The sequence below is a fragment of the Amphiura filiformis genome, chromosome 14 (assembly GCF_039555335.1).
Source record: "Amphiura filiformis chromosome 14, Afil_fr2py, whole genome shotgun sequence".
NCBI classification, from domain to species: Eukaryota; Metazoa; Echinodermata; class Ophiuroidea; order Amphilepidida; family Amphiuridae; genus Amphiura; species Amphiura filiformis.
Window position 1 is genome coordinate 19,648,841 of NC_092641.1, and position 72,089 is coordinate 19,720,929.

The 72,089-nt window shown below is 39.3% G+C and overlaps 2 protein-coding genes across 2 annotated transcripts in view; both read right to left on the reverse strand.

Moving 5' to 3' along the window:
* Nucleotides 1–6,947: 6,947 nt before the first annotated feature.
* Nucleotides 6,948–27,001, reverse strand: LOC140169811 (uncharacterized). Its single transcript, XM_072193115.1, has 2 exons — nt 26,880–27,001; nt 6,948–7,937 (listed from the first exon to the last, which is right to left on the reverse strand). The coding sequence occupies exon 2, from the start codon at nt 7,920–7,922 to the stop codon at nt 6,993–6,995; it is 930 nt and encodes a 309-aa protein (XP_072049216.1). The 5' UTR covers nt 7,923–7,937; nt 26,880–27,001; the 3' UTR covers nt 6,948–6,992.
* A 33,576-nt stretch (nt 27,002–60,577) lies between these two features.
* The window catches only part of LOC140169813 (uncharacterized), a 15,399-nt gene continuing 3,887 nt past the window's right edge, over nt 60,578–72,089 (reverse strand). Inside the window, exons 1-2 of the mRNA XM_072193116.1 lie at nt 63,765–72,089; nt 60,578–60,724 (exon numbers count right to left, since the gene is read on the reverse strand). The exon at nt 63,765–72,089 is cut by the window's right edge and continues 3,887 nt beyond it. Coding sequence (XP_072049217.1) covers nt 60,699–60,724; nt 63,765–72,089 — 8,351 coding nt within the window. The 3' untranslated portion in view covers nt 60,578–60,698. The remainder of the gene's footprint in view (nt 60,725–63,764) is intronic.

Sequence of the window (72,089 nt, forward strand, 5' to 3'; positions counted from 1 at the left end):
TCCCGGGGTAGGAGCGGCCACGGTACGCCACTGTATAAAGGGGTGTGGTCCGGTTATTTCATGTTCTGTTTTCTATCTTACGTTAAAGCCATCATGTACGGATTTCCGTCAAACTTTAATTTTGTTATTCTTTACCCAAATGCTGATATAATATTAGAAATAATTGATAGGAAGGGTTTCTGTCCATTTTATAGAAAAAATAACAAGGTAAAGTGAAAGAAATACCTGACAGGCTATATAGTCGTAGATCACGGGGGTGGGCTGTGGGTGGTGTTGTGGGATAAATCCCCCAATATTTTGCCAGGGGGTATGATCCATATAATCATCCCCCCTCCCCCATGTTGACGCCTGAATGGGTTTCTGACCAAATTAACCTCATATTTGCCCATTTTAGTTCTACTTTTGCACCATATTTCATCAGTTTAGCTTCAAAATAGCAACATTTTTCGCGCGCGCGCATTTGCACCATAAACTTATTCTGTCGCCAAAAGGTACTGGATTCACTATACTTCAAAAAAAAAGTTCCAACCCCATCCCCCCCCCCATGTCAAAAAGAAATCTACGCCACTGGCTGATGGGACGGAAATGATAGCGTTGTGGTTCAAGCCTTAAGGGATGGGTTCATTAAAGTAGCGTTCTCCGAAAAGTTTTTCGATAAATTCATTAATTTCTCAAAAGTAAAAATCTCAGTTTAATAAATAACGGCTAAAATGAAAGCCATTATTGGGGCCTAATTATCGTATCATTATAATAGGTCTGGCACCAATGCAAGCATTTGTTTCGGTGTCCCAAATTCATAGTAAAATATGCTGACGCTATTTTTTACAAATCGCCTGGAATTGCATATTTAGGTTTCAGCGATTGCTGAAAAAAGTGGGGTATGTTTCTGAAAAGCGTTTCCGCTTGGAATGTAGATGCCTATTGTTGAGCTAAATGTCCGTGATTTTAATTTATAAGCTCTTTCATTGACAATTTGCAACGTCTTTTTCATACCATACGGATCGCCTGCTTGAATCCCGATATTTAAAAAATATCGGGATTTTAAACCAAACAACCAGCAAAAAAAGTTCTCTAAACTGTCCTCTAACCGCAGATAACATTAGATCGACTGTGCTATTGGTAGAATTTAAACGAGAACCAAAAGTGTTCGCCGAAGTCATGCAAATATGGACTATCGGAGAATATAGCGTTTTTGTAAGAAGTTGCATTTTTTGACAATGTTTTATATGTTCTTGCTATGAAGAATTTACTTCAAACGTCGTATGTAGTTTACATACCTATTCCGGTTCCGCTATGTATATATTAGAATCCTTGATCGTCGTTATTTGCAATGTCTTTTGCACTTTTCTCCTCCATAAAATGGCGAAAATATTCCTATTACAGAACAACACCTCCAAGTCACTTTAAAATACCACAGCACTATTTAGCTTGCGTTGACAGTTCTGACAGAATACAAGTCACTCTGCATTGAGCGCATTGGAATCCCAATTCTTTCTCACATTGATTGATTTCAAACAATTGATTCGAACCAACGCCCTTGATCCTAATGTAGGCTACTGTGTTCAGAAGTTTTGAATTGAGTTATCAAATTTGTAACAGCTGGAATCAGTCTTGCGTATAATAAGCGTCACATTGTAATTCACATTAGATAAATGAATGTGAAATGAATAAGAGAGTAATTTATCGGTGAGTTATGTACTGGGACTGTTTTCTATATAACTGTATTATTTCTTGTTGTTTTCTATTATATTTGTTGGTTTAGTTTATCGCTAGGCACAGCTCCAAGATATAATATATTAGTATAGTGCGTTTTATTTTTTAATTCATCCTATTATTTTGGCTTCAGATGGACATAAACCATTTTTTACAGTTATTGCTGATATTATTTCTTTATTTTTGGTAAACCGAAATAATAAACTATAAAACCATTAACTGATAGAATATATTTCCTATAAGGCGCGTGAAAGTCGATTCCGAGTTTATCGTCCCCCGCCCGTGTCACTTTTTGGAAACCAAAAATACCCGCATCAAATTTTCAAAAATGCCAAAATAATTCATTATTTTCAAAGTATCAGTGTTTTCACCAGTTTTAGCAATTGGAAACATATATTTTTGTTTGTAAAACATATATTCATAACTTGGAAGCATGAAACCAGGCTCTTTTCTAATTTTTCTAGTCCTTATCCATATAAAAAAAAACATGTTTATAAATCACATGTATGAGTTTGGCTTCAAATCAACACGCATTTTAGGTCAATAATGAAATCTGATGAAATAATGAAAAATTAAAAAAGAAAAAGTCACCTCACCAACCTGAAAAAAAAGTAACGATAAACTCGGAATTGACTTTCATGGGCCTAATCTATACTGTCATGTTGGTGCCAATTAGAGCATTTGAGATTGTTCATCAGGTGTTAAAAGTTGTTCCTGAGAGCATCCGAAAGTCCCGCTGCCTTTAAATTTCAAGCCGTAACAGTATCAGAAATGTTGAATGATATCAGGCAGCTGTTAATTGCCTAACCCACCCCTCCCCAAGCCTCGAAATAAGCAGGCACCCAGGAGCCAATGGTCATAACATTTTGGCTCCTGGTCCACACCAAAACCAGGCTCCTCTTTTTTTTTTCAAATAGAGCCTGTTAGTTAAATCGGTTTTTGTATGTAACATGTACAATTAAAAATTAAATGACTCATAGCTCTTTAAAAATGCCTCCTGGTTCACTAGATAATCACAGGACCAGGAACCGCTTTTTCCAAATGTGTGGTTCCTGGTCCAGATCTGCTTATTTCGATGCTTGCCCCTAATAATATAAACCCCGGGCCATAAACACAACACATGCCCCCCCACATCCACACACCTCGCTCTGCTTTCACTTTGCAATGGAGCTTATAACTCCCCATTAATAACTCAGGAAATCATTTTGTATTCTTACATGTCAAAACTAAGCATACGCCTGTCATTATTTTGCTATCGGGGGAGCACTTCATTATATTATATGAGATCTACTAATGACGCCTACTAATTTCAAAAGACTTTTTGTCAACATTATCAGTGATAAATATAATAAAAGTTGTCAATGAAACAATAAAAGCGTCTAAATCATGATGACGATAGATCCAATGGGAAACAAGTGTGTGTGTGTGGGGGGGGGATGACAAACCATGTGCTGGGTGATAGCGAAAGGGGGGGTCTTAATTTAAGGGCTATTCATTGATCCCAGAGAAAGTATAAAATGGTAAAACAAATTTAAATTCTATATAAAATGCCTAAAAGTGAAGGATAAATCATTAAAATTGTCATTAGATATTTTAAAACGTTTTGGCAAGAACCGAGGAAAGCAGTATAGTTATTGATAAAATTATAGCCCCGTTCCATATTTTTTTAATCTTTTAAATCTCCTCTTGGGATTGTTCTTCATTATTGCCAATGTCATGATTGCTTTTTATAGTCTGGTACAACTGTTATATTATGTTTGACATATTTAATCAGTGGCGTAGATTTCTTTTTGACATGGGGGGGTGGAGTTGGAAAAATTGAAGTATAGTCAATCGAGCGACAATATATGGCAATTATGGTACAATTGCGCGCTAAGTGCTCGAAAAATTTTGGTATTTTGAAGCTAAACTGATGAAATATGGTGTAAAAGTAGAATAAATGCGCGCGAAGCGCGTGAAAATTTGCACTTTTGGGGCTAAAATGGGCAAATATGAGGTTAATTTGATCAGAAACCCATTATCAGGCATCGACATGGGGGATGACTGTATGGACCATCCCCTGGCAAAATATTGGGAGGGGGATAAATCCCCCATCCCCCGGATCTACGCCTATGCATGATATTTTTGGATTTGAGTATATTTTGATGTTTTTCATAGTGCAATAGTATTTTGGTTAAATTAATATTTTGCGTGCAATAATATGACCGAGTGCTTTTCTGATCTAATACTTTTTTCCCTATATAGATGCCATTTTGATGTCTTTTAAAAGTTTTCTTAAAGTGTTTAATATTTATATGTATGTTCAAATTGTAATTTTACATGTAATTTGGCCGTTTGGCCACGATATGTGTAAAATAAAATACCGATATTAAATAATAATAATAGCTGATTTCTCTACTAAGTAGAGAAATTACAGATTCATGTAAAATAACTTACTTTGTCTTTAATACAGGGCTTAAGGTTTGCACATCGAAACTAACAAAGATACTGGACAAGGTGCTAAAATCTAAATTTTGCTGATTCATGGATTTCTACATTCTCCGGATGAAATCACTGAACAGGCTTTTTACAGCCCTACATACATGTAGGCCTACTACGCATCAGTCATATTCACCATAGACCCTAGAAAATAACGCCACTGAGCTATATGGAAGTCCCCCGGACAAGACAAATTTCAATACCATTTAAAGTTAGAAGTACTTGCCCACTGAAGCATGATTAATAGCTGCTAGTATTGCATAATATTATTACTATAGTCTGGTCAGTACTAAAATCGCAGAGTGATTTAAAAATATTACTATAGTCTGGTCAGTACTAAAAGCGCAGAGTGACTTTATTTATTGCATTTTTAATTAAAAGAACCACTTTTTAGGTAAGTTACACAGCTGAAGTTGTGATAGTATTGAGATACAACAATATCATGGTATAAACAAGAATATGTTCCTTTGGTAAAAATTTCTATAGTCTCTGCCCTTAATGTACGATTTCCGTTAAATTTTGATTCTGTTATCATGTTATTCTTTATTCAAAATGTTGAAATAATATTAGTAATAACTGACGGGAAGGGTTGATGTCCATTTTAAGTTAACAACATGGTTAAAGTAAAGTGAAAGAAACCCCACTGGTTATTTTAGTCATTTAACATGCAGTTCTATGGGAGGACATAATATTATCATAATTTTTAAATTATGATAATATGTGACGCGATCAAGCAAAATCGGTCGGAAATCGGAAATATTGATTTAGAGATATAGCCAAACAAAGAAAACATTTCCTTATATTTCCTATTGTTTTGTTAAATTTTACTGAACAAAAGGGTTGACAAAATAGTTTTCAAAAGTTGCCAAATATTATTTTCCACTGCAGTAACAGCAAAAGCGATCAAGTATAAAATCAGCTTATACCTGTACTATACATGCTATATTATAGTTATGATAACATATACTGAACACTTGTTATTATTAAACTCTCCCCATGTGGGTACATCGACTGCAGACGACAAGTTTATAAAAAATTAAAATCCAAAAATTTCATAAATGTAGGCCTAAATATTAATGACCATATTTAGAATCAGCATGGGAAATGCATTAAAATGAGTACCAGCACGCCTACAAGCTGTATCAAAATGTTTGGTACCATCAGTTTTTATTGATAATCAATGAGCCTGACACATCAAAATTCAACATAAGATCCAAATAATTGTAAAACAAGTCATAAACGATACATTCTGAACATTTCAAGATTATCCAGTGTTGTATTTGGAAGAGGCAGACTTTTCAATAAACATAAAATTCATGGGTACCAATCATTTTGATACACCCTGCAGCATGTGCAGTATTGGTTCAGTGGATTTTAAGATAGCGCTTGATATTTTGAAAAAATATCTCAAAACTTGGACTTTTTATGTTGAAGCCTATGGCTGGTACACAAAGCATTTATTTCATTGACATACATATAGGCCTATAAAAACGAAAATAGTGTAACTGTGGACAGTTGTTTCAAAGGTAATAGAAAAAGAAAACACTCTTCTTAAACAAACCTTTACACTTTTCTGAAATGGTCAGAAATATATTAATATTCTTGTTAATTTTTGACTAGAGTTGGTATAATAATATGCACGTCGCGCGTTCATGCGCCACTACTGCGTCCCGTGGTTCGACAAAGAGGCCGGTCGAGTGCAGATCCGTCGGAACATGCTTTTCAATACGGAATAAATGCTAACCTCATCGTGACATCATCCAAGCAGCAAAGTTCATTTCCCATTGAAAAGCGTTACTCCGACGGATCTGCAGTCGACCATTCTGGCGTTACTCTGACGGATCTGCAGTCGACCATTCTGTAAAGACGTGATCAGCAGTGGATGGCGTAGCCAGGGGGGGTCAAAGTGAAAGTATTGCCCCCTTGTGCTTCCCTTGTGGGACGTTGGTCGCCCAGAAACTAGTATTAAGATTTTTAGCCTTGTGTGTATTTTTGGCCCATTTTCGACCATTTCCGTCAAAGTTTGCCCCCCTCCCCCTTAAAAGTTGCCCCTCTCCTTTGCTACACCACTGGCGATCAGTAAAAGTTGGATTGCGAGTAAAAAAAAAGCAAATAGTCTATGTTAGTGAGTGTTTACTAGAATTAGTTAATATAGTTTCAACCGTGCCATATTTACAGCCTACTGATGGCGTCACGTGTTTACGTATCTATGGATATTTCGCACGTTTTCACGACGTGCACGTTGTCCTTCATTTAACTCCTTGACTCCTTGAACGAGTTCAAATTCACTCTTTTTGAGTGGTTTTAAAGTTTCGTTGACCGGGCCAGAGAAACACCCGTGATTACCGGTCGGCGATGCCGCCAGGCGGCTACTTGGCACGCGAGGCGGGTCCTGTGGTCGAAAGGTGGCAATGGTATCGTCTCTCCTTTTCGTTCCTTCTTTCCGTTGTGCCCTTTAAAAGTTAGGGTTAAACTTACTAATGAAAACATAACTATATTTATTTCGAGTTAAACACGTTAAGTTAAAATTAAGCTGCTACACGCTCACGACCACGTACAAAACGCGACGTGTGGCAAATCTACTAATACGTGTACTTCGTCACGTGAACTAAAGCTATCATCATGTCGATACAAGAATATCCCGAGGGTATCCCGTGTATGAGGCGTGTACAGACATTATATTTATAATTTATTACGCATACGTATACGTACATGTATACGTAAACTTAATATCCTCAATGCATGTGTGTATTATACTTTTTGTCCAAATCAAAGTTTGAGTTCAATCATGGTTAATGCGGTTACTTGGTTACAGTCAGCCTCTGGCGATACATTTCTTCGTAGAACGGCATTTCCTTTTCGAGAATCGCCTTCACTTTTTCCAAAGCAGCTGGTGGAAACTGCTTGAGAAATTCGTCGTCTTTGTTAGCGTCAAAAGTAGATACGGGTTTCTTCTTAAAGCCTGTGCATGCGAATGTCGTTTCGGCAAATCCCATTACGCCAAAAGTAAGGATGGTTTGTTTCGGGGTCATCCACATCTTTGTCATGACGTCGTCCCCGGCTGGCCAAGTCAGTAGATCTTCTGTGAATGGAATACCTACTTCATGACAGTATGCTTCCAGCATTTCTTTTGGATTCTCCAACAAATCGTCCGCATCAATGATGATAGGACGAGACTCCAAACCTTCAGCTTTGAGATACTTCAATAACTCAATCAAATACTCATAGATACGAAATTGATCCCGAGGAAGCTCTGGAAGCTTAACGGATCTCGCTTGCAGTTTCAGGGACATCTTTAGTTTGGACATCATCGTTGCTTTAGGGTTTCGTATCAGGAAAGTGTGGCGGAACCCCTGTGGGAGTTTATCAAACAGTGAAAATCTACGGATATATGCTCCATGAGCTTTGGCAAACAGCATTCTCTTCCCATCAGGTAAATCAGATTCCAATTGTTCCTTCAGCCAATCGTAATCTTTATCACTTGCGTCGTACCCACTTTCAATCTTGGCTACTGCAGATGCCCCTCCTAGAGTCTTAACCAACTCTTGGACAGTTTTGGAAACAGCTGGTCCTTCAACCACATTGGAGAATTTACCGAGCTGCGAGTATGGTTCATGCCACGCGATAGTATCCGGCACATAAGTCATACATTGGAGAAACGCATTTGATAATGAGCGCCCGGTTGTCCACAGCAACACCTTCAGAGGACCTGTTGGAGGTTCGACGGCCATTTTGACATACACGATCTGAAAGAAAATAATGTAAATTCAAAAATTATTATAAACATTTACATAAAACAATGAAAAAGTCAATTTTTAGTTGGAAGGCTAGACTGTGGTACCCGGGCTGGGGTACATAATACTTAAATAATAAAAAATACTTTTTTTTTTTTTTTTTTTTTTTTTTAAAGGCTGCAAGGTAGTACTACTAGTATTATTAGTATTATTTGTACAATGTATCTCATACATATACTTACATTTAGTATTACTTTAAAAGCTTTTAAACACTGAAGAGCGAATTCGATTTACAACATAGCCCTTGTCCGTACTACTGCCCAAATGGTAAGCAAATACCGCTGTTTAATAACACGCCCGCATAGACGGTGTCGTTTTTGGCTCAGTGTGGGAGCAAATCTTTGGCCTCAGCTTATTTGCTGAAAATTACTGATTTTATTCATGGTGTGTTGTTAATGCTTTAGCTCCGCCCACTGTAAATACTTTTATTCAGATAATTGTAGACCTATGACCAAAGAAGCTCATTAGGGACGCACCATTAGATACCAAGGGGGGGGCTGGGTAGTTTTTGAAGAAAAAAATTGTCGCGCCACCTGAGCAAAAAAAAAAAAAATTTGCTCCACTTCAGACTAAAAAAAAAATTTGATCCACCTCGGACCAGAAAAAAAAAGATTTCATGTCAAGGGTGAAAAAAATTTGTCACAGAATAGTGAAGAAAAATGAACCTCATATAGCTTTTATATTGCCAAATTTATTCGCGCTTCGCGCGAATTTGATCCCTTTTTTCATCAAGAATATATTTTACCTTCAAACTGGTACGTATTTTGTGCGCATTTGTTTATGAAAAGTTATTATGTGAGCCAGGTCTGTGAGTGAAAACACTTGATTCACTCTACTTCACAGTTTTTCACCAAATTCCATCCCATTGTCAAAATTATTATAGAAATCTGTGCCACATGACTGCTTGAGAGCATAGGCGTAGATCCCGGGGATAAATCCCCAATATTTGCTAGGGTGGTCCATCATACAATCATCCCCAAAGTTGACGCCTGTATGTGGGTTTCTGACAAAATTAACCTAAAACCACCAATTTTTTTTAAGGCGCGCTTCGCGCATTTATTCCATATTTCACCAGTTAAGCTTTAATATGCCAAAATATTTCGCGCCAGAAGAGGTTCATTATACTTCAAGAAAATTTTACACATAAAAATAATGATGTTTTTTTGTGGCACTCGAAATTTAGTTGCTACAAAACGTAAAAATGATTAAAAATATGGACACATTTTTACAACTCGACAAACAAATTGTTGAAAATTATAGGACTTTACGATTGCAAAAAAAAATTTGCCTCTCCGAGGTGTTGAAAAAAAAAATTTTTGCTTCATCCAGGGGCTAAAAAACAAACAATTTGCTTCACCAAGGTGCTAAAAAAAAAAAAATTTGTCACGAGCCCAACTACCCAGCCCCCCCCCCCTTGATATCAAATGGTGCGTCCCTTATTTAGTATCAAACATCATGATTGAGTGCATGTATTCGATGTAAGATTATACATTATTTCCCCCAGTGGACACTCGTCTTTTGAAGTGACGGGTATATGTACTGTCAATAATATGGCCACAATTCCTAAGTCGAGTACAGGGTGTCCCAGAAAAATAAAATTGAACGTAAATCGAAAAATAGACATCACAATCCAAAAATTAAAAATGTAGCGCATAGCTTATTTTGTTGTGCACCATATTATAGGAAAATTTTATTTGATTCGGTTGACTGGTTGCGATGAAATGAACGATTACATAATGCGTGCATCAATTCAGTTCATTCCAAGTTTGATCAACAGGCGGTTTTTTCATACTCGCTCACCGCCCGGGGGGGGTACTCAAGTTTGGTTTTGGTAGGGACGTGCCGCTGAGAATTTGAAAGTGGACCCATAAATATACCAATTTTTCAAGAAATTTGGACCCATTGATATACCAAAAGTAAAAATTTTCGGCCGAATTTAACCCAAATTGTCCTGGTTTTTACAAATTTTCCCAAAATTTTGGGAAAATTTTGAAAATTTTTGCTACATTAACGAAAAATTGGGCTATTTTCCGAAAAAATCGAGAAAATTTTGAAAAAAGGACCCATTCATATACCAAAACAGGCTTTGAAAAAGGGGTCATTGATATACCAAGAGGCTGAAAATGCTACCCATATTTGCGGCACGTCCCCGTATGGTCATTTGTACTGAGAACCCCCGGGGCTCACCGCTTCCTAAAGTTAAATTTAGTCCACATTATATAGTTTATAATCGAACGGTGTTATGTCATTCATGCTCTCACTGAAGATGAATAACTGTTTGTTGTCCGAGAAAACTTTGATTTCTTCAATTGGAAGCTTTCCAACTTCAATTCATAATGTTATATCTTAACTTTCCAAAGAACATTTGAGCCAAGAATAACAATGACCAAGAGTGCTTACAGCTTTACGTGTGATTTTTGATACCAAGCAACATTAATGTTGAATTTTTAAAAGATTTAAACTTATATTTCAGAAATTTTTATTTTTTTACTTTTTGACAAATTGGGCATGCAGTTAGTGTGTATACAATGTTTCAGACCTCTCTCTCTCTCTCTCTTTTTATAAAGGCACAGACTCCCAAAGATGAAATTTATTTAAAGGGCAACTTTTGGGTCCAAATTTAGACACCCCCCCTACTCCAACTTTAAATGGCTGCCACAGAAAATCCGTAAGAGCTACAGACCTCAAATTTGCAAGTTTTAAATATTTTTACAGGTACAACATATGACTAAAATATAAAGCAAATCTGAGGGGGTCAGGTGGGGCGCCTCCTTGATTTCATATGGAGTGACCCTATATCATGATCCGAGATGATCTTGTGCTCACCCAAGTGGTATGTTAATTGTTATCAGTACAAGGATATTATCAGTTTTCCTGACTCTTATATGTTGACATTTTTATATCCCTGGAAACCTCTGGCTACATAATGTTTATGTACAAAATATTTCTTGCAGATTAATTCGTTTAGCAAAGATATCGTGAAATTTGAATTTCGTTCTGGTGCGCGTGCACCAGAACGAAATTACAACGCATTGTCTATGGAGCAGTGTAATACACATAATCATGCATAACCCGTGAACGCAAAATCGGAATCAACTGAAATTTTGGGAATAGGTTTTTTTCCGTGGATATCTAATGAAAAATGACATAAATAGAGGATGCTAGGATCACGAAATACTCCTTTAAATAATATTTTTGAGCAACAGAATTTATGTATGGGTGATATAAAACAAATTAAATTCGTGTAATGGTCGAAATATAATCACTCGGTGTATTGTTCCATTCCACTCGCCGTACCGGTTCGTGGAACGGAACAATTATCCATCTTTCACCTCGTGATTATATTTCGACCATCACAATTTGCATACTATCTAAGCAATATGAAACGTCCGACTACGCCAGTAGCCACACTTTGGGCTCAATCAGGGACTGTTCACAAACACTTGTAAGGGGGGCTGATGCAAAAAATTCATCGCGAAAATTTTTCAGGGCCCCCCTTTTTGACATGAAAATTATGGGTCAACCCCATAGAAAAGCATATAAACTTAATTTTTCCAGGAAAATTTGTGGTCATTTTTTCAGCCCCCCCTTAGGAGGGTCAAAATTTACAGCCCCCTTTTTGCATCAGGCCCCCCTACAAGTGTTTGTGAACGGTCCCTAAGTGCTATTTAAGCAATTCAGTATCGAAGTTACGTAATGTTACTATGTCAACGGGATCACGCGCTAGAGTAATGAACCACGATCGAAATGATCACCACATAAAGTATATGGCACTCGAAGGCATACCAAAGTAGCGTGATCCGGTAACCAAGAGAATTACGTAACCACTTCGATGCTGAATATGAAACATCTGTCTACGCCAGTAGCCACACTTTGGGCTCAATAAGTGCTATCTAAGCAATATGAAATGTCCGACTACGCCAGTAGCCTCACTTTGGGCTCAAACCGTGCGCTCTAGGCAATAGGCCCTATGAAACGCACGACTGCGCATAGCGAGACATTCACTTTCTATTGAAACTTATCCGGCCATGCGGAATTCATAAGATTTGCAAAATACTGCAGATTTGCATTCATTTAGCTTGGAAATTCTCTATATATATACAATGTGGAAGGGCTATAAGCAAGTGGTGTTGTCAGTTTTAAATATTAAAGATATCCATGTTGAAAGTTAAAAGTAGGCTATATTAAATATTATGTCTACTGAGATAGTGAATTCCCGATAGTACAATAATATAAAAGTTCCTTGATATAACTTTATATTGTAGTAATAAGAAACCATGATTAAGTAAATAAGAATCCTAAATATTTATAGTTATATAAATTACTTTAAAGAATAAGATACTTAAATTTATAAATTCCTTTTATTTAATCATGATTTCTTTTAGCTAGTATAATTTATTATGTTTGGATTCAGAAATTGAACACGGGATGACTCATATTCTAAATTACTTGATTTGTCAATACTGCTTACTTGTAAAAATAATAACAATTTCAAAACTGAACCATATTGGGGTAAATTTGTTTTTTAATACATGCACTATTTAATTCGGCACATTATGACACCTCATTGAATCCAATGTGACTTCAAGAAGCAAAGTTTTGATTAGACGAAGGTCCCGTTTTAAAAGTGACAAACTGGCCTATTCAAAACTCCACAGACTAGACATCTGGTTTGAGAGTGATAAATGTTTAATTTGTGCGTGCCTCTAATTTAAAAACAAACGGAACAAAAGAAAACTGAAACAAATAGCTGACAAATAAAATGGAAGTTATGAAAAGTACGGAGAAGTAAAAACTGTTAATACAGGTTGAACACTTAATTAGGCGCTTGAAACGATCGAATTCGGTGTTGAAATAAGCAAAATTTTTAGTTACACCTTTTCACGCAATAATTAATTTTCTCGGTCAAATGAAAAGCAATAATTTTCATTTCTTCGGTAAATGTCAGAAGAAAACTATAATGCTTGGTACTGTATATTATTTTCAAACCCTGGTGTTAAACTTAGGTGTGAAATTTAGGCTTCTAGTGTAAGATTTTCGATTTTCATAGGCTTCATTTTGCCCCGCGAGCTTTTTCTGGGGTTAACGTTTTTGCTTTTCAAAGTGTGACGGGACCGAGCGGCTAGGTACTTAGCAAGTGGTTTTATAGGTGGGCTTGCCGGAGCTAGAATCCGGCTATGCACTGGAGGAGTCTGTGATGGACCTCAAAGAAAACTGCAGTGATATCTCGTTTTACTTCAACAATGTATTATTGATTTATTCATGGCACTTGTCTCATCTATGTAACATACTACGGTTTCTCAAAATATACTTTATCTCCACAAAGTAGTAACATCTCACATATTAATCAACACTAGCTTTCAATCTGGCCAGCAGGCTGTTTCACACGTCACAGTAACCGGGCAGCAGGTAACAGTAAACACAAGTTGCCGTACCACCAATAACACGCTACACCACGGCAAAAGTCTGATTTGTAAACCCGGGCCAAATTACATGCTAAAATACGCCACACCAGAATCTAGAACGATCATCACCGGAGTGGGGAAATTTCCACTCCAGCGAGACCGCATGGTAAGCAGCCAATCAGCGAGGCGTATTACCAGTTAATTGATTGATTGATAATGACGTAATGCAAAACGAAAATTCGCCTTTAAAAAGGCGCACTTCGTGATTTGGATAATAAAATTAAAAGGATACTAAATAATAATATTTAATATTTCGAATCCCGTCACACAGCCCCCTCCCAACATTATTGACGCTCCGTCAAAATGTGATCTTTGAAACACTAACGGGGTTCGAAATTGTCTTACACTACACATATATATACACATTTTACTCTACAACATTTTTAAATATATAGCGTCCTATGCTCCTCCCGGCTCAGTCATGGCAATGGTAGTCAGCTTAATCATCTGGCATGCCTGAAGCCAACAAGTTCCTGGCAATGGTAGTCAGCTTGATCATCTGGCATGCCTGAAGCCAAAATATCCTTTGTCCAACATGGAGTCGGTCTTCTGATGACAGCAGATCCCTAGTCTTCTTCAGCTCCTAGCTGCGACCATTCTTCTAGACTCTGTCGATACTCTGCTTCCTTCTTCTCTTTTCTTTCTTGGTCCATGATTTGCCGCTCGAGCTCTTCTAGTCTCTGTATCTCTTCCTCTGCCTCCTCGATCTTCCTGTCCAATTGCCGCTTCTCATGTTCCTTCCTTTCTACCCGCTCTTGCTGTTTCTTTAACTTCCTTTCTGCTCTTTCTAATTTCCGCTCCAGCATACCCAACTCGTTTTCCTGCGCACTGACCCTCCGTTCTCTTTCCATTAACTCCATCTCCCACTGCCAACGTTCCCGTCTCCTCATTTCCATCCAGTGCTGATAGTACCCTTCCGCCTGACTCATTCTTCTCTCCCTCTCTCTTAATTCTCTCTCCCAGACTTGGTACTCACGGCAGAAATCTTCTTGCCATCGTTCCTTTTCCTGCTCCCATTCTTCATCCACTCTCAATCAGAAGCCATGTCGATTTCTGTAATATAAGAAAATATAAGGGATCATTACTTTCAGCAATCTTTCCTGGTTTACTCTTAGGCTAACGATACCTAATGGGTCTCTGTCTGACTCGGCTTGGATTCCGACGTCCCACCCACATTTGGGGTCCATATGTGTCTTTCACATTAGGTGTTCCTTTAGGTTCTCCTGTGTCTCCAACCTGCTCCACCATACGTCCACTCCCTGGGACTCTATTGCCTTTTCTCCACCTTGGAATGTGTCGCACTGCCACTTCTGGATTGAACTGAACTCTCTTCTTCTCTCCCGATCTTACTGGACATTTCCTCAAGATACTTGGTCTCTCTGTGTCCGGTTTCGTACTTGAGTTCTTCTCTTCAGTTCCTTGACTCTCTGTAGGTTTGTCCCCATTTGCTACAGGGTCATCCGGTTTAGGTGCTTCCACTAATCCTTCCACCTCTGGCAACACATCAGTCTCCAACTCAGACTGTTTCTCTGCCGGGACTGGAGCTTCGAAGACCCATGGTTCTAGCTCTGGTCCTTCATAGGGTTTGAGGCGGTCCGCATGCACAACCTTTGGTTTACTTCTGGCCGTTTTCTGTATGCGGAAGGTGACATCCGATAGTGCTGTCACCACTAGATAGGGACCTTCCCATGGCAGTGTTAGTTTCTTTGACAAGCCAGGTCTCCTCTTGACATCAAACAGCCACACAAACTGACCCTCCTTATAGATAGGATCTCGTGTTCGGCGGTCATAGTTCCGCTTCTGACGTCTACTACTCGCTTCAAGAGCATGCCTAGCCCTTTCGTGTACACCTCTCATTCTCTCCCTCAATTCTTCTGCATAGTCAGTTGCACATTCTCCTTCTCCAGGCACTGCACCAAACACTAGGTCAACTGGGGCAGATACTTCACGTCCTAACATCATCATATTAGGGCTTTCACCGGTAGATGCTTGGACACTTGATCTATATGCAAAGCCCACATAGGGTAGACACTTGTCCCACTCCTTCTGGTCTTGTAGTGGCAACAACATCAGCGACACTGCATTGGTTATGGTACGATTGTACCTCTCCACTAAACCATCAGACTTCGGGTTATAAGGGGTAGTTCTTGTCTTGGTGATGCCCAGTATCTTGCACATTTCACTGAAAACTTCTGACTCGAAGTTCCTCCTTGGTCTGAGTGCAGTTCTAGGGAACTCCAAACCGGCACACAAATTCATGCACTAATTTGTTTGCTACTGTCTCAGCACGCTGATCAGGTATGGCGTATGCCTCCATCCATTTAGTCCAGTAATCTCCTACCACAAGGACATATGAATTTCCCTGGTGAGTCTCTGTAAGGGGCCCTAAGACATCGATTGCTACTCGCTCTAGGGGGGCTCCAACACGGGTTTGCTGCAAAGGGGCTCGACGTTTGCACGGAGGGTTCTTCTTACGGGCACAGTCTACGCACTGCCGCACATAAACTCTGACATCAGCGCTCATACCAACCCAGTAGTACCGTTCTCGCAGCCTTGGCAAGGTTTTCTCTCGACCCAAATGGCCTGCAGTCTTCGATGCATGCAGTGCATCAAGTGCCTTCCTCCTTAATGACTTCGGAAGCACTAGTAGCCATTTGAATTCTTTTGCCATCGTCACTTTCCCATCGCTTCAGAAGGACGCCCTCTTTCACCGTCAACATGTCCCACTGGCCCCAGTATGTCTTTAGTGCAGCTGACTGATGTGCAACGTCTTCCCATTTGGGTCGTTCACCCCCAGATTCCTTCAACACTATAATGGGTGACATGGTCTCATCAGCCATTTGAGCTTCTCGGATAGAAGTCAGCGAAACTTCAGGCATGGTAGTGATACGCCTTAGCCATACTTCAGTGTCACTGTTCTCTGCTGCTTCTGTCACTGGTGTGTCCAGCATAACACCAACTCCTTCAACCACCGGAGTGTGCTCTTCACCGCTGCTATACACTGTCTCAGTGTCGCCTCGTGCAACCTCAGCCTTCCCCAGCTCATGTTCTGGGTCTGTCTGGATCCCAATTTCACACGTGGCCATAGGAATCTCATTTGTTTCTATTAACCCAGCTTCCTCAACTTCTGCTTCCTGTCCTTGGCTTTCTTCTGCCTCTTTGGCCATCTGCCCTTCCCATCGACCACACTGTTTACATGGGCGCCTGGACAACCCATCTGCATTCTGGTGACGCCTACCAGGGCGATACTCAAGGCAGAGATCAAAGCTTTGCACTACTTCTAACCACCGGGCGAGTTGGCCTTCCGGATTCTTGAAGTTCGACAGCCACCTTAAGGAGCTGTGATCTGTCCTCACCTTCACTTGGCCCCCTCCCAAGTAATGTCTGTACTTCTTCAAAAACTCCACAATTGCTAGCAGCTCTCGCCTCGTCACACAGTAGTTTCTCTCAGCCCTCTTCAGTGACTTGCTACCATATGCAATCACCTTCTCTTCCCCTTCTTGCTCTTGTGACAGTACACAACCGATTGCAAAATTACTTGCATCTGTGTCCAGGATGTACTGTCCTGCTGATTTAGGGTAAGCAAGAATTGGTGCCGTTATCAATGCTTCCTTCAATGTGCCAAAGGCTTTCTCGCAATCTTCATTCCACTGGAACTTTGCACTTTTCTCCGTCAACTTGTGCAATGGTGCAGCCGTATCAGCAAAATCACGTATGAATCGCCGATAATATGACGCTAGTCCCAGGAAGCTACGGACCTGTGTCTGTGTAACTGGCGTCGGCCAGTCCTTCACGGCTTCTATCTTGTCCGGGTCTGTGTGTATCCCCTTCTCGGACACAATATGTCCCAAATACCGGACCTCTTTCTGCAGTAGGGAGCACTTACTTGGCTTGACCTTCAGCCCGGCACTTCCAAATCTGTCAAACACTGAGGACAACCTTGTCAGGGACTCTTCAATTGTACGGCCAAATACAATGACGTCATCTAGGTAGACCAGCAACGCTTCCCAACGCAGGCCTGCCAGCACATTGTCCATCAACCTCTCAAACGTGGCAGGTGCGTTACACAACCCAAAGGGGAGTACATTCCAGGAATACAGGCCACTTGTTGTCCTGAATGCAGACTTGTCACGGGCATCGTCGTCCAGCTCTACTTGCCAGTAGCCTGACGCAAGGTCCAAAGTAGAAAAGAACTTCGCCTCTCCTAGCGCATCGAGCGAGTCGTCAATCCGCGGCAGCGGGTAAGCGCTTTTGACGGAAGCTTCGTTCAATTTCCTGTAATCCAAACACAGCCTCTTTGACCCATCCTTCTTCTTCACAAGAACCACCGGACTTGCCCACGGACTATCAGAAGGTTGTATCAGACCCTTGTCTAATAACTCAGCCACCTGTCTCTCAACTTCTGTCCTCTGCTCAGGTGAAGAGCGTCTCAATGGCTGTCTAATAGGCTGGGCACCCTGTGTGTCAATGCTATGCTGGACCAACTTGGTACGCCCTATGTCATACTCGCCCCTCGAGAATATGTCCTGATACTTGACGAGTAGCTCGAAAATCTGTCTCTTCCCCTCAGGCTCTAAGTCAGTGGCACACCGCTCGTACAATTCTTTCAGGTGCTCTGGAAGTTCCACTTCCGCTCCCACTTCTTCACATCTGCGAACCGACTGTTCGCATTCGACCTCAACATCTTCTTCCTCGATCTGGAGCAAACGGGCAACTACCTTTCCTGCCTTAAGCACCTTTTCTTCTGAGCCCAAATTCATAATTCTCACTGGTATGGTTTCCGAGCTAGCGTCTACTACGGCTCGGGCTACCATCAAGTCATCATCTTCTATCCCCTGATCTATGGGTTCCACCAAACACATCATGCTACCTCTCCTGTTACCAGCCAAGCATGCAGGGACCACCATTTCATGTTCTGCAGGTATACGAATCTCTGATGACGTAACCAGTTTTGAATACAATGGTTTGTCATCCTTTGTGCGACAATCCACTCTCTCGCCACGAATTATCAGCTGCAGACTATCAAAATCTATTTTAGCTCCGCACTTCCTCAGAAAATTCGTTCCCAGCAAGTTATCGCTGACTTGTGCAACGTACACTGGCACACTCTCAACATGACTACCAACTTGCACTTCCATGTAGGCTGATCCCATTATCTGTACTCTGGACCCATCAGCCTGTCGCAAGTATACCTTCTCTTCTTTCAATGGTGGTCGTCTCGCCTGCGGAATTTGACGGTACTGCTCTGGTGTTAATGTTACTTTGGAGGCCCCTGAATCAACACAAAGCATTACTCTCTCTCCCTGTATGACAGTTGAAACCCATAGATCCTTTATTTCCCCGGCTCATTCTCCCCCTATCCCCAAGGCGAATTCTCCTATGTCCGTGAGAAGTTCGGTCTCCCAGATGCCTGACTCTGGTTGTTCCCCTGTCTCGCAAATTGGTTCGGTCTCCAGCTTTGGTCCCTCCTCATAGGTGGCCTCCCCCAGGACCATTGGTTTGGCCTCGTTTCGTTTCCCTGCCATCTTGCAGGACAATTCCGGTACATGTGTCCTTCCTGATGACACTCAAAACATGCCAACGGGCGTTCACATTGCCACCAAATATGATCACGGCCTCCACAATTGCGACACTCACTCCACTGGTCTACCCTTCCACCAGCTTGCTGGGGACAGGACCTCTGCATATGCCCTGGCTCTCCACATTTGAAGCATCTCCGTGGGGAGTCTTGACGAGCTGGAGGACGCGGACTCACTCTACCATTCGGCGGTGGTTGCTGTGACTTTGCCGCTGGGGGTGGCCGAGGACCCTTATTAACTGGACCTTGGCTCACGCCACTCATCGTCTTCTCCATTCCTTCCACCTTCTCTAGCAAGACCCTCACCATTTCATCTTGACTCTGGTATCCAAGACTATCACTCCTCTCTATCCTACCAGAGACAACTTCAGGTCTAGCTTGTTTAACTGACCTCAAGTCACGCTCCATCTCGCTCACACGTGCAATCAACTCACTCACTTCAGAATCTCTGGGTGAGTAGTCTCTCTCTTCACTCGCTATTCTACTATAGCCAACCTGCTTCCCACGACCCCTGGTTTGTTCTGTCTTGCAGAATGACTCTACATTCTCAGCAAGCCCTATAGCATCCACCAGGGTTTTAGGGGTCGACCGGAAGAGTTCCTTGCGCAACTCTGTATCAGCTATCGCCCTCTTGAAATGTTCTCTAGCTATGTAATCTTTCTCCGCTTTCTCAGACTTCGGGTGCGCCAACTCCACTAGCCTTTTGATCTGCTTCCCCAGTTCACGGAGGCTCTCTCCTTGCTTTTGCTCACGCCGAGAAAGAGACAGGAAGTAATTCTCGGGACACTCACGTGGGCCGAACTCTCGTTTAAGTACCTTCACTACTTTGGCATAACGAGCCTCACGTGGATTAATATCATTCACATTCAGCGTGGCCAGTGCCTCATCTTGGCAACAAGAAAACATCTGGAATGCTGCTTCCCTATCTGACCAGCCATTGTAGTCTCTACACGCATCGAACTGGGCGGCAAAGTCCTTAAATGAGCCTTTCCCATTGAACTTCGGGGGCTTCATACTTCCTCGTTTCTTAACTGTGTCGTCTGCACTCGTGGACTCATCTGTGGATGTCAGTGCAGATTTATTCTTCTTCCTTCCCCGTGACTTCTTCCCCTTTGAAGACTTCTTTTTACCCGACTTCACTCCTAAGTGTGATTTAGTCTCATCTTCACTAGACCCCTTGGATTCTCTCAGAAGCTTTACCGCTGACGTGCTCTTCTTAGCCTTTTTGCTGACTTTATTACGCTTGCCTTCACTTTCTGACAATGTGTCAGAGTCACTCCCACTGCTATCGCTACTCTCAGTTTCACTCTCTACTTCTATCGCCTTCTTCTTCTTTGACACCGATGCTCTCTTGGGAGACGATTTAGGCCTAAAGTCAGACTCTGATTCACTTTCACTGCTAGTCTCAGTCTCGCTAGCCAATTGTGACTTCTTCGAACACATCCGTACCTTATTCTTCTCCTTTTTGGACTTTTTATCCCCAACTTGACCTGACTTAGTCTCCTGGCCACGCAGAGTGCCCCTTGCTTTTGCCTTTCCCGATAGGGATCCAAATTTGGCCTCAAATTGGCTTTTCCCCTTCAGCCTCTTATCACGCCTTAAGGGGGGCGGCTGGCTTTGCTCTGCAGTGTCAGTACCCTTGTGCCCTTGGCGCAGTCCTTTTCTTCTATTCTGCCGACCTTGCTTCTTAGACTGCCGTCTCACTTCTTCTCCTGAATTGGAATCATCGGTCTGACAACCTACTTCCACTCCTTCTCTGGATGGCCATGCCATATTCACAGGCCCGTACTTTTGCTCACGCTCCGTGTCTTGCAGTGCTCGCAACTCTACCCCTCGCAATTCGGCTTCACGCATAGCACTTTCAACTTCGCTCGCCTTCTGCGACATTTCCAATTGGAATGCCTGACTTTTGGTGTTCTTTCCCCATTCTTGTAAGTCTTTTCGCTGCCGCTCTTCACGTTGTGCTTGTGCAGTCTCTTCGCGTCTTCTTGCCATATCTCGTTCCACCCTCTCATGCTCTCTAAGACTCTCCTGTGCTCGGTTTTCTCTCCCTTGCACTTCTTGTTCCATCAACCGCACCTCTCGATCTCTCATCTGACATTCCTGTACTCTCTGTTGCATTCCCTGTTCCAACTTCTGTGCTTCCTGTTCCTTCTTTCGGGCTTCAGCCTTTAATTCTTGCACCACCCGTTCCGCTCGTGCATTTTTCTCTAATTGTTCTCTTTCCCTTTCCCTGCGTGCCATCTCCAGGTTTTGCTCATTCCACTCAGCCTCCCTCATAGCCCTTTTTGCCTCCTCAATAGTCCTTTCTTTCACCTTCAATTCCCATTCTATATCCGCAAGTTCTTCCTCGTGCTCACGCTTCGCCCTATCAAACTCTGCCATTTTCGACTGGTAGCGTTGATGCTCCTCCATGAACTCTTGGTCCGCATCTCTACTACTCACATCAAGCCTGTTCCTCGCTGCTCTCATCAGGGCATCTTGCTCTCGAGAGTCAACATCCTCACTTGCCTCCAACCTTGAAGCCATCTTCTCAGATCCCCTAGATCTAAGGTTGTACCGTCTCCCTCTGCGCTCCTGTTTAGCACCATCACCCTCAACATCACTACCAGGTGCCTCTTCCTCCGACACATTCCGAGCCTTTCTTCTACCTCTCTTTTGCAACTGTTCTACTTCTTTCTTCTGAGTCTGTTTCCTTCCTCAGAAGTACTATCCTTCGTTTCCGAGTTATATTCTTAGAACGTGCAGCCTTTCGCCCTCTATCATCAGGTTCATCCCACATATCTGAGTCACTAACAGCGCCTAAACTACTTCCGGACTCACTCTCAATATCACTTTCATTACTGCCTGCCTCCTCCAATTGCTCTGGTTCAACCTTGCCCTCTGTTGACTTTAACTCTGATGCATTACTATCACCGGGCCGAGGCCCTTCCCACTTCTCCTTCCATCCAGGGCTACCTCCATCTTTTCCTACTTCACTTCCCGACATTGCTCAATACTCTCACTGTTCCTCTATTTTTATTTCAACTTGCTCTTCCACCTCTCTTTGAATCCACGGTCCTCCAAGACTTCGGGTTTACTACTTGCTCAACTTGTTACTCTCCGTTTACATCACCTCAGTTTCTGGGTCCATCTAACTCACAACTCCTCCTAATCTCAAACAAATCCCACCGCTGCCACCACTTGTGACGGGACCGAGCGGCTAGGTACTTAGCAAGTGGTTTTATAGGTGGGCTTGCCGGAGCTAGAATCCGGCTATGCACTGGAGGAGTCTGTGATGGACCTCAAAGAAAACTGCAGTGATATCTCGTTTTACTTCAACAATGTATTATTGATTTATTCATGGCACTTGTCTCATCTATGTAACATACTACGGTTTCTCAAAATATACTTTATCTCCACAAAGTAGTAACATCTCACATATTAATCAACACTAGCTTTCAATCTGGCCAGCAGGCTGTTTCACACGTCACAGTAACCGGGCAGCAGGTAACAGTAAACACAAGTTGCCGTACCACCAATAACACGCTACACCACGGCAAAAGTCTGATTTGTAAACCCGGGCCAAATTACATGCTAAAATACGCCACACCAGAATCTAGAACGATCATCACCGGAGTGGGGAAATTTCCACTCCGGCGAGACCGCATGGTAAGCAGCCAATCAGCGAGGCGTATTACCAGTTAATTGATTGATTGATAATGACGTAATGCAAAACGAAAATTCGCCTTTAAAAAGGCGCACTTCGTGATTTGGATAATAAAATTAAAAGGATACTAAATAATAATATTTAATATTTCGAATCCCGTCACAAAAGTAACATAATTCGCTGACGAAAGATATTTCCCAACTTTCTAAAGCACATCATAATGGGCTATATGTCATAGTTTTGTCAGAATTTCGGGTTTGATTGCACCATTTTTCAATTCCGACTACCAATTTTGTCAAAATCGACTCGCGAATGTACCCATGGATGGATGATTTTGCAAGCCACAATAGAAATATCGATTATTTCTGCTGGTTATATTAGAAATGAAGCACTGGTTGGACATTTTGCGAGTTGCAAGTGGAAAAAGGTGAAATCAAAACGGATATTCTGACAAAACTATAATATATAGACCCACACGATGTGGGAAATAGCTTTCTTTAGCGAATTATATTAGTTTGAAACGCTAAAACATGAATTCCGCAAAAAGCTCGCGGGCGAAATTAAGATCTATAAAAATCAAAAATCTTACAGTATAAAAGACAAAATTTCATGCCTAATTTTAACACCAGGATTTTAAAAAAAAATGTACATCCAATCACTATTTTTTTAACTGACGGAAAAAAAATATTGCTTTATATTTGACCGAGAAAATTAATTTCAAAGCAAAAAGGTGTATTTCTGAATTATGCTGATTTCAACATGTATCGATCGACTTTTTGCGCGACTATGCATAACAAAAGAATCTGTGACCAGCGTTCAGCCTGAATACTGCTTTAAATAAAGCTTCATTGAAGAAACTGTATTGTCTCTTTGTTACGTTTGTTAGATTCTTTTGCCCTTATGCCAGTTTATCTCCTTTAAAACTGGACCTTTGTCTATTCAATTGCTTGTAACGTTACAATAATGTGCCATAAGGCTGAGTTCACATAGAAGTATACGGTATACGGTATTCGCTATACGAAAGACGCTCATTCGGTCAGGCTGAGTTCAGATTGTTTACTCCTATATGAGCTCAGCCTGATCGAATGAGCGTATTTCGTATAGCGAATAGCGAGTATGTCAGTTTACCCATTTTCTTCGTCTTATCAAATGCTTGTAACTTTACTTCTTGAGGTCACATTGCATTCAATGAGGTGTCATAATGTGCAGAATTAGATAGTGAAAAAAAAAAAAAAATGAATTTACCCACATATGGTTTAGGTTTTTAAAATTAGGACGGTATACGCTGCACTAAAATCGAACACACACGATTCCCACTATACTATACTATACGCAGGTATACGGCCTTTTCGAATAGCTCTTATGTGACCCGGTACTATGAAATTACCTTGCTAGATTTAAGCTATACGCGTGCACCTGCAAAGTGTGCATCGTATACCCGAATAGTATACTTCTATGCGATCGTAGCCTTATGTGACCCGGTACTATGAAATTGCCTTGCTCGATTTGAGCTATACGCGTGCACCTGCAAAACGTGCACCGTATACCCGAATAGTATACTTCTATGTGAACGCAGCCTAATGTGCAGGATTTGAGTGCATCCATTACAAAAACAAATTTACCCCAATATGGTTCAGCTTTGAAATTGTGATTATTTTTCCAAGTGTAAGGATACTTTTTTTGGCGCAGTATATTATGTTTTGAACAGTTAGTTAATCGATTACTCTTGTCGTGTTTAATGATATCATTTGAAATTAATTAGACTTAGCCTAATTTAGTTTCATGACTGATTACAATTTATATATAGATATATTATATTTGGAAACCCAAAACGTGTGAGCCATACTCGCAGCCAGTTTCGAAAAGAGTAGGGTGTTACCCACTGACTGTTTCCAACCCGTCCCGGTGTTCAAATGGACCTCGATGGAAATAAGCTTCTAAAGAGGCTTTCTTGGGTTATACATCGTCAAAACCCGAACAAATCAAAAAAAACTTTAATATCTTGATATTATTATTCAGATAAGCATTTGAACATGCTTTTAACTGAAAGATACAAACAACGGGAAAAAAGCGCAGTGATTTATAGTGCGCTACGCACAGGCACAACGCCTAGACGTTGATCCACAAGCCTCAGCACACTTTACAGGTTGCTTTACGAAGCGTTGCTGTTGTCACACAGGTTATCAACTCTATAATTGAAGACCGAACTAAAAAGACTATTTTGCGTCTGACGTCAGGGCAAAGGCGCGACGTGATTGGTTGCTGACCTACGCAGTACAGAATATTTGGTGTGATTGACATAACGTCATACGCAAAGTAGTCTTTTTAATTCGGTCTTCAATTATATCAACTATAACCCATCTGTTAACACTAATCTGTGGTAACACAGTAATTTGACAGATTTGAACAAAACAGAATTATTTTGCTCAATATTTTTAAAAGTTTTCTACCCGATGACCTCTTTTTTCACAATTTTATACTAGTGTGCCCCCCCCCCCCTTTTTTTCCTGAAGTTTATACCCGATTACCGCCTATATTTCCTGAATTCTATACCCAATCCCCCCCATTAAACAAGCTATATGTATATAATCTTTCTTTTTTTTTCTTATTATTTTTAATGTTGTTTGGTGGGGAAAGTTGTTTTTTGTGATAGTGGTACAGTTTTTTTTCTCATGCATTGGGGAAGGGTTTTTTCTGACGCATGACGTATATCGTTGAGAAGTTCCAAGCTAAATTAATGCAAATCTCTCATATAACATGCATGTATGCATGACACTTTAAGAAAAGAATAAATATGCCACGTTTACCCATCTCAAATAAAACTACTTAGTCTTTTATTTGCAAATCTTATTAGGCATTAGCGTTTCGACAGTATTTTTTGTGGGACATGAGAGCACATCACACATATCGAATTGCATTCTGAATACGAAGAATGTCTTTCTGATATCAAATAATTATAATTTTTTTGAAATTCACGATATAATACAAATTTTATGACAAATTATTAAAATGTGATATTTTTCACATTTTTGATAATAGTCCTCGAAGTAAATTTTATCAATCTAATGATATATTCTTAAAGTGTATGTAGCTGGGAGGAAAAGCCGACAATCAATTGAAAATTTTGACCTTTCATATGGACAATATGGATTTTTTTTCCCCAAAAGACCTAAAATTTTGGGGTGTTTTGGAAAAAAAATCTATATCTTCAATACGAAAGGTCACATTTTCAATTGATCGTCGGTTTTTCATCCCACCTACATACACTTTAAGTATAAATCATCATACTTATAAAGTTTACTTCGAGTACTGTTAAATATCAAAAATATCAATTTTTAATAATTTGCCATAAAATGTGTATTACATTGCGAATTTCAAAAATCAAAATTATTTGATATCAGAAGGACATTCTTCGTATTCAGAATGCAATTCGATATGTCTGATGTGCTCTAATGTCCCACAATAAATACTGTCCAAACGTTCATACCCCCATCCCTTAAGTGTATTACAAAAGATACTGAAGGTCTCATCACTAGGCATAGTTGAGTGTAATATCATGTTGCTTAGATAACACTTTTTTGAGCCCAAAGGATGATTTTCTTACATAATCTGGATAAAAGTGGAGCTCTGACTAGAAAGGACCTTCGGGTCCTAATTCTACATGTAATACTGGAAAGTAGGCCGAATATATACGTAGATATTTGGAAGTGTCTAAAATCTAAAATAAAACAATACTCTTGTCTAAGTTATAGTCCAGCGGTTCCGAAACTCTTCTAAAAGGGGCGGCGGGCTCGCCGGATCAACAAAAAATACACCTCGTATGCCTACCATCGTATAATATTGGTCATCAAGTAACCCAGTTTAGCATTAAAATTGCACATGTTTGCGCGCTTCGCGCAAACGTGTCCCGGTATAATCTCATTCTGGAAGCCTGTGTCATGTGACTTGGACTTTTACCCTTTGGAAATTTTGCCGGCGCCGCTGATACTCAGTAATATTAATAACAGCATTTGTATGCTGTATGTCGCGCCCAAATGATATTCATATACCGGTATCCCGGTTAACATTCATGACCAATAGATAAATGACTGACTATCACTGAAGACTGAGTTCCGCCGTCTATAGGTCGCTCCATATTTTGTCATCTAAAAGATAAAATTACAAAATAATATTATAATAAAATATTTAAACATTTTACATACCTGCGTGACAGTGAAACAACAGCAAGAGTTAGTTGTGTACTCTTCTTCAGTAGCTAGTACCGATTTAAATGATCCCAGCGCTGTACATGACTTAACATGCTTAATGACAGGGTTGCCAAAACTTTTTAGCCCAAGCAGAGAGTAGATATTCTTGAGAGGGCACTCTATTCACGTGGTTTCTTTTCCAACGCTAAAAGATCACGAATTTTGGTGGTTTGCAAATGAAAAGTGTCCGCACTATCGATTGATTACGTAACTGTTATGAATAATTTATTAGGTTTTTCAATGCAATCGCCTCGACCCATTAATACATATTATCTGTATTATCAAAGTATTAGCACAGAGAACCTATTAGCCGTGAAATGTCGCCCAAATAGCCAAATAAAAATTCCTTTAAAAAAGGAATGGGGCGCCCAATGTGAGCTTGGACGTGACGGTGAATTCCATGGTGTGTAGATTGGTATTATAATGATTTTTCTAGGGAAGAGTAGAAGATGATCAAATGCAAGAGAAATGTGTTTGATTGGGGAAGGTGTATGACAGGACCGTTTTGGATGAAATAAATGGGATTGAAGCTTTCGTGTCAATTTGCGATTATGTGGGGTGGGGCCGGATTTCTGTTTTTGGGACCTATTGTAGTGAGGAGATTGCTTTGGATATTGAATATTGTTGAATTTCGTTATGCAGGGGTATATGATGAATAGTGCTTGGACGTGATATGGTGAATTCCATGGTATGTAGATTTGGTATTATAATGATTTTTCTAGGGAAGAGTAGGAAATGATCAAATGCAAGAGAAATGTGTTTGATTGGGGAAGATGTATGACAGGACCGTTTTGGATGAAAAAATGGGAATGAAGCTTTCGTGTCAATTTGCGATTATGTGGGGTGGGGAAAAATTCTGTTTTTGGGACCTATTATAGTGAGGATATTGCTTTGGATATTGAATATTGTTGAATTTCGTTATGCAGGGGTATATGATGAATAGTATAGAAGACACAAATAAGTAAGCTCCCCTGGCAAAATATGGGGGGGTTATAAGTTTTATAAATGTATAACGTTCAGATATACATCATCTACTTGCTAATACAAATAGAGATGAAGGATAAAGAGGCAGAGTCTTTCAAAATGACACAGTTCACGAATCAGGTGTTTAGTCATTTGTTGTAACTTTCCATTTTCATATCTAACCTACTCTGCACTAAATCTTACAATAATTCGTGATTTGAGGCATAATGATACCTACATCCTGACTCTGACATATAGGCCTATAACTCCCCAGCAAACAAACTTTCCAAGTCAATTATACCATGCAAATAATAACATTTGGCCTACTAGAGCTCTAATTAAGATAACATCTAATTAAGCAAACATTACTGGGTAGCATCAAGGTTTAAGAACTGTTTCCATGATAGATAAGCATGTTGTGGATCCTAGTGTATGGTCAAAGTATATGCCGTGTTGTTTCCATACAGTTTGCCGCCCAATTGTGCCACCATATTACAACTCTGGCAATAACCGCTATATAGATTTGTTTATGGTAATTGGCAAACAAAGGTCATTGATCTTATGGTCAAATGTCATCGTCTATCGGGTTTTAAGACAAACGGTGGTCAGGTTGAAGGCATACAAAGGTCGCGGATTATTTGGTGTTTTTACAAATCCATTAATTTTGTCTTTTAAACAAAGAATATACGCACACCATTTTATCCTGTGCATAACAGAAAACAATAATAAAATAAAATCCAAACATATTGTGGTTTTATTTCTGAGCAAGGGCATAATTTTAGCAAAACAATTGCGGAGTAAATTAGAACTTTCTCACAAACACATGCCTATATTGTGGGACGCCTCCGTAGAGGGCGCCCCAAAAATGGTTAGGATAACCACTAGTGACGTGGAGAACAACAAAGGACCTCTAGTGTGGAAGGTTACCAGCTAGGCTATACGCTGGCGAAGTTCCGTAATTAATCGGATTAATTACATAGCAATAGGTGAAAACAATTTTTAACATTTCGCGCTGCACTTCAAGCAGGTTACACTCATCACCTGTGTGTGTCTGCAATCATAGATTTAATACAATGGCAGAGAGTAGATATTCTTGAGAGGGCACTCTATTCACGTGGTTTCTTTTACAACACTAAAAGATCAGGAATTTTGGTGGTTTGCAAATGAAAAGTGTCCGCACTATCGATTGATTACGTAAATGTTATGAATAATTTATTAGGTTTTTCAATGCAATCGCCTCGACCCATTAATACATATTATCTGTATTATCAAAGTACTTGGAATAGCAATCCGGTGAGTTCACTGAACTACGCCCTAATAGTGATGGAGTTTTAATGGCGTTTAATGGCGCTAATCCTCTCCATACACAGATGAACAAATACAATAGATGAAGGTCAACACGTATGACCTCCTATGTGACATGTTATATGTGATGTACAAAACCTGAATATCATAAAGATCAGTATTCGTTTGTGCATATGAACTGCACATTTACGTTGCTAAATATTACTCATTGCATATAATGACCAATATTGGTATTATGACAATACGGTACACACCGACACTGCCTGGCTAATAATTATTTAGTGGAGCAGGGACACTAAAATGAATACACGGGATCGATACACGTGAATTGCTATGCACGATTTTGATATCAGACGAAAATCTTCGAATACTGGGTTAGAAATTGATGAATTTCTCCCGCAAATGAATTTTTCTCAAAAAACCAGATGTGGTCTCATCAACTCGAAAATACGTGTTGAACAGATATGATAGTCGCTAGAATGCGCTTTGAAAATTAGCCGTGCGCTTTGAACTCAAAATCTGCCCATTTTATATTGCGTTGGTCCTGTAAATAGTGTAATACCATTTGACTACAGCGTGTAGTACAGCTGCACTCACTGTATGCAGTATAAAAGTCGATGACCATTGACTTCAATGGGGTATACAAGCTTATTCACGCACAACCAAGATCAATTACCCAGCTATTGTGAGTAGCCTTAGTTATGTCCCTCGGCTAATTATTAATTCTAAAGAGCTTTAAAGGTTTGAACCAAATGGCTAATCGTGGCTGTGGATTTAACCTACCATGGCGATTCCTGCCATGAAGATATAGGGTCGATGACACTGTGCGGTATATACATTGTATATAAAAAGACTAATAGATCCTACTATCATGGCGTCAGGTCAATGTTCATCATACCCCGTATGTTTCTTAAAATTCATTCATATTTGAGACAAATTGCTGTGACAATTTTATTGGTGCACAGGTAGATCCGTGTTTTTTTTTTTATTTTCATTTCCTTTTAATGAAAGAATTAAGGTTTTCCACTGCACGGGGCCACAAGGGTGATACTAATTTTAATGCTATACTTTCAAAACGAATACGTGTTCCCGGTTGGCTCTATAGCGATTTCACAGCAAAGGTATTTCTAGTGCAATGCAGCGTCGGACTCTAGCTGAGAGCGTAGCCTAAGACCCCTTGGATTCTCTCAGAAGCTTTACCGCTGACGTGCTCTTCTTAGCCTTTTTGCTGACTTTATTACGCTTGCCTTCACTTTCTGACAATGTGTCAGAGTCACTCCCACTGCTATCGCTACTCTCAGTTTCACTCTCTACTTCTATCGCCTTCTTCTTCTTTGACACCGATGCTCTCTTGGGAGACGATTTAGGCCTAAAGTCAGACTCCGATTCACTTTCACTGCTAGTTTCAGTCTCGCTAGCCAATTGTGACTTCTTCGAACACATCCGTACCTTATTCTTCTCCTTTTTGGACTTTTTATCCCCAACTTGACCTGACTTAGTCTCCTGGCCACGCAGAGTGCCCCTTGCTTTTGCCTTTCCCGATAGGGATCCAAATTTGGCCTCAAATTGGCTTTTCCCCTTCAGCCTCTTATCACGCCTTAAGGGGGCGGCTGGCTTTGCTCTGCAGTGTCAGTACCCTTGTGCCCTTGGCGCAGTCCTTTTCTTCTATTCTGCCGACCTTGCTTCTTAGACTGCCGTCTCACTTCTTCTCCTGAATTGGAATCATCGGTCTGACAACCTACTTCCACTCCTTCTCTGGATGGCCATGCCATATTCACAGGCCCGTACTTTTGCTCACGCTCCGTGTCTTGCAGTGCTCGCAACTCTACCCCTCGCAATTCGGCTTCACGCATAGCACTTTCAACTTCGCTCGCCTTCTGCGACATTTCCAATTGGAATGCCTGACTTTTGGTGTTCTTTCCCCATTCTTGCGGGTCTTTTCGCTGCCGCTCTTCACGTTGTGCTTGTGCAGTCTCTTCGCGTCTTCTTGCCATATCTCGTTCCACCCTCTCATGCTCTCTAAGACTCTCCTGTGCTCGGTTTTCTCTCCTTGCACTTCTTGTTCCATCAACCGCACCTCTCGATCTCTCATCTGACATTCCTGTACTCTCTGTTGCATTCCCTGTTCCAACTTCTGTGCTTCCTGTTCCTTCTTTCGGGCTTCAGCCTTTAATTCTTGCACCACCCGTTCCGCTCGTGCATTTTTCTCTAATTGTTCTCTTTCCCTTTCCCTGCGTGCCATCTCCAGGTTTTGCTCATTCCACTCAGCCTCCCTCATAGCCCTTTTTGCCTCCTCAATAGTCCTTTCTTTCACCTTCAATTCCCATTCTATATCCGCAAGTTCTTCCTCGTGCTCACGCTTCGCCCTATCAAACTCTGCCATTTTCGACTGGTAGCGTTGATGCTCCTCCATGAACTCTTGGTCCGCATCTCTACTACTCACATCAAGCCTGTTCCTCGCTGCTCTCATCAGGGCATCTTGCTCTCGAGAGTCAACATCCTCACTTGCCTCCAACCTTGAAGCCATCTTCTCAGATCCCCTAGATCTAAGGTTGTACCGTCTCCCTCTGCGCTCCTGTTTAGCACCATCACCCTCAACATCACTACCAGGTGCCTCTTCCTCCGACACATTCCGAGCCTTTCTTCTACCTCTCTTTTGCAACCGTTCTACTTCTTTCTTCTGAGTCTGTTTCCCTTCCTCAGAAGTACTATCCCTTCGTTTCCGAGTTATATTCTTAGAACGTGCAGCCTTTCGCCCTCTATCATCAGGTTCATCCCACATATCTGAGTCACTAACAGCGCCTAAACTACTTCCGGACTCACTCTCAATATCACTTTCATTACTGCCTGCCTCCTCCAATTGCTCTGGTTCAACCTTGCCCTCTGTTGACTTTAACTCTGATGCATTACTATCACCGGGCCGAGGCCCTTCCCACTTCTCCTTCCATCCAGGGCTACCTCCATCTTTTCCTACTTCACTTCCCGACATTGCTCAATACTCTCACTGTTCCTCTATTTTTATTTCAACTTGCTCTTCCACCTCTCTTTGAATCCACGGTCCTCCAAGACTTCGGGTTTACTACTTGCTCAACTTGTTACTCTCCGTTTACATCACCTCAGTTTCTGGGTCCATCTAACTCACAACTCCTCCTAATCTCAAACAAATCCCACCGCTGCCACCACTTGTGACGGGACCGAGCGGCTAGGTACTTAGCAAGTGGTTTTATAGGTGGGCTTGCCGGAGCTAGAATCCGGCTATGCACTGGAGGAGTCTGTGATGGACCTCAAAGAAAACTGCAGTGATATCTCGTTTTACTTCAACAATGTATTATTGATTTATTCATGGCACTTGTCTCATCTATGTAACATACTACGGTTTCTCAAAATATACTTTATCTCCACAAAGTAGTAACATCTCACATATTAATCAACACTAGCTTTCAATCTGGCCAGCAGGCTGTTTCACACGTCACAGTAACCGGGCAGCAGGTAACAGTAAACACAAGTTGCCGTACCACCAATAACACGCTACACCACGGCAAAAGTCTGATTTGTAAACCCGGGCCAAATTACATGCTAAAATACGCCACACCAGAATCTAGAACGATCATCACCGGAGTGGGGAAATTTCCACTCCAGCGAGACCGCATGGTAAGCAGCCAATCAGCGAGGCGTATTACCAGTTAATTGATTGATTGATAATGACGTAATGCAAAACGAAAATTCGCCTTTAAAAAGGCGCACTTCGTGATTTGGATAATAAAATTAAAAGGATACTAAATAATAATATTTAATATTTCGAATCCCGTCACAAAAGTAACATAATTCGCTGACGAAAGATATTTCCCAACTTTCTAAAGCACATCATAATGGGCTATATGTCATAGTTTTGTCAGAATTTCGGGTTTGATTGCACCATTTTTCAATTCCGACTACCAATTTTGTCAAAATCGACTCGCGAATGTACCCATGGATGGATGATTTTGCAAGCCACAATAGAAATATCGATTATTTCTGCTGGTTATATTAGAAATGAAGCACTGGTTGGACATTTTGCGAGTTGCAAGTGGAAAAAGGTGAAATCAAAACGGATATTCTGACAAAACTATAATATATAGACCCACACGATGTGGGAAATAGCTTTCTTTAGCGAATTATATTAGTTTGAAACGCTAAAACATGAATTCCGCAAAAAGCTCGCGGGCGAAATTAAGATCTATAAAAATCAAAAATCTTACAGTATAAAAGACAAAATTTCATGCCTAATTTTAACACCAGGATTTTAAAAAAAAATGTACATCCAATCACTATTTTTTTAACTGACGGAAAAAAAATATTGCTTTATATTTGACCGAGAAAATTAATTTCAAAGCAAAAAGGTGTATTTCTGAATTATGCTGATTTCAACATGTATCGATCGACTTTTTGCGCGACTATGCATAACAAAAGAATCTGTGACCAGCGTTCAGCCTGAATACTGCTTTAAATAAAGCTTCATTGAAGAAACTGTATTGTCTCTTTGTTACGTTTGTTAGATTCTTTTTGCCCTTATGCCAGTTTATCTCCTTTAAAACTGGACCTTTGTCTATTCAATTGCTTGTAACGTTACAATAATGTGCCATAAGGCTGAGTTCACATAGAAGTACACGGTATACGGGTATTCGCTATACGAAATACGCTCATTCGATCAGGCTGAGTTCATATAGGAGTATACTATGTGAACTCAGCCTGATCGAATGAGCGTATTTCGTATAGCGAATAGCGAGTATGTCAGTTTACCCATTTTCTTCGTCTTATCAAATGCTTGTAACTTTACTTCTTGAGGTCACATTGCATTCAATGAGGTGTCATAATGTGCAGAATTAGATAGTGCATCTATTAAAAAATGAATTTACCCACATATGGTTTAGGTTTTTAAAATTAGGACGGTATACGCTGCACTAAAATCGAACACACACGATTCCCACTATACTATACTATACGCAGGTATACGGCCTTTTCGAATAGCTCTTATGTGACCCGGTACTATGAAATTACCTTGTTAGATTAAGCTATACGCGTGCACCTGCAAAGCGTGCATCGTATACCCGAATAGTATACTTCTATGCGATCGTAGCCTTATGTGACCCGGTACTATGAAATTGCCTTGCTCGATTTGAGCTATACGCGTGCACCTGCAAAACGTGCACCGTATACCCGAATAGTATACTTCTATGTGAACGCAGCCTAATGTGCAGGATTTGAGTGCATCCATTACAAAAACAAATTTACCCCAATATGGTTCAGCTTTGAAATTGTGATTATTTTTCCAAGTGTAAGGATACTTTTTTTGGCGCAGTATATTATGTTTTGAACAGTTAGTTAATCGATTACTCTTGTCGTGTTTAATGATATCATTTGAAATTAATTAGACTTAGCCTAATTTAGTTTCATGACTGATTACAATTTATATATAGATATATTATATTTGGAAACCCAAAACGTGTGAGCCATACTCGCAGCCAGTTTCGAAAAGAGTAGGGTGTTAACCACTGACTGTTCCCAACCCGTCCCGGTGTTCAAATGGACCTCGATGGAAATAAGCTTCTAAAGAGGCTTTCTTGGGTTATACATCGTCAAAACCCGAACAAATCAAAAAAAACTTTAATATCTTGATATTATTATTCAGATAAGCATTTGAACATGCTTTTAACTGAAAGATACAAACAACGGGAAAAAAGCGCAGTGATTTATAGTGCGCTACGCACAGGCACAACGCCTAGACGTTGATCCACAAGCCTCAGCACACTTTACAGGTTGCTTTACGAAGCGTTGCTGTTGTCACACAGGTTATCAACTCTATAATTGAAGACCGAACTAAAAAGACTATTTTGCGTCTGACGTCAGGGCAAAGGCGCGACGTGATTGGTTGCTGACCTACGCAGTACAGAATATTTGGTGTGATTGACATAACGTCATACGCAAAGTAGTCTTTTTAATTCGGTCTTCAATTATATCAACTATAACCCATCTGTTAACACTAATCTGTGGTAACACAGTAATTTGACAGATTTGAACAAAACAGAATTATTTTGCTCAATATTTTTAAAAGTTTTCTACCCGATGACCTCTTTTTTCACAATTTTATACTAGTGTGCCCCCCTTTTTTTCCTGAAGTTTATACCCGATTACCGCCTATATTTCCTGAATTCTATACCCAATCCCCCCATTAAACAAGCTATATGTATATAATCTTTCTTTTTTTTTTCTTATTATTTTTTAATGTTGTTTGGTGGGGAAAGTTGTTTTTGTGATAGTGGTACAGTTTTTTTTCTCATGCATTGGGGAAGGGTTTTTTTCTGACGCATGACGTATATCGTTGAGAAGTTCCAAGCTAAATTAATGCAAATCTCTCATATAACATGCATGTATGCATGACACTTTAAGAAAAGAATAAATATGCCACGTTTACCCATCTCAAATAAAACTACTTAGTCTTTTATTTGCAAATCTTATTAGGCATTAGCGTTTCGACAGTATTTTTTGTGGGACATGAGAGCACATCACACATATCGAATTGCATTCTGAATACGAAGAATGTCTTTCTGATATCAAATAATTATAATTTTTTTGAAATTCACGATATAATACAAATTTTATGACAAATTATTAAAATGTGATATTTTTCACATTTTTGATAACAGTCCTCGAAGTAAATTTTATAAATCTAACGATATATTCCTAAAGTGTATGTAGCTGGGAGGAAAAGCCGACAATCAATTGAAAATTTTGACCTTTCATATGGACAATATGGATTTTTTTCCCCAAAAGACCTAAAATTTTGGGGTGTTTTGGAAAAAAATCTATATCTTCAATACGAAAGGTCACATTTTCAATTGATCGTCGGTTTTTCATCCCACCTACATACACTTTAAGTATAAATCATCATATTTATAAAGTTTACTTCGAGTACTGTTAAATATCAAAAATATCAATTTTTAATAATTTGCCATAAAATGTGTATTACATTGCGAATTTCAAAAATCAAAATTATTTGATATCAGAAGGACATTCTTCGTATTCAGAATGCAATTGATATGTCTGATGTGCTCTAATGTCCCACAATAAATACTGTCCAAACGTTCATACCCCATCCCTTAAGTGTATTACAAAAGATACTGAAGGTCTCATCACTAGGCATAGTTGAGTGTAATATCATGTTGCTTAGATAACACTTTTTGAGCCCAAAGGATGATTTTCTTACATAATCTGGATAAAAGTGGAGCTCTGACTAGAAAGGACCTTCGGGTCCTAATTCTACATGTAATACTGGAAAGTAGGCCGAATATATACGTAGATATTTGGAAGTGTCTAAAATCTAAAATAAAACAATACTCTTGTCTAAGTTATAGTCCAGCGGTTCCGAAACTCTTCTAAAAGGGGCGGCGGGCTCGCCGGATCAACAAAAAATACACCTCGTATGCCTACCATCGTATAATATTGGTCATCAAGTAACCCAGTTTAGCATTAAAATTGCACATGTTTGCGCGCTTCGCGCAAACGTGTCCCGGTATAATCTCATTCTGGAAGCCTGTGTCATGTGACTTGGACTTTTACCCTTTGGAAATTTTGCCGGCGCCGCTGATACTCAGTAATATTAATAACAGCATTTGTATGCTGTATGTCGCGCCCAAATGATATTCATATACCGGTATCCCGGTTAACATTCATGACCAATAGATAAATGACTGACTATCACTGAAGACTGAGTTCCGCCGTCTATAGGTCGCTCCATATTTTTGTCATCTAAAAGATAAAATTACAAAATAATATTATAATAAAATATTTAAACATTTTACATACCTGCGTGACAGTGAAACAACAGCAAGAGTTAGTTGTGTACTCTTCTTCAGTAGCTAGTACCGATTTAAATGATCCCAGCGCTGTACATGACTTAACATGCTTAATGACAGGGTTGCCAAAACTTTTTAGCCCAAGCAGAGAGTAGATATTCTTGAGAGGGCACTCTATTCACGTGGTTTCTTTTCCAACGCTAAAAGATCACGAATTTTGGTGGTTTGCAAATGAAAAGTGTCCGCACTATCGATTGATTACGTAACTGTTATGAATAATTTATTAGGTTTTTCAATGCAATCGCCTCGACCCATTAATACATATTATCTGTATTATCAAAGTATTAGCACAGAGAACCTATTAGCCGTGAAATGTCGCCCAAATAGCTAAATAAAATTCCTTTAAAAAGGAATGGGGCGCCCAATGTGAGCTTGGACGTGACGGTGAATTCCATGGTGTGTAGATTGGGTATTATAATGATTTTTCTAGGGAAGAGTAGAAGATGATCAAATGCAAGAGAAATGTGTTTGATTGGGGAAGGTGTATGACAGGACCGTTTTGGATGAAATAAATGGGATTGAAGCTTTCGTGTCAATTTGCGATTATGTGGGGTGGGGCCGGATTTCTGTTTTTGGGACCTATTGTAGTGAGGAGATTGCTTTGGATATTGAATATTGTTGAATTTCGTTATGCAGGGGTATATGATGAATAGTGCTTGGACGTGATATGGTGAATTCCATGGTATGTAGATTTGGTATTATAATGATTTTTCTAGGGAAGAGTAGGAAATGATCAAATGCAAGAGAAATGTGTTTGATTGGGGAAGATGTATGACAGGACCGTTTTGGATGAAAAAAATGGGAATGAAGCTTTCGTGTCAATTTGCGATTATGTGGGGTGGGAAAAATTCTGTTTTTGGGACCTATTATAGTGAGGATATTGCTTTGGATATTGAATATTGTTGAATTTCGTTATGCAGGGGTATATGATGAATAGTATAGAAGACACAAATAAGTAAGCTCCCCTGGCAAAATATGGGGGGGTTATAAGTTTTATAAATGTATAACGTCAGTGATATACATCATCTACTTGCTAATACAAATAGAGATGAAGGATAAAGAGGCAGAGTCTTTCAAAATGACACAGTTCACGAATCAGTGTTTAGTCATTTGTTGTAACTTTCCATTTTCATATCTAACCTACTCTGCACTAAATCTTACAATAATTCGTGATTTGAGGCATAATGATACCTACATCCTGACTCTGACATATAGGCCTATAACTCCCCAGCAAACAAACTTTCCAAGTCAATTATACCATGCAAATAATAACATTTGGCCTACTAGAGCTCTAATTAAGATAACATCTAATTAAGCAAACATTACTGGGTAGCATCAAGGTTTAAGAACTGTTTCCATGATAGATAAGCATGTTGTGGATCCTAGTGTATGGTCAAAGTATATGCCGTGTTGTTTCCATACAGTTTGCCGCCCAATTGTGCCACCATATTACAACTCTGGCAATAACCGCTATATAGATTTGTTTATGGTAATTGGCAAACAAAGGTCATTGATCTTATGGTCAAATGTCATCGTCTATCGGGTTTTAAGACAAACGGTGGTCAGGTTGAAGGCATACAAAGGTCGCGGATTATTTGGTGTTTTTACAAATCCATTAATTTTGTCTTTTAAACAAAGAATATACGCACACCATTTTATCCTGTGCATAACAGAAAACAATAATAAAATAAAATCCAAACATATTGTGGTTTTATTTCTGAGCAAGGGCATAATTTTAGCAAAACAATTGCGGAGTAAATTAGAACTTTCTCACAAACACATGCCTATATTGTGGGACGCCTCCGTAGAGGGCGCCCCAAAAATGGTTAGGATAACCACTAGTGACGTGGAGAACAACAAAGGACCTCTAGTGTGGAAGGTTACCAGCTAGGCTATACGCTGGCGAAGTTCCGTAATTAATCGGATTAATTACATAGCAATAGGTGAAAACAATTTTTAACATTTCGCGCTGCACTTCAAGCAGGTTACACTCATCACCTGTGTGTGTCTGCAATCATAGATTTAATACAATGGCAGAGAGTAGATATTCTTGAGAGGGCACTCTATTCACGTGGTTTCTTTTACAACACTAAAAGATCAGGAATTTTGGTGGTTTGCAAATGAAAAGTGTCCGCACTATCGATTGATTACGTAAATGTTATGAATAATTTATTAGGTTTTTCAATGCAATCGCCTCGACCCATTAATACATATTATCTGTATTATCAAAGTACTTGGAATAGCAATCCGGTGAGTTCACTGAACTACGCCCTAATAGTGATGGAGTTTTAATGGCGTTTAATGGCGCTAATCCTCTCCATACACAGATGAACAAATACAATAGATGAAGGTCAACACGTATGACCTCCTATGTGACATGTTATATGTGATGTACAAAAACCTGAATATCATAAAGATCAGTATTCGTTTGTGCATATGAACTGCACATTTACGTTGCTAAATATTACTCATTGCATATAATGACCAATATTGGTATTATGACAATACGGTACACACCGACACTGCCTGGCTAATAATTATTTAGTGGAGCAGGGACACTAAAATGAATACACGGGATCGATACACGTGAATTGCTATGCACGATTTTGATATCAGACGAAAATCTTCGAATACTGGGTTAGAAATTGATGAATTTCTCCCGCAAATGAATTTTTCTCAAAAAACCAGATGTGGTCTCATCAACTCGAAAATACGTGTTGAACAGATATGATAGTCGCTAGAATGCGCTTTGAAAATTAGCCGTGCGCTTTGAACTCAAAATCTGCCCATTTTATATTGCGTTGGTCCTGTAAATAGTGTAATACCATTTGACTACAGCGTGTAGTACAGCTGCACTCACTGTATGCAGTATAAAAGTCGATGACCATTGACTTCAATGGGGTATACAAGCTTATTCACGCACAACCAAGATCAATTACCCAGCTATTGTGAGTAGCCTTAGTTATGTCCCTCGGCTAATTATTAATTCTAAAGAGCTTTAAAGGTTTGAACCAAATGGCTAATCGTGGCTGTGGATTTAACCTACCATGGCGATTCCTGCCATGAAGATATAGGGTCGATGACACTGTGCGGTATATACATTGTATATAAAAAGACTAATAGATCCTACTATCATGGCGTCAGGTCAATGTTCATCATACCCCGTATGTTTCTTAAAATTCATTCATATTTGAGACAAATTGCTGTGACAATTTTATTGGTGCACAGGTAGATCCGTGTTTTTTTTTATTTTCATTTCCTTTTAATGAAAGAATTAAGGTTTTCCACTGCACGGGGGCCACAAGGGTGATACTAATTTTAATGCTATACTTTCAAAACGAATACGTGTTCCCGGTTGGCTCTATAGCGATTTCACAGCAAAGGTATTTCTAGTGCAATGCAGCGTCGGACTCTAGCTGAGAGCGTAGCCTAAGTCTTTCCGGACTCCAAAAAGGGCTCTCCATACACAAATGAACAAACACAAAGGAGGGTAGTCTCCTCCGTGACCAGCTTAGCTTGATTTCGATGGAGCGGAACTAAATTGGCTGCGGAGGAGACGGGTCGTTTTGCCATGCAAATTATTCAGTGTCAGGGCTCTGACAATGGTCTTACAGATTTTCAGATTCAATGACCTATGCGGTCTTTATTGAACAAATACAAAGAACAGTATGAAAACTAGAAACACTACTACATGTATAAACATTAACATGAAATACCTGAACGAACAGCTGCATAAATATCATTATCTTTAGCACCCATAAGGCTGCGTTCACATAGAAGTATACTATTCGGGTATACGGTGCACGTTTTGTAGGTGCACGCGTATAGCTTAAATCGAGCAATGCAATTCCATAGTACCGGGTCACATAAGGCTACGATCAGATAGAAGTATACTATTCGGGTATACGGTGCACGTTTTGCAGGTGCACGCGTATGGCTTAAATCGGGCAATGTAATTTCATAGTACCGGGTCACATAAGGCACTATTCGAAAAGGCCGTATACCTGCGTATAGTATAGTATAGCATGTATAGTGGAAATCGTGCGTGGTCGATTTTAGTGCAGCGTATACCGTCCTAATTTTAAAACTAAACCATATGTGGGTAAATTCATTTTTTTGTAATAGATGCACTATCTAATTCTGCACATTATGACACCTCATTGAATGCAATGTGACCTCAAGAAGTAAAGTTACAAGCATTTGATTAGACGAAGAAAATTGGTAAACTGACCTACAAATGTATACTCGCTATTAGCTATACGAAATACGCTCATTTGACCAGGCTGAGTTCACATAGTATACTCCTATATGAACTCAGCCTGACCGAATGAGCGTATTTCGTATAGCGAATACCGTATACCGTATACTTCTATGTGAACGCAGCCTAAGGCTGCGTTCACATAGAAGTATACTATTCGGGTATACGGTGCACGTTTTACAGGTGCACGCGTATATAGTTCAATCGAGCAAGGCAATTTCATAGTACCGGGTCACATAAGGCTACGATCGCATAGAAGTATACTATTCGGGTATACGATGCACATTTTGCAGGTGCACGCGTATAGATTAAATCGAGCAAGGTAATTTCATAGTACCGGGTCACATAAGAGCTATTCGAAAAGGCCGTATACCTGCGTATAGTGTAGTATAGTGGGAATCGCGCGTGTTCGATTTTAGTGCAGCGTATACCGTCCAAATTTTAAAAACCTAAACGATATGTGGGCAAATTCATTTTTTTAATAGATGCACTATCTAATTCTGCACATTATGACACCTCATTGAATGCAATGTGACCTCAAGAAGTAAAGTTACAAGCATTTGATAAGACGAAGAAAATGGGTAAACTGACATACTGCTATTCGCTATATGAATACGCTCATTCGATCAAGCTGAGTTCACATAGTATACTACTATATGAACGCAGCCTGATCGAATGAGCGTATTTCGTATAGCGAATACCATATACCGTATACTTCTATGTGAACTCAGCCTTAGGCTGCGATCACATAGAAGTATACGGTATATCGGTATACGGTATTCGCTATACGAAATACGCTCATTCGATCAGGCTGAGTTCATATAGGAGTATATACTATGTGAACTCAGCCTGATCGAATGAGCGTATTTCATATAGCGATTAACAATATAGGCATGATAGGTCAGTTTACCAATTTTCTTCGTCTAATCAAATGCTTGTAACTTTACTTCTTGAGGTCACATTACATTCAATGAGGTGTTCGATTGTAGTGCCGCGTACTATACCGTCCTAATTTTAAAACTAAACCATATGTGGGTAAATTCTTTTTTTTTTAAATAGATGCACATTATGACACCCCATTGAATGCAACGTGACCTCAAGAAGTAAAGTTACAATCATTTGATTAGACGAAGAAAATTGGTAAACTGACCTATCATGCCTATACTCGCTATTATTAAATCGTTATGAATACGCTCATTCGATCAGGCTGAGTTCACATATACTCCTATATGAACTCAGCCTGATCGAATGAGCGTATTTCGTATGTGATCGCAGCCTTAAGATCACATTTAGTACAAATCCTATTTTCAGGTGGAATACGAGGTGTAGAATGTCGACCCGTTTCAATCATCATGATTATTGGCACTTATACGAAGTTTACAGAAGTTAGATCTTTTACTACGACTGAGTAAGTGAACATAGTTTTCACATTCAAAAGATGTTTTAAATAAACAATAGGTTCTTAACTTTAATTGAACATTGGTTACACGTGAATTCCAATTGTTATTGTAAGCAGAATGCATACATGAACTAGCCTCTGTAATAATAGATGCTTTATGAAGGATATTAGGCTTGTGCCAAATTTCATCATTACCAATTAAATTACAAATATTTTTGATGCCATTACTCCAACTAAATGTATTAGTAAGTAACATTCTGTTATCAATTAACGATTGTACAGCAAGAGATGTAGAACCAAGAATACAGTCATTATTTAACTGCCACCAATATTTTAAAGACAAAGAAAGCATAAATATCAATAGTGGATAACTACCAAGTTCGGCTCTTACAGCATTATTTGTAGCCTTACGATGTACTCCTAAAATGAGCTTACAAATTTTAATGTGAAGATTTTCAGAAATTTATTTATCACAAACATCAATGAAATTATCATCTTTGAGACCTTTGAGTAGAAAAGGAGCCCAAATTTCGCAACCATAGCACAATATTGGCTTAATAAGTGTATGAAATAATTTAATACTACATTTACCAGAGCTTCTCCCTTATTTTGAAAAAAGCTTTACAAACTTTTTCTTTGAGAAAATTGATGGCTTTTGAGAATGAACCAGAAGGTGTGATCGTGAATATGATACCTAAATATGTATATTCGTTACAAAGTTGAATAGTTGAGCCACCATAATAAAAATTTTGATTAGAAAGTAAATGCTCTCGCTTATTAAAAGTCATAACTTTAGTATTGTTATAATTAACACTGAGCTTCCATTTTAAGCAATAGTCATGAAGGTTATTAATAGCATTTTGAAGACCTTTGGCCGAATTTGACAGTAAATAAAACTGAAGAATACATGTTATGAATAATCTTAATGAACTTTCCACCAACACCAGTATGGAAAAGTTTGTAAATTAGACCATTGCGCCAAATAGTATCGAATGCTGATGAAAAATCAACAAAACAATAGAGATTTTTTGAAGCAGAAATATACGAGGGGCAGTCAGTATGTTTTAAGAGTTGACTCGTGACGTCATATGTGGATTGTTTTCATGGCATTTCTCAATGATTACATAAACACTGTACCTTTGTCTTTCAAACAACACATGTACAAATTATATCATACACATGATTACGTAACAGCATTAGCATAAAATCAATATACTAATAGGGACACTGCCAAATCACGCAAAAAGGCGGGCCTTTTAAATTACAGAAAAAACATGTGTTCACAATGTCCGAAAACAGCAAAAGTACAAGGTGCATATGGCTAGTTTTTGGGCAGGAATAAACACTAGGTCCTCCGTTTGCATTTGGTAAAATATGAGACTTGCCATTAAACTTTGGTGGAAATGGGACGTCTGGAAACTTCAACAACTTTAGGGCTTGAATGGAAGCAAAATTATTCTGCAAAAATGGCGAAAATGAAAAAGCAGTTATTACAAATGACATTAATTATCTCCAAAATGAAACAGACTAAAATATAATGACTGGTCACGTGTGAGAGCTGGTACTCAGTGCGATGATAACTGGTGCAAATGAAACAACAATCTGCGCATGCGCAGGTGGGATGACCGATACAACATGGTGGAAATGGCTAAATTCCATGTAAATAGGGCCTAAAATATTACAAAATGCTATGAAAATTGTAATTTAAATATGCATATGCATTTTTATGGATAATCTCAACCTGAAATGAACAGAAAAGTTTTAAAAATAAATTTCTCAATCAAACGATGGCCTCTCTCTTTGTACCACTACTTTTTGTATAAATGTAACAATGGTACAATAACAGTTATATTTTAATCACAGATTCAAATATTTTTTAGGGAGACTACCCTCTCTCCCTCCTTCTCTCATTCCCATCATTTTCCTTATATTTCTATTTATCTCCTTGTCTTTATCATATCTTTTCATTTCTCCTTCCTCCAGCCCTCTCTCATTCTCTGTAGGCCTATCCCCTCCTCCCCTCTTCCTCCCTCCTCCCCTCCCAAGACTTCTCACATGGGTGAATATGCCCCTTCCCAACACCCTTCCCTCATTGGGTACGCCACTATATCTATACCAATCTCCTTCTTAAAATAAAATTAAATGGAAATTTCTTAAAAACAACCTTTGTAGGCCTATACTTATACTTACATGTATACGTATAGCGATTACCATTTAGTGTAATATAGACATGTGTACATGGCAGCCTTCATACATTCTAATGTGTAATCGATCAGCAAGAGCATTCAATTTATTTAAATGAAGCGCCTAAAGTCAGGTGGGTGGTAAAGATGATTGCATCGACAGCTAAAACCTCCTTTATAGACTTCAGACCCACACAAGCACACATTTGGGATACGTAGGAACAATGGTACCACTTTACACATATATGACTGCCCTTACACATGACTGTATTGTGGTCACTTATTGATGATACTCGCCTGTTGTGTAGAGCTTTAATATGATGCCGGATCAGTGACCAATTTAATGGCGGAACCCTTTGTTCGAAACAATGGTACCACTTTTATGAATAGCCTGTCGCAACTTCTAATCGGCATCAAACGAACAAAGCATTACATAATCTATTGCGACTCTATTTCTATTAAAAGCTCTTTGCGTGAACGTATCAGTGCAGCGTGGTATATTCAAAAATTGTTTTCACCTATTGCTATGGTAGTTAATCCGATTATTACGTAACTTCGTCAGCGTTATGGTGATGGTAGCTCTTTTCATGAACAAAATCAGGCTAGCATGATTTAAAATGATAATATATTATACTGGTTCTATTTTGGATGTGCTTATTTAAGCATGATCTAGCGGCAAGTTCGCGTAAAAACTGGCAACAAAATTATTTTGGGTAATTCGGGTATGCTGTATTCAAACATTTTGTCTGCCAAGCTATATTGGAACCCCGTGATCCTCAAAAAAGACTAGAACACGATCATGACAGAAATTAATATTTTGTTCTGGGACTGATTATTCGGACTAAAAAAAGACATGCTCCAATTCAATAAAAAAAAACATGTCAAATTATTCGTCTGGGTCTAAGGATCACAAAAATGTAACATATGTGCACGTATAGTTACCAAGTTATGAACGCGACAGGTCCAAGGTCAATTTACATGCTATACAGGGGTGAACAATTAAAGTTGCTCCGATTTTCGTAAAAATGGAGGCATACTGTTTCTTAAGTTCAAGGGATTCAGGAAAAGAACAGTTTGTACTATCTGAGATGTCAAGTTCAGAAGATAGATGATAAATACATACAAATTCCATTGAATCCTATGGATCCTACATATCTTTTGACTCTTTGCTGTGTAACATGCTAATTAGGCATCGCAGATAGTGCAAACTATTCTTTTCTGAAACCCCTAAGCTAGGCGAACAATTTGCCTCTACTTTAAAGAAAATTTGAGCAACTTTGACTTTTGACCCATACACAACAGTCAAATCGACCTGTGACCTTTTGTGCCCCATAACTTCTTAAGGCGGGTTAGTGTAGTGGTCTTCTCACTCGCTTCTCACCACTGTGGCCCGGGTTCAATTCCCCGCGGCGCCACAGGTGAGTGTGGTTGCCGATCCATGCGCGTCCTCGCAGGTTTTTCTCCGGGTGCTCCGGTTTTCCTCCTGCATCTAAAATCGGACCTCTTCCCATATTCCTGTCCCGTCATATCCGGATGGCGTCCCTTAAATTTAGTAGCCTCTGAGCACTATTGGGATTAGCCTGGCTTCGGCCGAATGTTATAAATAAATAAAAATAAAATAACGAAAGATCGTACACTGTACAAACATTACATTTCTGGGATCCGTGGGGGCAGACGCATAATTTGACATGTTTGAAAGTGTTATTGGTATAAAATTAATGTTTGTCCCCATATAATCCTATGGGGTCTTTTTGAGGGTCACGGTACACGAGAACTGTCTCAAAATATTGCTTGGCATACAACAGATTCGAGTTAGCATACTAGTACGCAGCATTTGTCTTTAAACGGATCCTGTTGTTGTGGTGGCAGTGGTGGGGTGGTATTTATTTAAATTTAATACACACCTATGACGTCGCGCTATTGTTTTACCGCTCCATTATTTTCCACGAATGGAGCGATGATCACAATAACACGCCATTCGTAAATGCCTTTCTCTTTTCTCTGAAAAGCAAATACTTTTCAGGGGAAAAGTACTGGCATTTACGAATGTAGTGTTAATATCAATTGCACTTTTGAAAAGCAAGTATTTGCGAAAAGTGCGGTATTGTTATCATCACTTCATTCATGCAAAACAATGATACGAAAAACAAGAAGAAAATGATTTTCATTAATACAATAAATTGAGGAAGCGGATAGCAACATTTGCACAGTATTGTCATGGGACCTGAGAGCACATCAGACATATCGAATTGCATGCTGATTCTAATAATAATAATAATTTTGATTTTGTGAAATTCGCGATATAATACAAATTATTAAAATTTCATATTTTTTATATTTTTCCAAATTTAACAGTCCTCGAAGTAAACTTTATAAATCTAATGATATGTAATTAAACTATAGGCCTATGTAGCTGGGATGAAAAGCCGACTCAATTGAAAATTTGACCTTTCATATAGAACTTAAACATTTGTTTCCAAAAAGACCTACATTTTTTAGTGTTTTGAGGAAAAAATCTATATCTTTAATAATGAAGGTCACAATTTTCATATGATTGACGGCTGTTCAACCCAACTTCCTACTATTTACTGCATATCGTTAGATTTATACAATTTACTTTGAGGACTGTTAAATTTCAAAAATATCAATTTTTAATAATTTGCCTTAAAATGTGTATTGTATCACGAATTTAATAAAAATCTAAATTATTTGATATCAGCAGGATGTGTCTAATTTGCTCTTAGGTGCCACAAACAAAATACGTAAAAACGTCGCTATCCGAGCCCTTACAATGCAATCTGTGAAAAGTAAGTCAAGATCAAAACGGGCAGGTTAAATTGTTGGCTAAGTACGTTGTACTTATTATGCAAGATGTGTTTTACCCTCACTTAGGCTTTACTTCGTAGGCCTTTACTTTTATTTATTTGGACCTTTCTTTCTACGCTTACTGTTTTTTATAACATTTTTTTCCTTCTTTATATTTTTATACGTTTTCAGTGGCTTAGGCCCTACATATAATTTGTCATATTTTGGGCAACATTGCTACATATACATAATACACATTCTGTATCAATGTATTTAGGCCTATGAATCTGTTTATTTTCAAATCGTTCTCTTCGGGCATGTTTAATAATGATAAAAGCCACAGTAGGTCTATTTTCTGTATAATTTTTATTTGTCATTAGTATATCTGATGTTTCATCTGATGGTATTTTGGCATGCTTGAATATTTACTTACATCGATCAGTAGGCCTATCCGATACCGTAAAACGGGTAACTTTGGGCACTTTTCAGAGTTTTTAAACCACTGCTTCCAAACAAAACCAAATATATTTCTAATTATCTCTTTTTTATGACGTTAGGGTTCCCTTCTACACCTTGAAGTTGAAAAAGATTTTTGAATAATTTTGAAAGGGTGCCCTAGGGGTTGAAAATAGCCTGACCAAAGTTACACCGCATTTGGGGCAACTTTGGTTAGAGTATTACATTCCATGAAGAAAAGAAAATGAAAAAAATTGATCTTCGCTGTATATGGGCAAGGTTTTGTTTTTTGTGACATTTGTCCCCATGCAAAATTAAGCAAGCACGCATCCTTGCTCACAAATATCGACTTTTATTTTGTCTGAAAAAAAATGTAAAAAAATGCTCATTTTTGGTCCAAAATGCCAATATTTTCGTAACTTTCAAAGAAATTGGACATGAGCGACTTCTTCCAAATATATTTCTTAACAAATTGAGACCAAATATGACTAAAAACAATATTGCTGTACGGAAATATGACCATTTAAAAAATATATTTGAACGACCAAAGTTACCCTAGTCCGAATAATCAGACCCAGAACAAAATATTAATTTCTGACATGATCTAAAGTTACCCCGCTTACCGAAGTTACCCCCATTTTACGGTAATTAAATATTACAATGTTAGGGACGCTCCATTTGATTTCGGAAGGGGGACTGGAAGTTGAGGTGGCTTTTATTTCGCGTCGAAGGCGGCGAAGTTTGTTTTGTTTTTTGCCGACAAAGTTCAAGGACAATAATAGGCCTAGGTAAAATGTGTTGTAGTACATTTAAAATTTTCGTACCTTTTCGTACCTGATTTTGGTCCTTCTGCTGCGAATCAACGATATATATCCTCGGAATGATTCCATCACAAAATTATCCAAGATAAACAATAGTGTCCATAATTGCATGGTTGTTCCAAAATCGTAAACTCGATTCACAGAGAAGAGTATCATTGCTCAGGTATAGCGATAGGTGTAGTTTTCTTGAGGTTGACAACTATAGTGACCATTTCATATGAGCCTATACATGCTATATGACCTTTTTGCCAATTTTCCTTATTATGCAAAATAGAGACCTAAACGCAACTACTTAATACATTAGAAGTGGGCATAAAGAACTATTGATGGTCTAATCACTTTAATGATTTTACGAATCTACGTTTATTCAATTTGTGTAACAAACATTTTAAATCTTTATAATTCAAGAAGGTGGTTACGGATGATTTGAACTAAACACCTGGATCGTGATATGATGGGTATTTCTATAGAAATTTTACATAAAGCTGAGTCGGACTATTTTTGCACTCGCACCTAAAATTTAGTACGATCATTATATTAGTGTATTGTCCGGCATCAATGAGTAATTGACCAATTTGTAAAGAGCAACCTATTTCAATAACACTCCATTCGTGAAAAATAATGGAGCGGTAAAACAATAGCGCGACGTCATAGGTGTGTATTAAGTCGGTTAATGGTCAGGATTAGAACGTGAGTGGGTAGAATGGCTTCGCCGCTCCGCGGCTCAGCCATTCTTACCCACTCACGTTCTTAATCATGGAAGAAAGAGATTCTTTCTTCCATGTTCTAATCCTTGGCCATTATCCTATACCTCATTGTCATATTCTAATTGCATCTATTTTAGTTAATTAAGATGGGGTCTGGTGGACCATGTTTGTATGTTTTTTCCCTTCTACCAGGCCCAAGTACAGGTGAATAAAAATGAAAAAAAAATGCAGGCAAGTTACATGTAGGCCTACCTCTTATTAAGTGATTTATTCATCCAGAGGATTGTAAAAATCATCAAAATTCAGACTTTGGCTCCGATTTAAGTCCTCATTTGTTGAAACCATAGGCGTAGATCTCGGGGTCGCCGTTTCATTAAATCCACCAGCAATATTTTGCCAGGGGTGGTCCATACAACCACCACCCCCCCCCAATGATGACACCTGTATGTAGGTTTGTGACTAAATTAACCTCATATTTGGCCATTTTAGTCCCCAAAAATTAAGGTACCAGTTATGTTCACCCCCTGTATATCCTAAACAAAGACACGTTTGTCATAATTGGAACCAGCAGCAACTAGCTCGAATTTAAGACCTCATTTGTTGAAATTGTTCTAGAAATAAAAACACGGCGATCCAAATACCCAAAGATGCCAATTGCAGTTTGCTCCTTTGCAAGCCCTTATATTGATTAGTTCGCGAACTAGCGCCGTGCTTCCATTGATTAGAACAGAAAAGTTTCTTCATTAGATTTTAGACCACCATTTCTTTAATTCTCAGCCAATTTTAACAAATAAGGTCATAAATCAGAGCTAAAGAGTACATGTATTGGCTGCTTGTTTTAATTTTGACATATTTATTTTGATCTTGGATATACAGGGGTGGACGCAACTGGTACCTTAATTCTTTGGCTTACTGTATTTCATCAGTTTAGCTTCAATATGGCAAAAACATTTCGCGCACTTCGTGTGCATTTCACCCATATAGTATACTTATTCTGTTGCAAAAGGTGCTGGGTTCAATTAAGATACTTTTTTTCCAACCCCATCCCCCAATTGTAAACAAGAAATCTATGCCACTGGTTGAAACCAAGTCAGAAGTGGCACATTTGTGTTCTAATCCATGAAAGCACAGCACTAGTTTTTAACATGCTTTTCAATGGAGAGTATGTGCTAGTTCATTTGTTCGAGAATGCATCTTCCTTGGGTTTCTGGATTGTTGTGTTTTTATTTCTTCAACAATTTCAACGAATGAGGTCTTAAATTCGAGCTAAAAGATACAGCTTTCGTCTGTTGGTTCCAATTATGACATGTCTTTGTTGAGGATATACAAGGGTAGTCTTTGTTTAGGATATACAGGGTAAACAATAACTGGTACCTTAATTCTTTTGCGCACTTAATGATGGAGGAAACCGGAGAAAAAATGCATAGACGAAGCAATATCCCCTTGTTTTGAAATATTGTTTGACTGGGTGAGATCTAACAAAAGATGCTTTTAAAAATTTAAAAATGCAATATGAAACTTTAAGGGATCTGATATTAACCTTTAACGACGTTTTCACATATTTTTTGTGGAAGGTGAGAGTACACCAGACATATCCAATTGCATTCTGAATACGAGAACTGTCCTGATGATATCAAATAATTTTGATTTTTTGAAATTTGTGATATAATACAAATTTTATGACAAATTATTAAAATTTGATATTTTTAAAATTTTGATATTTAACAGTCTTGAAGTAAATCTAATGATATGTACTTAAAAGTGTATGTAGTTGGGATGAAAAGTTGATCAATTGAAAATTTTGACCTTTCATATTAAAGATATATATATTTTTCCAAATTTTTTGGTATTTTTGGAAAAAAATCCATATCTTCAATACGAAAGGTCAAAATTTTCAATTTATCGTCAGCTTTTCAGCTACATACACTTTAAGTACATATCATTAGATTTATAAAGTTAACTTCGAGGACTGTTAAATATCAAAATATCAAATTTTAATCATTTGCCATAAAATGTGTATTATATCGCGAATTTCAAAAAATCAAAATTATTTGATATCAGAAGGACATTCTTCATATTCAGAATGCAATTCGATATGTCTGATGTGCTCTCATGCCCCACAAAAATACTGCCCAAACGTTCATACCCCACCCCTTAAATGACAAAGAGAAAAACTGACAAGACAAAATAATGTCAAATAATTTTTAGTTAGTTGCTTCCATTTTATTGTTTTTCATAACAAAAGTTGCTTTGATGAAAGAAAGCAAAATAATGTAGTTATCAAAATAAATTCCACTGGTCTAGTTAAAATCCATACACCCTCTATATGAAAGACATGACCTTGATCTCCTACAAAGAGGGTGTAGTTGCTCATTCAGGTAACCGATTTGAAATCTACACTCCCTGTGTGGAAGATTAAAGCCATGTCTTCCATAGAGGGTGTATGGATTTCAACAGGAATAGCCAGATATGTTAGTAAACATATATAAAATCAAATAACAAAACAAATCACATTTACACATAATACTTGAAAAATAATCAACATCTCACTTTCAGAAACACAAACATAGTAACATACATGTAGGTGACAAGTATAATTGAAGAATGAGACCTGGTCAGACGTATATAATTCTTAGTCAGTGGGAGTGGTCTAGTTCAGAGAGACATTTCTGATTGGACAATCGCATGATTTTGGGTGCCGTCTATCAGGCCGTAGACGCACCCCACGCCATCATGCGCCTTGATAATGCGTAACACGCGTGTAGATGTGCTGCGTATGTATCGCGCTGGATGCGTAGACTAGTGCGGAATACGCGAACGCTAGCAATACGCGCAACAGAATACGTGAAGTTGTAAACAAGTTTCGCTTCATTTTATAATGAGGGAGTTTTTATGACGGTAACTTAGTTTTTGCTTAAAAATTTGTTTACAGTTATTAAAATAATATTTAACTGACTAAGAATGAGAATAACGACAGGAATTTTAATTTTGTTTATCCGCTATTATGATAGACAACAGGCAGGTCCAATATTTTTATCGTAGTGAAAATATTGGGTCTGCCTGTCGTCCATCACACGGTAGAGGATAGGCAAAATTAAAATTCCTATCGTTTATTCTCTAATTGCGTCATCTGACTACCATCGTTTTCTTTAACATGGTCGCTTGCGGCCACAAGCTACCCTTACCATGGTCTGACCAGTCACATGGCAGTGTACTATAGTTGGATAATGATAGGATGACACGGTGTGCGGGTCACACAGTTGGTTGCTTGTATTAACTACAATCCGACCATAGTATGAAACTTGGGCGCTAACAATGCTAATTAGCACCATGGTCCGACCATCTTTACTTGGTAAAAACATGCACGTCTGACCGGGGTCTGAAATTCTACTTGAATCATTTGGCTTCCTCGGGATTGTGAGGTCAGTACATTGTCGCAGTTATTTCACACATGCACAGATGCATCACCTTTGATCACACATGTAAACACACACCTTCTTGAGTCAATGCGCTAAATTTAATACTACGCCCACTGAAGCATACTGGCATCACTGTCTCAAGGAAGCCTATGAACTACTGTAAAAGTAGACATTTTTGCGCAACGTTTATTTTCGCACTTTTTGTGCTCCAAGCTGATACCGTGAAAATAACAATGCACGAATATATTCCTTTTGTGACAACTTAACCCTAACCAAGGGCTTTTTGGCGACGGGAAGGGAAAAAAGGAAAGAATAAAGAGAGAAAAGAAAGAAAGAAGTTGTTTGCTCTGGGTGGGATTCGAACCCGAGACCCCTCGCATGCCAAGCACTCGGTCGGCGACACTTTGCCATGGGTCTTGGGCTTCGCTTGCCAGCGAAACCGTGCCTATATATCACTTAAGGCGATTGCGTCATCACACCACGTGGGATGCACGCACGAACAGCGCATATATCGAGTAGTATTTTGTAGTATACAGGCGGGTTAGGGTTAATGAAACTTGGAATCACAAATTTAATAACAAGGTTAACAGTTCAAAATTGGCAAAGCACAAAAAATTAATCGGGCAAAAATGTCAACTTTTACAGTATTTATTACTTTGGCATCAATTTCCTTGTGACATTTGCCACTTCATTCCAATTCAATTTGGAAGACTAAATCACAGCTGAACCTGATCAAATTTGGGCAAAAACAACAGAGCAGTTTTCCTTTGCTTTGTTGATTTTCATTCAGTGCCCAATATGACCCATTACATCTAAATATGGCAGTTGGCCAGAGAAGATATCTTAACCTTCCCAGAATCCTTTGCAACATAATACATCGCCTCATTTCATCAAGTGACACTCCCATACTTTCTATAGGTTCCCTTTGTTTTCATTTTGAGAACAGACTGGCTAAACATTGGTCGATAGTCAAGAAATAAACATATTTGCCAGATATGGATGGGATCTGTTCATTGCGGTACCTCTGGTCACTATCAACCCATGTTGCACTAGATAGCAAATCAGTACAGAAAATTGAAATGAAAGAAATGCATTATGGGAAATGCAAGATATCTTCTCTGGCAGTTGTCTTTGCAAATGTAAATATTGAGAATTCTGAATCAAGATGAAGAATTGTTTTTTATTCATACAAAGTTTCCTTTTTCATTGAAATGTTTTAATGCACTTATGAGTCAAAAGAACAGCACACAGTTGTTTTTTTGCAACATTTGAGATCTATGCCTATTCGCCAGCGAAGTTACGTAATGTTACTACGTCAACGGAATCATGCGCTTAAATCATGAACCACGATCAAAACAATCACCACACAAAGTATATGGCATGTATACCAAACTAACGTGATCTGGTAACCAAGATAATTACGTAACCACTTCGATGCTGAATGAGGGTTTTCATACAATATGTTTGTTTGGAAATTGTACTAATTACAGGCTGTTTTGCCTGCACTTCAATGAATACAATGAGCCTGAACAAAATTTATTGTCATAAAAAACTTAATTTTTTGGGGGTATTCAAATTTTTAACTGAGGTAGTTGGGAAATAAATCGGCTATCACAAACTCTTAAAACTTTTTGAATCTTGAAAATTGACCACACAGTTCTTGAAATAATTAGAAGAATTTTACGAAAACTCCCTCATTTTCAAACCTTTCCGCACGCGGTGTCTATTGCCTTTGACTGATATTTGACTCCATGGAATGGATTGAAAATGAGGTAGTTTTGTAAAATACTTTGTAAATCAATTGTCAAAATTCAAGAAGTATGTGGTAACTAATTTATTCCATCAACTGTATCGTTCTGGTTGGTTTGGACAATAAAATACCCAACATAAGGACAATACCATTCTTTCAGGGATACCTTGTATGAGCTGCATATCTCTTATCACAGTTACACATAACAACGGTACAAAGACATGTTGACCTTCCATGTTCTGACTTAACAAAACCAAAAATGTTCTAGAAACACTACAGTATAGATTTAACATTTTTCATATATTTTTCTAACAAGAAATATATTTCATTTTTACAACATATAAAAGGTATTAATTTCTTTGTTACAATATACAAATTTCTACCTAAATTGTATCAAAATTACCTATTTTACTATTACCGTACTTGTTACAAATTCTATCAAATTTTCTTCACAAAATGGCTAACTAAGCCCAATTTGAGGAAACAATATTTCCCCCAAGCTATCATGCTGTTTGAAATAAACAGAATGAAAAGCTTGGGTAAAATGACACAATAAATTGAGAGGAACAAAAATGGGCTATTCCACTTACGATCCAACACCCCTATGGAAGACATATCCTTAATCTCCCACACAGGAGTGTGAATTTCAAAATAATGGAACCACTCATTCAAGTAACCCCATTTGAAATTCACACTCCCTGTGTGAGAGATTAAGGTCATGTGGGGTGTATGGATTTCAACTGCAACAGCCCAATCAGAACTGGTACAGATCAAACCAGTGCATAATTTCTGGTCTAGACTTCATCAAACTGGACCACAAGGAACTACAGTGGATTTGCTGGCGAGTCTTTCCTGTTGTATTCAACAAGATCCCTTTCGCACTGCCCTACTGTTCTTCCGGACTATCTTGTAAAAAGAACTAGGTCATACTTGGGTCATACGATGCCACACAGTTTATTCAGCGAAAGAGGTGCCGATGTGATGATAATGTGATTCAATTAGCCAATCACAACACCCATTTCCGTCGGCAGAGTGCGGAAGAACCTTGCTGATGATCACTTGCGCTCTCATTTGCCTCAGCGGCACAATACAAAATCGAGTGATTGGAGCAAGAAGGTCCTACCTGCAGTAGCTCCCCTATAGACATTTGACAATGTCTGCATTCTATATTGTACACAATCTGAAAATATGACACCAGGTAGCTATTGCAGATAGGGCAGTCTTGCCCAAACCCCTGATATACATAAAATTTGCTGGCGTAGTGCTAGTTAGAACATGCTAGGTCTACTGGCTCACGCTTTCTTTGTTATGAACCACTGATCAAAATGATCACAACACAAAGCCTATGGCATATCATAATTCGGAACAAGTGTATGAGACCAGGCTTAAACCATTAACCAATGGTTACTAACGTGCACTACGGCAGCGAATTCAAGTCATATTGGTATAAATGATAATTATTATGTTGTTAGAATACTTAAATATCTTGTAATCAAAATGTTTATACCAGTTCATCAAAATATGTGATGCGATCAAGCAAAATCAGTCGGAACTTGGAAATATTGATTTTGAGATATAGCCAAACAAAGGAAATATTTCCTTTTGTTTTCTATTGTTTTGGAAACTCTATAGTTGCTCATATCTTTGGAACTGGTTGTTCAATTTCAATGGGGTTTTCTGCAAAATGCAGCTTTGTAAATGCTTTTTACTATCCCGTACGAAACTGAAAATTTAATATTTCCGAGTTCCGACTGATTTTGCTTGATCGCATCACATATGTGAAAGTAATATTGTCATATACAATCAAGGAATACTTGAATTAGATCTTTATGAATCATCAATGCTCCTACAAAATGTTTTAAGAACTTTGAAACTTTACTATTCTGATGCAAAATCTTGTCTATTGCTACACATTTTTGTTATAAAAGCACCAACAGAGAACTTGGAAAATTCTAGATAAAAAACTGATCCATTTTAATTCAAAAGTACGATGTACTATTAAGTAACATTAACTCTCTCTCCGTGGGTGTCGACTGCAAACAACAAGTTCCAATTTATTTTTAATGCAAAAATATCAGAATTGTAAATTTTCATGACCATATTTGGAATCAGCTTGAAAAATGCATAAAAAAATGAAACAGTTGAAAATTACAAGCACACTCTTCACAAATCTGGAATGTAGAGAAGGTAATACAATGTGCCAGAAAATATTCTTGCACTGAAAATAGTTTTTCAGGAGTACTATAATTCTAGTTCACCACGTAAACTTGTATGGCTCAAAATTCGGACCGCTCGCCATTAAGTTGACAGATTTCTATGTTTTGAAATTTGTTGACGTTTAATGATCCCCGATCGATTATTTTAGCTGTCTCACATCACGTGCATGACGCTGGTGGGTACCAGCCAAACTTCAGAAGAAAAAAACTCGATTGCTGATAACGATGTGATATGGGACTTACATAGGATTACACAGAGATATTTCTTGCCAAAATTTGACCATTTCTAGGCAAGTTGGCCCTACTTTGTCTGCGTTATGTGAAAAGGACAGTCTAAAGTATACGTGCAACGCTTTTGATGTTTTGATGTTTTGGGAGACTGTGAGGGATCCGAATAAAAAAATGATGGAGCCTATTCTTGACTCTGTAATATTCCTTCAACACGCTGCCATACAGTAACAGTCTTATACGATGGACAGATAGTATCAGTTTGTGAATGAGGACATCGTATAAGTTCCTTGTACTACTATAATTCATTGTTGCCAGTCATCCATCCAATTAAAATGAATGGGCTCTTCCACATGAAATTCATACACCCCTGTGAAAGACATCAGCTTAATCTTCCACATAGAAGTGAGTGTGAATTTCAAATGGGACTACCTGAATCGGTAACTCCATTTAAAATCTACACCCCCTGTGTGGGAGATTAAGGTCATGTCTTTCATAGGGGGTGCATGTTATTCAACTGGAAGAGCAAATGATTGATTAATGAACTTGAAAATGCAGATGAACTCAGAATAGTATGTAGACTATAGTGCCTACTCATCCCATGTTTTAAAATGTCAAAATCTGAACACACAACCAGTTACCCTATACTGTGTTTCATCTCGAGTAACGCCACATTGGATTTCGTAGTGACATATTCAAATTGTGAGCTTAAGTAATCCCAAAGGGTGATGGTTATGTATACACACTTAGTAGAATCCAACATGACGTTACTCTCAACTTGAGATGAGACACAGTATAGCTTTTTCGGACAAATGATCCTTCGGACTAATGCTCTGTTCCCAACCAACTTACTCCTTTATACAAGCTGTATTAAAATGATTGTTCTTGACACATTAAAAGGGCATTTCGTGATCCCAGCATCATCCCCCCACTTTTCTCAAAAGAAGTTGAGATTTTTATATCACTGGAAACCTCTGGCTACATATGTTTATGTACAAAAATTTTTTTGCAGATTAATTCGTTTAGCAAAGATATCGTGAAATTTGAATTTCGTTCTGGTATACCAGAACGAAATTACAACACATTGTCTATGGAGCAGCGTAATACACATAATCATGCAAAACTCCCAAACGCAAAATCGGAATCAATTGAAATTTTGAAAATAAGCTTTTTTTTTGTAGATATCTACTGAAAAATGTCATAAAAAGAGGATGCTAGAATCACAAAATACTTCTTTAAGTCATTTTCAGAAAAATATAAAAAATATGAAATTTACTTCATTTGGAATGTAAATTATAGCAACTGAAACAGCATATAATCTGTTGATTTTGTTGGAATTTGCCATTGTATTTTGCAGACATTGTACTCTGAATGAAAGAAGGTAATACTGCAAATTTCCCTCATTTTCACTGCACAAAATGATGGGAGGACTTACTGCTTGCAAGGCTTATTACAGGAGTGCTTTCATGTTGTCAAGCAAAACGGTCATTTCTGCACCTAGCGCCATCAAGGCAGTTTTGTGATAAAATCATGTAAAGAAGACCTTCCTTAAAAAGCGCTCAATTTCTTATCATAATATGCTACTCTCATAATCAAAAATTCTTATTAAACATGGCGTTCTTAGGGATCAAATCAAAACTCGACCGAAAGGTTACTGGCGGTTGAAATACATTCCACTGTTCAGAACAATAGAAACTAGCTCCAAAGGGATGGAACCGCCAGGAACCGGTGGTCGACCGCCGGTCGAATTTTGATTTCATCCCTTAGTAATTTGATATTGGCAACAAATTTCAGCAACATGATTAAACAAATTCACAGCAATTGAAAACCGTTGGAGAGCAATCATTTTGATACAGTCTGTAAAAATATGATGATACAATAAAATACACATTTTGAAGGGTAGGCACTGTACATGCAGTCTACAAATCATTTCCAGTAACTTAAATGTTCATCTACAGGGTGTTCCTGAAAGAACTGAATCAACGGAAACTGTTAATTGTTGTGAGTATTTTAATGCCACAACTTAACATAACAAAATGTGGTTGCGGAATAAATCAGATATCACATATTTTTTGAATTTTGACAATTGACCACACCATTCTTGAATTTTACGAAACTCCCTCATTTTCAAACCTTTCCACAGATTCAAATATCAATCGATGATCTGTATTCGGAGTGCTAATCACTGCGCATCATCAGCGCATAAGGCGTCTATTGTCATTGATAGATAATTGACTCCGTGGAATGACTGAAAATGAGTTAGTTTCGAAAATTCTATAATTTTAAAAATGGAGTGGTCAATTATCGAAATTCAAAAAGTATGTGATAGCTGATAAATTCCTCAACCACATTGGTTATTTAGTTATGTTTGGTTTATGTGTTAAAATGCCAAAAAAATTAGTTCCCGACGATTCAGTTCTTCCAGGGACACCCTGCATTATTGAAATAATACTGGTAACAGATATGTGGTTGTGGGTACAAAGTCTGATATTATATGAAATCTGTCAAAACTCATCTTTTCTTTCTATACTTCATGTAAACCTACACAACATTAACCTATTGGGCTATTCCAGTTGAAATCCATTCCCACTTGACCTTCATCTTTCACACAGAGTATGTATTTCAAAGCGAGTTACCTGAATGGGTGACTCCATTTGAAATCTACACCCCCTGTGTGAAAGATTAAGTCATGTCTTCCGTAGGGGGTGTATGGATTTCAAATGGAATGGTCCATCAGTTCAATTCTTTAACAGATCTGCAAAAGTCGTGTTCTTATCCCACCGTTTTTCACTTCCACTTGTTGATGTATTTCCTCTTTTGTTGGCAGCACCAGCAACCCCGACATCTTGATTTTCAGGAATGCTTTCATCAACACCGCTTTGCTCGTCTGAATTTGTATGTTTCTTATCATTGGCATGTGTCACTTCAATGATTTCGACTTCTGGGTCGTGATTGCTACTTTTACATTTCAAATATGTCTTTATTGCTTTGACTACTTGTCTATTCTTGGTAGGACTAGATAAGTCTATGTGAGATGTGTCACTCAATTCTGCAGACAATTTGACACTTTTCTCCAGTTGAGTCTCATTGCCCTGAGCTAACCTGTCAAATTCTGCACCATTGTTACTCTTTGCCATGTCATTTCCAGACTGATCACATGATACCGAGGCCATTGCACTTTCTGTTTCTACCTTCTGTTTTGACCCGCCAAATTCTGCAGCATTATTACTACTTTCCGACATCGTCTGCTCCATATTCTCACCAGGATTTAATCCTTTGGTACATTCGGTAGTTGCATAGTTAGTGTTAAAGCTTGGTGGTATCCATAGGTTGTGTCGTAGTTTCTTTACAGGAGTGGTGATTTCTTGTGTTTTAGTGGAGTGTTTCCTCTTTTTCCTCTGCAAGATAGAAATTAAAAGGACATAATATTTTATTGCACGCCTGATAAGAAAATGTACATTTCCCATCACGACAAAAAAATTTTCTCAAAGATACCAACAATGAAGTTATAGTATTTCAACGCGTATGCCGTTGATTATCATAATACCCATGCAGCCCATCCCTGCAAGAGTGGTCGAGCTTTTTTCAGGTGTATCTTTGGCTTCATCAGTGTCTCTGACTTCATTCAGTCCTGATGAAGTCAGAGAAACATCTGACGAAAGCTCCACCACTCACACAGGGACTGGTTGCATGGGTACTGTGATAACTGACAGTGTACTTGTAGAAATACTATAACTTATTATGAATTCGTGTCGAGAAAGCATATCTACTTATAACAACATTTCCCAAAAGTAATTGCACCCATCTAATGATCAGTCATAACTACAACATTAAATTTGTATCATTGTTGTAAGAAAAATCATTTACAACAATTTAGTTGATTTGATATTTGGTAAATCCATTTATTAACCCTAACAGTTAACACCCATTAATACTACAAAATACCACGATTATAACCACCGCGCATGCATGAATCGTGATGCGGTGATGCAATCACTTTAAGTGCTATGCTCAGACCAGCGTAACCCCTGTGGCTACCGGCTGGTGATTTTTTTAAATACCGGGATGGATTGGGAACAGTCGGGGGTTAACACCCTACTCTTTTCGTAACTGGCTCCGAGATACATGTACAGGTATGGCTCTCTGCACATGGGACCGATGGCTTAACATCCCCTCCGAAGTGCGGAGTACTTTCATGATTCATTTACCCAATTCTAAATGAACCATGGGAGAGCGGAAGTCTTAATTTAATCTACAGATGTTGCCAATTAAATTCAGACTTTTTATTCTAAGTCAATATCCCAGCAAATCGCCACCGCCGGGAATTGAACCCGGGACCTCATGCACTAAAGGCAAGTACCCTAACCATTGCACCCGGCTCTCCCACTATTGTGTGCTTGGCACCCGAGGGGTCTAACATTTGAATCCCGGGGGAACCAAGTGACTTCTTTGTTCATATTTTCTTTTTTCTTGTTTCTTCTTTAACTTCCGATAGCAAAATATATGTACAAACGTCACTATCCGAGCCCTTAACAATAACCTAAAAGGAGGATGCTAGAATCACAAAATGCCCCTGCAAGGCACTATTTGTGCTTAACATTTGCCAATTTTCTATTAGAAATACACTATTATAGGCCATTTCACATAGCATTACACATGAGGCAAATTGTTTATTTCTTTGTATCAGGCAGACTAACCTCTGGTGAATTTGGTACCCCCTCATCATGGTAAGACTCCGGACACCAAACTCTGGCCTTCATTGACCCCTCCACCTTGTCCACTCTGACCTTGTGACGGATGTCCTCGTCTTCCATTTTCATCATCATCACACCACCTTGGTAGTCAACAGACGATGTTTTCCCATATTTTCTTCTCAGACTAGGTGCATTTGTGTCGTCTGCTTCCAGTGAGTCTTGAGACATTAACTCTTCATCGGGATGTTTACTGGTGTTGCCATGGAAACCTGATGTACTAGCTTCACTGTCATTGATAATATACACATCTTGACAATCACTGTCAGCTTCGTCGCATTTCTTCTTTGGCGATGGTTTCTGCTTGCTTCTTGCTTTGTAAGATGGTACGACTATATCAGGCTTTGACAATGTAGTCATTTTATGATCATCATTGAGTAATTCATAAGTAACAATTTTTGCAATTTCTTGAGATATACTCCCACATATGACAGTTCCTTCTGTGGTAAGTAGCAGAGTTTCCTCGGTTTGCTTGGCAGTGGAATGATTCTGTCCTGTCCGTTGTGCAGGCGACATATCTAGAGATAAACTCCCAGGTACAGCAGTCCCTTCTGTGTTACTATGTAGTCTAATTTCCTCCATCTGCTTGGCAAGGGAATGGGTCTGTCCTGTGCCTTGTCCAGGTGACATATCAACTTGACAGTGTCCTCCAGGAGTACTTGCAGTAGGCTTGGATGGTATCATTTCAGTCATTGATGGCATAGATGTATCATCAACTGCAACTTTCTCTGATGAAAGCAAATCTTTGCTCTCTACTTCTACTGATAACAATTTCTCACTGTCAATTTTTAGTACTTTTTCATTGCTTGAGATACCTGTATTTTGCAGAATATGTGATGTTGATTCCATACCCACAACAAGTGTTGCTGAGGATTGTTTCCCCATCCCTTTGACCTCTTCACCTTTGACCTCTTCCCATCTGACAGTTGAGTTCACTTTGTCATTAGATGCAGTGGTATCTTCAACATGCTTAGATTCTTCACTTTCACTTCTTCCAGTCGCCATAGTTACTGAATAAGAACATCCACCATGAATTGTTGTTGGAGTACTTATGTGGTCTCCTACATTGTGACTTCTAAAGATGTTGCTTACTTTGTCAGGAACAGGTGTAAACTCATCAGCTGTAGGATTGTTACCATCTTCCATAGATTTCATTCCTACATGTTCACTTTCTCTCTTCGCAGACTCAGTGTAAAATTCATCGCTTTTATCAGTATCATCTTTTGCAGATTGTTTTTCTTGACCTCCATTTTCAGTCAAGGCAGTAATGCTCATTCCAATTTCAGTACCTGTATATTTGGCTTCTTCTCTATACATCACTTGTAACTCTTTTGCCGTCTTGAAAGCTTCTGATGCAACCCTCCCAATCTGATCTTTGAGGTCGTTGGTTTTAACAGATGGCAAGTTGCCCTGTTCACCCAATTCTTTAAGAACCACCGCCATTTCCTTCAGTTCCTTCTCCACCCTTTTTATTACCGGTTCCTGCCCTTTAATATCTTCCATCATTTGTACTATTTCACTTAAATGTATCGTAACAACTTTATCAGGATCAATTAAGCTTGAGTCCTTCTGAACTAAGGTATCAGGATCGACCGAGTTTGGGTCCATTTGCGAGTTGGAGTTCTCCGAAGGTTGGATTTGACTCGCATCAGGACTAGATGTTAAATCTTCTAAAAATCTTCCTCACCTTGTGACTCTAGTAGGATGTCATCGTCCTGCTCCTCATCATCGCCCATACTTTCATCTCGGTAGCTGCTATCATCTTTACTACCAGTATCACTTTGTGAGTACACCCTCTCAATCACCGGAAGCCTCTGTCCATCATCAATATCAACACTCATCAGCGATGGTACATCGTCATCATTTTCACTTTGTGAGTACACCCTCTCGATCACCGGTAGCCTCTGTACGTCATCATTATCATCACTCATCACCGATGGCCCGTTTTCTTCCTGTGATATCTCTTCAATTTCCATCACCTCTGCCGATGTCTCCATTACAGATGACTTCTCATCATTATCAGTCTTCTCTTCCACATCACACCGTCCATAATAATCAGCCGCTGCCATTAATTCTTGCATCTCTCTCTTCGGATTCCCTGCCTCTTGTTCCCCTTTCTCCTCGTCACCATCGGTCCAGTTCAACTTATGATCGGCCAAAATATGTTTCATTAAATCCGACCTGAGTGAGAAGAACTTCATGCAATGTGGACACTTTGACTGTAAGCATTTGTGGTTCTTTCCTTTGTACGTTACCCCACAAATCTTGCATCTGGTCACCGCTGTTTCTTGCCACTTTGCTGCATTCTGTTTTCCCTTCATCACAGCTTGTTGCCATGGTGTCTCATCAAATTTAATTAATTTCTGCATTACTGCTGGATCTACAGGTGGAATAGGTGGTGCAACTCGTCTTCCTTGAGAACCGTGAAGGACATCTTGATAACTGTGAAGGACATGATTTCCGTCTGGACCACTGTGTTTTTCCCTGATATGCGCTGAACAGTTATAACATCTGGTGAATACTTTACGAGGACAGTACGGGCAGCGATAATGACCTGTTTTTTCTCGTATCGGAAGCGCAAGACACCAATGCTCTTCTTGTCTGTTATACGACTTGTTACAAGTATCACACACAAGCTGTTCTTCAGTAAGATGCTTCCTACCAATATGTTTCTTGCACGTAGTTTCCCGTGGGAACTCCTCACTGCAGAACGGACATAGATATCTTTGATGCGCGAGTTTCACTGGCTCGTTAGGCTCCTGCGGTTTCTGGCAACGTGTGTGTTGCTTCTGTACGTGGTATCTGCAATTATACGGGCGTGTGTGGACTTCTGGGCAGAAAGGACAGCGGTACCTTGGCTTGTCCGACTTGTAAGGGGTCATTGAACTTTTCTTTCGTCCGTCATCGGTGCCGTCGCAAACCTTAAGATGACTTCGACAGCCTTGATGAGAATTGAATGTTGACCGACAGCGTGGACATCCATACTTGTCTTCACTCACTTTAACCGGAACAGGACCCGGTTTCACCGATATACTAACATCCGAATTATTCAAATTCTTCACATGTCGTGAAAAAGTATGTGCTCTGCAGTTGTAATCCCATGGAAAATCATCATAACAAATTGGACACATAAATCGTGCTCGCTGCCCATCCCCGACTTTCATCGGCTCATATTTACCAAACGTTGCCAAATACACCATGGTTTGCAAGCACACAAGTGGTCTGCTGTGGTTCTCATAGCAGAATGGACAACGGATATCACCAAGCTCTTTGTCTGACTCTGGATCATCGTACACAATGGAAGGGTCCCATTTTGAGCCTTCCGCAATGCTGTAATCAACAGTTGGAGTGATGTTTTTAAGTTGCTCTTCTAACGATTGTTGTACAACTCTGTAATGGTTGTTGCCTATTGCATTGGAGCGTGCTTCATTAACAGCATCCAAGTTTTCAACAATCTCTATATTTGTTGCTGGTGATTTGTCTGAAGGTGTTGAGGGTGCACTTGATGTTGAGGGCACACTTGATAGTGAGGGCGCACTTGAAGTTAGAGCCGATAGGAGATAATTTGTCTGAGATTCAATCAAATTTGTTGAACTTGATGTCATACTTGGTGGCCCTTCTGTTGTACTTTGGATAGAATTCGTACACGGAATACGTTTTGTTAGATTTTTAATGAATTCGGTTGAGCTCGATGAGTCTGTCTGTGGGTAGATCAATGTTGATGACGGTTCCAGGCCTGGCAGTCGCGATGGTCTAATCACTGGACCCACGGTGGATTTGCCATGATTTGTTGAATCATACTGACTCAGGTACTTCACCATAGTATCACACCGCTGATTCACACCATGTCTTTTATTGCAAAACGGGCATACAGGTTGCTGAACTTTCTGACAATCTTCATTTATGTCGTGTCGGTACGTACAAAATAAACATACAGGCTTAGCGTCATGGACAGTGACCATATTTTGTGGCCGTGGTTGGATAAGAACTGGTTGACTTGAGTTGACAGTGGTTGCAGGCCGTGGTTGGATAGGAACTGGTTTACTCTGGTTGACAGTGGTTGTAGGCTGCAGTTGGATAGGAACTGGTTTACTCTGGTTGACAGTGGTTGTGGGCAGTGGTAGGATAACAATTGCTTGACTCTGGTTGACAGTGGTTGCGGACACCCCAACCAGTGGTTGTGAATGATTACCAATAGCCTGTCCGGCATCATTTAACACAACACTATTACTGCTTCCATGAAAAACTGTGGCCAAAGGATGTGGTTGTGCTTGGCTGACAACTGGTTGACTGATGGTGGTTGTTGGTACCGCAACCAGCTGTTGGTACCTCACCGTCTCATCACAAGACTGCTCAGCAACATGTCTTGAATTTGATGCAGCATCCTCACTTTTATCTACAGGTTTCTTTGATCCACCATCAATCCCATCAACAGTGCAATTAGATTCCTTACCAAATTCTCCATCCTCACTGTTATCTTTCAAAACACCACCATCATCATCATCATCATCACTACTTACTGGCTCCTCCTTAATTTTCACGACATCCGATAGAACAGAGCCTATACCAGGCGCATTTTCACTGTCCACCTCGCCTATATCATCACATTGACGTCCACTACCAACTTCATCACTTGAATCTACTGCTGCAGTCGGAGGACTTCCTCTGTGTCCACTACGGACTAGAGCACTTGAATCTACTTCTGCAGTCCGAGCACTTCCTCTGTGTCCACTACGGACTAGAGCACTTGAATCTACTTCTGCAGTCCGAGCACTTCCTCTGTGTCCACTACCAACTAGAGCACTTGCATCTACTGCAGCAGTCTGAGCACTTCTTCTGTTTGTTTCATTCCCATCATTTTTCTCTTTCCCAATTACATTTTCTGTCTCTTTCTTGTTTTGACTTTCTTTCTCTTCCTCATTATCTTTTTGCACTCTACTTGCAGCAATGATGCCCAACTCCATCTTACTTCCATTTATTCCTTCTTTCTCATCCTCCTCTTTGTGGGCCCTCAATTCAGCACTGCTATCTGATTCTATGGTGCCAACTCTGTCCACTTCACTCAAATTTACACTTTCCTTTGCATTTCTATCCATGATTTCATTGCTTTTCTCGGCTAGTTCTTCCTGTTCTGCAGTACGCCCTGTCTCTGCAATCAGAGTGCTTCCAATGTTGGCCTGGCTTCCATTCTTGCTTTCTTTTTGTTCTGCAGTACGCCCTACCTCTGCAATCGGAGTGCTTCCAATGTTGGCATGGCTTCCATCATTGTTTTCTTTCTCGGTTTGTTCTTTCTGGTCTCTCAGCCCTGCACTAATGCCTATATCTGCAACCCAAGTGCTTCCACTATCTGCTTTGCTTTCATCTCTCATTTCTTTGGCTTCCTGATTTAAGCTTTCTTTCTCAGATCCACCAGTAACACCAAACTTTGGAATCTGATTGTTTCCCTTGTCTTTGCTTCCATCTATACCGCCTTTTATGTTGTCAGCATCTTTTTGGTCTTTCAATAAACGATAACTAACTACAGAGATACCCTTAGCATAGCTGTGATCTTGCGTCAGACCCTCCATTTTTGTTTTCTTTAAAAAAAAAGTAATCCCATTTTTAGTTTGTGCTCCTTTATCCTCACTTTGAACATCTTTGTCCTTTGCACTGTTAGACTCCTTCACATCCATAACACTGGTGGACTCCATCATATCCATATCTACCTCCTTTGCACTAGTAGACTCCGTCACATCCATATCTACTTCACACGCACTGGTAGACTCCTTCACAACCACATCTATCCTTTTTTCACTGGTAGACTCCACAGCATCCATATCTTGTTGTCGTTCACTTGGGTCGTCAGATTCATTACTTTCCATAGATTTATATCGAGGAGATTTAGAATAACTATGTTCTTCAAGGTCTGTAGCATCACTAACATCTTCATCAATCTCCATAGCTATTTCATCATCTGTACCTTCATCTGCAGATGCTGGTCCTTGTGAAGATCTATCTCTTTTGCATGCATCAGGGATACATTTAACTGCATCGGCTCCCACATTGGAATCCCCACATGCTGTGGGTTTGGGTGCTGATGATTCACACAGAGTTGTAACAGAAGGAGATGGTTTGTTACTCACATTACTGTCTGCTATCAGATTAATGACAGGTGTGTCAACAACCTTGCCAGATGACTTACCAGATGACTCACCAGATGACTCTTGATGTATCTTGCTGCCAGATGACTCGGGAGTCTTGTTAGTTGATGACTCGGAAGTTTTACAGTTAGACAACTCTGCTATCTTGCTGCCAGATGACTCGGTAAGTTTCTTATCAGATGACTCAGGTATGTTGCTATCAAGTGACTCGGGTATCTTGCTGTTAGTTGACTCAGGTATCTTGCTGTTAGTTGAATCAGGAATCTTACTGTTAGTTGACTCAGAAATCATCTCATTACATGCCTCTGCTATTGATCTATTCGATGAGGTCTCTGTATTTTTGTTGCCAGATGGTTCAAGTATCTTGCTGTTAGATGACTCGGGAAGTACTCTATTTGATATCGTCGCTATGGTGCTGTCAGATGAGGTTTCAACAATCCTGCTGTCGGATAACTCATGCACTTTGCTTGTATTAGTCTCATCCATCCTGTCATCTGATATGCCTACTTTCATGGTGGTAGATGAAGATTCTGTGCTTTGAAATGACTCTGTAATTGTGCTCCCTGATGACTCGGTAACCTTGCTCATGTGGTCTTCTGTTCTTTCAGAAGATTTTTCTTCCTCGGATGTAGAAGCTTGTGACTTAACAGCTTTATTAGATTCCATCTGTCTAGCTACAGTGGCTGCCTCATGAATTTCTTTCTGTTTTCCACCTTCATGACCTTCATCAGAGTCCATCTTTTCCGTTTTGATCTTGATGCCTGAAAGATCATCAACGCCCATTTCATGCCTAGCTTCAACGGATTGCGTCGCCATCTGGGTTCCTCCGCTATTGGCATATGGATCCTGAATGGCCCACTGCCGCCCTTCCATCTGATGCGAAATTACGTGAAAAACAAACGTTTCTGCCTCAATTAGACTTTCTCTAAAGTCACACGCATGGCAGATAAGTTCACCACCGTCTTGTGTGTAGCTCTTAATATGACACAAAATATGCTGGTTCAGTCGTTTTTGTGTCGCATGTCGGCCGTGACAGACTGGACATTTCACACATATATGAGAGGTCATGTGATCTCTTTCATGTTTTCGCAGTTCTACAGACGACATTACAGTGACGTGGCAGAAACGACATTCATGGGGGTTATCTGTGTTACGGGTCATGCTCAATAACGCTGCGTTGCAGTACTTGCAATTCTTTGATCCAGGCGACCGTGGCGACATTGGGGATGTTGATGAGCGCTCTTCTTCATCATTGTCTTCGCTATCATCTAAATCCAAACTGATCGACCGCACCTTTTTGATGCTACTTAATTTAAGCCTACCCCAATGCTCATGTCGATTCGCCATTGTTATGGGAATCCCCCTTGGGGTCATAAGGTCATTGAACAAATGGGACTGAGCGTGTCCCCACATGTCCAGTTTCTCTGCATAATGGTCTGCACACACCTGGCAAACCTCATTTGGTTTGTCTTGGACGACTGGTACGCACGTCGCCAGGTGATATTGTAGATCCTCAATGAGACGATATCTAATGTTGTCGTTACAGTGTGGGCACTTCATGGATCTTTCTTGCGCAGCGGATTTTGTCTGTGGTGTGCCTGCGGTCACTCCTTTGTCAACCACCATTGACTCTTTCGTCATTGATTTCATTATCTCTTTCATCGCATTATTACATCGTCCTCCCCATTTATTTGTATGCTTGGCTAATTCAGATTTTGTTCGGAAATTACTGTTGCATAATTTGCATGTTTTCACCAGCAGCAGACTCGACATAGAATGGTTCCTTTCGACATGATTTTGCATTTCTTGGTACAAATTATATTTTGAAATAACTTGGTTTGCGAGACATACTTGACATACATATGTGGATCTGTTATCTTTGCTTGTTGCTCGTTCCTTCAACAGCTCAGGATTTTTGTTGATGCACGTAGCTAGATGCATACGCAGTTCACTCTCGTGATCGTAATAAACCTCCATGTCGCAATGAGAACAGAATACATGATGCGCTTTCTTTGGTAAATTCTTGGATGAAACCATATTAGACACGACAGCATCTGACCCCGTTAGACCATGAAATCCGTGTTCAGACGTTCGGTGTTTCAGTAAATCGTCTTCGTGACGAAATCGTTGGTTGCAAGACATGCAAATTTTACATGTCAGCAAATCATTCATAGTATGCATCTCCACATGGCTGGCTAACACATCCTTGGTGTTGAAAATCTCATCACAAATTTCACAAATACTAAGATTGCTGTAGAAATACAATTTCTTCCGTCGGTCGTCATTCATAGCATTACACGTTGCAAGGTGAAGCTTCAACTGCAGATCAGTTTGGTACTTAATACTATCATCACAATGCGGACAAAACATGCTCAGCTCACTCAACACAGGGCCTTCGTTTGGCAAATGATGACCAAAGGCAGCTATTCCCCCTTTCACAGCAGCTATTTGCAGATTCGCCACGCCCGAGTTTGTCTCACTCCTGTTTCTCACCTGTGTTTCCTTCTGTCTAGCATGCACGCGTTTATGACTGACAAAACCTTTCTCAAAGCGAAATTTCTGTCCGCATTCCTCGCATTTGAATAGTCTCATTAAGCTTTTAAAATCGTGCCGAGCTACGTGTCTCTCTAGGCTATCCCGGCTCTTCAAGTTCAAATTACAATACTCACAAACATTCCTAGTCTTTTCAACTTCTAAGGAGTACATCTTACTTCTGGTAGTTGAATCAATGCATGTAGCTAGATGCATTTTCAAGCCGAGTTCCCGGTCAAAATACATCGTCAGATCGCAATGAGGACACTCCAACTTACGTTGCTGATTGATACCCATCTTTTTTATAATTGATACCCCACTTGACATCATCAGATTGTTCGCAATCCCATCTGAGCTTCCGGGACCACTTTTATCGCTTGGACTTTGTGGAGTAGGATCAATTACTGTCCAAGCCATCTGCTCTCCTCGTTTCTGCTCCTGTTGAGTAGGATCATTTATTGTCCAAGCCAACTGCTCTCCTTGATTCTGCTCCTCTTGATTCTGCTCCCCTCGTTCCATCAGCTCCTCAACAAAGTGAGACTCTATGTGCGATTCAAAATCCTGTTGCTTCTTGAATGTAATGGAGCAGTGTAGACAGACCAATCTATGTATCTTGCCCTTCGGTTTTATTCCTGGTTTTTCTACACCAGCACATGTTGCAAGATGCATTTTCAATTTGTATAATAAACTGAAGATATATTTATACTTGCAGTAAGGGCAGTGAAGAGTAAAATCCTTACCACTGAAGTATGGGAAACTAAGAAACATTTCGCTGTCTTTTGGATTTGCAGCACCACTTTTCTCACTCTGATTAAGGGAAGTAGAATCAGGTTTGTAATCTGGTTTGCGATCTCCTCTCTTGTAGAGTTCTTCAACAGTGTGTGATGCTATGTGTGATGCAAACTCAACTCGATCTGGAATGGTCTTGTGACAGAACTGACAATCTCTGCCTTGATCCAAACTCGTATCAGGCATTCGGTACAGAGTTGCTATATTTGGCATCTGTGCTGGTTTCTCTCCTGTTCCTGTGCATGTGGCAAGGTGATATTTCACATCAAAGGTTGTACGACACATGTACTTCTTGTAACAGTAGGGACAGTGTACAAAGAACTTGGAACAGTTAAATGAGTGTTTGATGAAGTCATTTCTATCTACATAGGAAATGGTCTTGCGACAATATTTACATGTATCTTTTCTTTCTGTCAATTCCTCGATTGAAAGTGACTGCACATGCCACTCAAAATCCCCTCGGTCACGGAAACAAGTACCACAGTGCAAACACTCTTGCTTTCGCCTCATACCATCAGCTTTAGACTTCACCCCAGGTTTGTCAGCTGCGC

Excerpts from the sequence above, each read along its gene's own strand:
- LOC140169811 (XM_072193115.1), bottom strand. The coding sequence starts at position 7,922 with ATGGCCGTCGAACCTCCAACAGGTCCTCTGAAGGTGTTGCTGTGGACA.